Below are 72,089 nucleotides of genomic sequence, written 5' to 3' on the forward strand. Positions count from 1 at the left end.
AGCATTCGGTTCTCACGACTTAAGTGTAAACTGTTAAAGATCCATTCCTGCTGCATGATACAGGACGTTTTCTGCACAAATGAGTTCGAACAAAGAGGATGTGAGAGTAGGGAGGTGTGTGTGTGTGAGAGAGAGAGAGAGAAAGGAAGTGTTCGATGTGGGATGTGTGTACGTGTGCCTCTGAGAAAGCTTGTTGGTGTGTTTAGTAAACAGTTCGTGCCTGACCCCAGAGATTCCTGATGGGAGTGTGAATGGAGACGGAGAGAGGCATCCGAACCGCAGGAGCGATGGAGCATAGCGACGTGGTGCCTGGTTACTGTCATGTGAATGCAGGAGAGGAAGTGCACTACAGAGGCCTGGAGGGAAGTAAAAGGCGAGATGTAGCTCTTTTTGTGTGTGTGTGTGTGTGTGTGTGTGTGTGTGTGTGTAGAGCAGGGTTTCATTGGATACGAGAACTGCTCTGATGACAGCATCTGAGGCCTTGAAGGTTTTGAAGGATGTTCTCAGCATTCACGTTAACTTTAACAACTGCTGATGTTCAGACTTTGCTTTCATCCCACAGCACTCGGAATTCTCCATTCCGATTGGTCGGAAGGTTTTTATTAACTTTCTATACCAGCAGCTCTGACTGCAATACAGCTCACAGCTTTACGTTAACGCGCTCTCTAGTAACAGCTACGTGACGCGCCACGTAGAGAACGTGCGTGGTGGCTGATGGGGCGAAGGAGAAACGTGTTTATTTAAGATGATTAAGGCGTCAGAGCTTCGTAACAGTCAGCGGTAAAGTTCACGCTCCTTCGCGGTTTCTCGATAACGCGACAAGCCGCTGGGTCTTACGGTCGAACTCCGAGAGGGAACGACTGTCTATAGCCGCTATAACGTACGTGGTAACAGTGACTAACTTGTTTCACGGACGTCCCATGACATTAAACGTAACCGAAATATTTATAAACGGATTTAAATAAATACGATGTTGCCCTTTAATAAAATTAGAACTGGTCATCATTGGTGAACTGCTGCGCCCGGATACGAATAAAACACTTCAGGATGTGCCGTTATGGGAAAATAATCAACTTAAGGGGTAGTGACTGCGCTTCGTCACCTCATTATGTTGCGGATTATTTTCCTAAAACAGCTGGTTTTGTATAACAGAGTGGCTTGGCCAAGTGGTTCGAGAGTGCTGAGTGGGCGGGGCTGAAACCGTGTTAACGCACGAATAGTAACGATAATAAAACGCATACGAAACATGAGACGCACAGGAAAATCGTGCTACATGTCCAAGATAAGAATTTTATCCAAACTGTGCCTTCATTTCTTCTCCCGATTTTCCAAAAATGGGACAAATTTCGCAGGAGCGTATTCACTCGGAAGTCTTTCGGTAAGTTCTTGAACACTGTGTGAATTCTTTGATCCCTACGTTTTCAAACTCCTTTCTAAATAGTTCCTGGGTTGTACAGAAGGTATGAGACGGCGAGGAAGAAGATGAGTTAGGACAGTAGGAGAAACACACCGGTGACGATGATGTGAAGAAACGAACAGCTTAAGTGAAATCACATGAGCTTCATGTTAGCAAACACAACATGTGTGCAGACTCAGTCAGGGGTCACTGCATCACCCTGCGCTCAGGATCTGTCTTCTACCAGACACTAGCTAGACAGCCTGCTCCAGTGATGAGCTTGGTGATGAGGAAAAATTCAACTCCAAATCATTTAGCTAGTCGAGTATCAGGTTGTGTGTATGAAATGAAACCTCTCACGCTGGATCTCACGACGCGATCTCTCACTATATAGAGGCCGAACCCACTTAGCAAGGACGGTCTAATCCAAATCAGTCAATTTAACAAGCAGCACGCTTGATCCCTGACCACGACGTCATGAGCTAAAGGGTAAAAATGGCGTAAACCCTCAGATGACCTCGTCTTTCTTCAGCGCCAATGTTTTATTTGCCTCCTAATCGCCGTATTAAGGCGTTCTCTGGTTTCTCCTCGGCCCTCTCAAAAGCCTCGTTTCAAAGGCCTAATGAAAATAAACTGGAGGGCCCCTGACGCTTTATTTTGAAAGAGAACACAGCAGCGGCGGGTTCAGGGCGAGGTGGAAAAACAGGGGGCATCTGGAACAAAGACCAGAAGAGTGTGAGGTCAAACAGCCCGCTGTCCGCAGCATCTCCGGCAGACGCAGCGTGGGAGGAGAACGATGGCGCTTATATAATCGCCGATCCGTTTTTGTCCCGTGTGCGTAGGATAGAATATATCACACGGCCTGACAGAGCAAACAATAGATTTTTTTTTTTTTGTCTGTGCCAAAGTGGGCTCTTTTCAGCAGATCATGCATCTGGACTAGAGGAGATTAAGCCTCGGTTTGTGGTCCAGCTTTTGGGGAGTGACCTTTGACCCCTGGATCAGGCCGACTGCACCCACAGGCCTTCAGCCAGGACAGGAGACTTACAGGTGAACAAGTGATTATTGAGATGCTCTTTATTTAACATAAACTCAAATTGAGCATAAATTAGCGTTCATTTATTTGAAGTGCGGTCCAAAAATAGAAATACGTTTTGTAAAATAGTCTTTACACGTGTTTCTCACCGGCCACTCTGATGGGGTTTTGGTATTTAGTTCCCAGTTGTATGAGTGTGTGAGAGTTTGTGTGAGTGTGTGTGTGAGAGAGTGTGTCTGAGACCGTGTATGAGAGTGTGTATGAGTGTGTATGAGAGTGTTTATGAGTGTGTTTGAGAGTATGTATGAGTGTGTTTGAGAGTGTGTATGAGTGTGTGTGAAAGCATGTATGAGTTTGTATGAGAGTGTGTATGAGACCGTGTGTTAGAGCATGTGCTAGAGTGTGTATGAGTGTGCTAGAGTGTGTATGAGTGTGTGCGAGAGTGTGTATGAGTGTGCGAGTGTGTGTGCGAGTGTGTGTGCGACCGTGTGTATGAGCGTGTGTTAGAGCGTGTGTGAGAGCGTGTATGAGAGTGTGTGTGTGAGAGTGTGTATGAGTGTGTATGAGAGTGTGTGTGTGAGAGTGTGTATGAGACTGTGTGTGAGAGTGTGTATGAGTGTGTGTGAGAGTGTGTATGAGAGCGTGTGTGAGAGTGTGTACGAGTGTGTATGAGAGTGTGTATGAGACCGTGTGTTAGAGCGTGTGTGAGAGTGTGTATGAGTGTGTGTGAGAATGTGTATGAGACCGTGTGTTAGAGCGTGTGTGAGAGTGTGTATGAGTGTGTGTGAGAGTGTGTATGAGACCGTGTGTTAGTGTGTGTGAGAGTGTGTATGAGACCGTGTGTGAGAGTGTGTATGAGTGTGTGTGAGAGTGTGTATGAGAGCGTGTGTGAGAGTGTGTATGAGAGTGTGTATGAGACCGTGTGTGAGAGTGTGTATGAGTGTGTATGAGAGTGTGTATGAGACCGTGTGTTAGAGCGTGTGTGAGAGTGTGTATGAGTGTGTGTGAGAGTGTGTATGAGACCGTGTGTTAGAGCGTGTGTGAGAGTGTGTATGAGTGTGTGTGAGAGTGTGTATGAGACCGTGTGTTAGAGTGTGTGTGAGAGTGTGTATGAGTGTGTGTGAGAGTGTGTATGAGACCGTGTGTTAGAGCGTGTGAGAGTGTGTATGAGTGTGTGTGAGAGTGTGTATGAGACCGTGTGTTAGTGTGTGTGTGAGAGTCATGCACATCTCCCCCATCACTCTGCTGTATCCTAAACAAGGCAGGTTTGTGGCGTGTGACTCTTCCACCATCCACCTGTGTGGACTTTGCTCCTAATCCTCTCTGATCCTCTCTCTGCGTTGAATACTTGGACTACTGAGTGTAACTAATTCTCCCACACGAGGACATTGTCTCGGCCACTTTCGCCTTTGTCTTCCTCCTCACGGCGTCTTATTCAGGAGCCGCGTTCGTTAGCCGAACAGTCGGGCCAGGAGAAAGCCTCCCAATCTGAAGGACTTAATGAGCCGTTTCCATCACCTTAAAGCTGATCGTTTTCTTTGATTACAAAAAGACAAAACAGATAAACACCCATGCTGATGAATACCCCCCCCCCCCACACACACACACACACACACACACACACACACCTCTCACCCCTGCTGTGAATTCTGCTGTTATTTTCCTGAGAATGTAATTATTTCATTCACAAAGAACACATCTCATGCAGGTTTGGCTCAACTGATTGCTTTGTAAAAACACAACGGGACGACGCGATATCCATCCACTATCCTACGCAGGAACCATTTGTGACGCACTGAGAAACAAACTGCTTTCGCAATTAAGAGCACAATCGTCCTGATTTGGAGTTTATGATCGCGGCAAATGTTAAAGCCATCGGTCTACCACAGTACGCATGCAGCACATGTGACCGAGGAAAGTTATAGACGCCAATTTCGTGGAGACGGCCCGGGCCCTAGAGGGGCTTTTTTCAGACGGCCATTTGGTGCCCTTCAACCCCCCCTCCTCCCCAGTCTCTAACCTTTTGACTCCTGAACCTGGAGGTCAGCGATGCTTGGGGAGATCCAGCAGCACGGCCTGTAAATCAGGGCGCTCACGGGAACGACACAGCGGGCAGGATCCCAGCCCTGGCACCATCACTCTGCCCGCTCTGACGCACCAGTGCCTGGGTTCCCATCCACACGGCTTTTTTCATTCAAACCTCCAGGGCAAGACTTCGTTTACAGCGGCGCAGGAACGGAAACACAGAACGCGATGTCACACAAACGGGTTCTTAATAAAACAAAAAAGTAGGCTAGAGCTACACCAGTACACTCGTAGGAAATGTAGAACCCTAACCCATTAGGTTTCCAAGTAGAACCCTCTTAGGAATTACCATCGAAGAGACCTTAAAGAACCCGTTAAGGGTAAGAGTTCCGTTTAGCTCATTTATGAATGACAGGTCGTCGGTGCTAAACATAAAGAGTTTGTTCCGCACACATACCCAGGTTATCCGTATGCCGTAAAAAGGGTTCTTAAAGGATTCATTCAATAAAAGGTTCTACCTGGAAGCCTTTCTGATACTTTTTTATAAGGTTCTACATAGAACCTTTAAGGCTTTGCATTTGCCAGCGTGACAACTAAAGAACCATAAGGGTTCTAAATGAGTATTTTAATATTTAACAATTATTTCATCATTAATATGTAGAACCTCAGCTGAACTGTCTTGGCACACTCATTAGCCTTACCTATCTCTTAGGGTTCTTAGCCTGCTAAAAAGGGTTCTATTTGGAACCATTTGAGGTAGATTTTTTATAGGGTTCTACATTGAAACCCTTAAAGGTTGTGAATTGAAGAGGAACGATCGAACAAATAAAATAAAATAAATAAGGAAAGCAAATACAGGGCGTAAATAAATGCATTCATTCATTAGCGAAGAAACAAACAAACAAACAAATAAAGCCAATAAATCACACTGAGGGAGTGCATAAACAAACGAACAAATGAGTGAGTAAATAAACATGTAAACAATTAAATAGCAAGCAAAAACAAATAAACGGGGAGATTCATTTAAAAAATAATTGAATCGATAAATGAGTGAATAGAAATGAATGGATACATGAATAACAAAGAACTGATAAATGAGTAGGTGAATGAATAGCGAACAAAATAAATAATTGAGCAAATCAATAAGTAAATATATTTATTAACTAATAAGAGAATGAACGAATGAGTGTTCTGTAGCACGGCCTCGGCCCCAGTCTGACCCCTCGTCCGGCTGCATGGATCCATCGGGGCAGTAAAATTAGCCCACCTGTGTTTAAAGCTCTGGATTCTGTCACCCAGATGGAGCGTCCAGAAGCACCTGGACACCAAATACACAAATCAGACATTTTTTGTGGGGGAATGAAGCGTGTGCTCATGGTTCCCTGCTTTGACCTGCAGCTCGGCCCCAGGCCCCAGGCTCTGGCTCTGTATCTCTCTCTCTCTCTCTCTCTCTCTCTCTCTCTCTCTCTCTCTCTCTGTCTCTCTCTCTCTCTCTCTCTGTCTCTCTCTCTCTCTCTCTCTCTCTCTCTCTCTCTCTCACTAACGAACAGAGCCATAAAATGGTCACAATGCTGTTTTTCTAGCCGGGCCGCCAGACCACTTGTTGCTGTCTGGCTCTGAGACGACAGTTTCACTCTCTCTACTTTTAGAACAGAGTTTTGATTAAAAGTTCTGAGTTTAGATCAAACATTGCTTCCTTCAACAAACATATGTTTAATGCTAATCTCTCTCTCTGTCTCTCTCTCACACACACACACACAGATGTTTGGAGCAAAACGAAATATTACAATATGTCCACATATATGACAGTGAGTCTCTCTAAAATAATGAACTATCCCTAACAGTACATTAGGTGGAACTTTATTCATAAGCTATCATCCAATGAATACATAAAGAACCCTTGATATACACTGTTTTCCTATCAGAAAGGGTTCTGGGTAGAATCTTTTATATATTAAATAAACCCTTAATGTACTCTTCAAGGACCAAAAGTACCTAGTACCAAGATAATTTAGCAAATTTAAATGCTAATGGTCTGAATTCTTTGTCAAGGAAACATCATGAAACCCCTACAGTATTAGTGACGTTTTGTCACTGGTCATGAAGGTAAAGCTCATGAAGTTACAGCTCTCGAGCCACTTTTCCATTAGTGTGTAACGTTAACACATGTCGCCCCCTGGCGGAGGAAAAACTCCCAGCAAGTAGATTTCTAAAAAAAATTCTGTCCATAGCCTTACTGCAAACACAACATTTTGACCCGAAATAATAAATACTGTAAACAAAGCCTAATATTAAACATAAAACCCAGAATAAAAGTTATTTAACACGTCTGCTAATGTGCCACTTGCAGTCGCGGCGATGACGCATTTCCGGTTCGTCAGAACCGTGAGACAGCAACTTGAAGGGCGTTTGCATGTGTTGTTCCTGTACATATCTGATTCTCATTGACATTCATCTTTGAGACACCGACTGTAAAATGCCAGACACACTGGAGCAGTATTAAGAAGAACGCAGAAGGTTTAGTGCAATGAGATCATTCAGCTATTAGTCCAGCACTTCCGGTTAGAGCCTGCCAAAAATGTATTCCACCATAAAACCCTGAACTGTGACTGACAACTTTGATTTAATGCCAAAATATTCTAGTTAGTACTGGAGTTAGCAGATTATCTGCAATTAAGAAAAAGCAAGAATATTATTATTATAATTTACAGTGCACATTATGAGAATGTAGCTTACTCAAAAAAATAAACCCTGTGACATGAGAAAATAATGTTTATAAAGAGTATATATATAATATATATGTACATAAAATACATATACACATATCAGCCATAACATTAATTAATTAATTAATTAATTAATAAGCAAGCAAGCAGTGACGGGGACGTGAATATCATTGATTATCTCATTTCAATGGCACCTCTCGAGGAATGGGATATATTTGGGATATATACATACAGATATATGTATATGCATAAATGTTCCAACACAAATATTTTTCAATATTTTATGGATTTTTACAAAATGAATCTTTGTAAATGGAGTTTGTGCGGGGGTTTCCAACGTTTTAATCAGCTGTTACATTTTTAAGCACAATCACAGGGACATACACTTTTATTCAGTGTGACATCAAAGTCCAACAAAACATAGACACACACACACACACACACACTGCATCAAATCACAGCACTTGAATGCTACTGAACAGCTAACTGCTGCTCTCGAAAACTTATTATTAAAATTAAATTAATTGCAATCAAAGTGTTCTCTGGAAGGAAAGCGATCCGGATCAGATCAGTCAAGTCCCGATTTGAGCTTCCCGGCTACCGTGTTGTCGTGTTTGGATCCTCCAAGGCACGGCGGGCTCTTGGCCAGGCTCGGGTCGCTGCTCCACTGCTGGGGCGTCTTGGCCTGGATGGCGAGAGCGTGAACGCTGGTCCTCAGCTCGTGGCTCAGGGTCTCGTTGACCAGGCGGTGACGCTGCAGCAGGGACAAGCCCTCGAAGCGAGCGCTCACCACCAGCACCCTGAAGTGCGACTCGGAGCCTGGAGGCACGGCATGCATGTGGCTCTCGTTCAGCACCTCCAGGTGCTCTGGTTCAAGAACCTCAGTCAGTTTGGTGCGAATGGAGGCCTCGACCGGCCGATTGGAACCAGCTTCCATGAGACGAGATGAACGTCTGGATGACGAGAGAGCGAAGGAGGAGGAGGAGGAGGAATGGACGACGCGACGGACATGGGACAGCATCAGCAAACCAGGAGCAAGAGGATGGCCACAACAGGCTTAGAAGGAGAATTACAATTATTTATGAAGAGCAACAAGATCATAACAACATTAAAGAGAGGACTCGTGAAAACAAGCAGAATGACACGGTGGACTACAGTTAGGGAAAAATCCACCCTCTGACGTCAGAGGAGAATAACACCACTTATTCAGGGGAACAAGGAAAATACAGCAACAACCAACAAATCAGCACCAGAATCACTAAACACAGAAATGTTTCAGCATAGATATATTTAATGAGTCTCAGGGTGGAGTTTCCCTTTAATTTGATTATATTGTTGCAGTGACGATGAAACTGTCTCCATTGTTGCTCCTTTAATTTGTGACTTCCGGTTGAAAAAGTAGATTCCTACATTTCCACCGCTTTTATCTTGTAAGCTTTAAAATCAAACGGAATTTTCCGTTTTTAAGTAAGGCGACATTAACGGCATGCATTTTCTCACCTTCCTTGAACACTCCTCTTCTTCTTCTTCTTCTTCTTCTGAAACGCTCAGGAGGACTGGGTTGTTTTTCTTCGTTGTTGCGGCGCGTCTGAGAAAAAGAAAACCCACCCCGCCCCCTGGTGGCCATAAAAGGGAACTGAACCCAAAACAATATAACCCCTTTATAAAATTCTTCAGTTCTTGTTATGTTCTTGTTCAATTCTGGGTATTATTCCAAATATGTTGGCATTTTGGTTAGGTATCATTTGCAAAATAAATAAATACATCAATTTAGTTTAATAAATAAAAGTAATTAGACAGATTCTGCTAGGTGAAACAATCTGCAACATTGAACATATTTAAGTTGCACTCTTAATTTAAGTTGACTCTACTATATTTAAAGGAATATTTGATCCGTTTTGTCATTTCCAGGTGTTTCTTTGAAGAATTTGTGCTTAAGCTCCAGGATGCACAAGAATCCTGACATTACCATATCCAGGAAGTAATAAACAGGTGTCGTATCGATATAAATGTAAAGATAAATAAATATCATTATACAACTAGCTGTCATTATATGTCCTATATTATACAAGTCAAGTACAAAAATTAAAATTGTTTTGCACGGTCTTTCAGTGACGTCTGTTGGTAAATGAGACCTTGTAGCTGTACTCGTGTTCGACGCACGTGAACCGAAGAGGGCTTTGGCTGAACGCGTGCCACGATGACGTCACACGACACGTCTCGCGCCAAATCTGCGAAAAATCTGCGGTACTTTTGAAAAATCGCAACGGTCAATTTTTGTGTTCATTTCTACGATGGAAAAAGAGCTGTACTTCTTCAGCTGTCCAGTTTCGGTGACTCCGTGCCCACTGTAGCCTCAGATTCCTGTTCCTGCCTGACAGGAGCGAATCCCGGCGTGGTCTCGCGCCGTCTCCGCTCAAGGTTCGGCATGTTGTGCATTTTGACATGCTTTTCTGCTCACCGCGGTTGTAAAAAGTGATGATGATGAGTCTTTTATTGGTCTTTTTATTGGTCACATCCCAGCCTGTCAGGAGGTTGGGGTCAGAGCGCAGGCTCAGCGATGATACAGCGCCCCCTGGAGCAGAGAGGGTTAAGGGTCTTGCTCAAGGGCCCAACAGTGGCAGCCTGGCAGTGCTTGAGCTCGAACCCCCGCCCCTCAACAAAGCTCTTTTTTTTCCATTTAAAAAAAATGCTAAATAGATCATTAAACTTCTATCGGAATATAGTCGCTTAGAATGTAAAACATAATCTAATCTTTTTTTTTTTTTGGTGACTACATATTTTAAACCTTTTCTTCTAGTCAATAACTACGCTGTCAGTCATTTTCTCTCCATGACATAGGTTTATTTTTCATACGTACGTTTTCATTTCATCAAAGGCCGGGATTTCTTAACTGCGTGACTGCAGTAAAATTCCCAACACGACTGAAAAAAGTCTCTCTCACTCACACACACACACACACACACACACACACACACACACACACACACACACACACACACACACCATAATACACAACCATTTTGGCGTAACATTGAAATAGTCTCCATATTAAATGATAACGTCAACGTCATTGTCATTCTCGTGTACAAAAAAGTCAAACGAAGCACGAAATGAACAACGTACACTAGCACGCTATTTCTCATGTTAAACCGAGGGGTTCCGTTTCATTTTTTGTCCTTTTTTTTTTTTTCTTTTCAAATATTTATTTATTTTTTTAAATTCTTGTTGCACATATTGATACTTTTACATACAAACAACTACAACCTCTACAGCACAGTACAATGATAAGGTGATAAACTCCGTCACATTTAAATTATGGCAATACATTTGAATTCGACAAAAAGCATCAAAAGACCTGTGGTATATCTGTAGAACAATAGACACTGGCCTCGTACAGGCGAGATTTATACAGCGATATTCTTTTCATAATGTTTTAATCACTACACATCTCATTTCACTCGGAAATTTCATTTTTCAGCGTGCTTTCTTTATCCCAACGGTCAAGGAAAAGGTGGGGGGGGCAGGGGCTTTGGGGGCGGAGCCAAGAAACCCATCAGTCACTTATTGCTTTGATTTCTTTTTGCACACAAGATCAATTGTGACTACGTGAGCGCTTTCGGAAAAGAATTACAAAAAGACCCTGTAACAAAAGACGTTGAAAAGAAAGAAAGAAAGAAAGAAAGAAAGAAAGAAAGAAAGAAAGAAAAAAAACGACCCGAACGAGCGAAATTCACAAATTCCAAGACTTTCGTTATTTTATTTTATTTCACATACAAATAGGTCGTGACGTCACTGAGATCGATCGACCGATTCGTCCAGCAGTTCGACAGCAATATCGACATCGTCGTGTGGAGTTCGATGGGCGGCGGAGAGAACAACGCGGCAAAGACGTGACGCTTTAGAGACGCACGCCGTACAAGAACACGCGGACGCTGAGACGTTTTATTTCGCCGACTCGGCGGCGACTGAAGCACTAACGGGGATGTCGTAAACGTGCTTCTCTTATCTTCCCGAAACATCACGCGTGCTTCACTCCTTCTGGGTTTGTTTTAGATTGTTTATTTATTGTTTATTTGAAGTTTTTTTTTACGTGAGCTCACGTTATGATGTGTTTACATCGAGTATAATTCGCTTCCAGTTCCATCACATTTTTTCCACGTGAGAAATTCGGATTTTTGTTGATTTTTTTCCGGAAAAGGGATTTCCTACACGAGCTCGAATCGTCTTCATTTGATTCCCCGATCGATTCAAAGAAAAATCTGGATTACAGGATCATGCGATCCTTATTCATTTATTTACTTATTTATCAATTTTCAGCTGATGAAATGGACAATATCTGGCAACAGAGCTTTGTGGTAGAGGTGTGCTGCAAAAAATAAATAAATAAATAAATAAATAAAAACCCCTCCCCCTCCCACACACTACTCGGGTGATTATTATAATAATACACTTTCTGATGAATTTACTTGGTTCTAGTTCTCAAAATATAAACGAACGACTCACTGATCCGTAATAAAGCGTTTCGTGAAGATGAAGAAATGTCGCGGCACCGCACGGAGAACCTGCTGCATCCGACGCGCTCCTATACTCTCAGAAAGAAGGGTACTTTTCCTCGTCGTACCCCGGAGTACCTTTTATTTTGGATCTTTTAGCGAGAAAGGTGGACGCGGTGTACGTTTAAAGCGTCACTGACTAAAAGACGGATTACGGAACAAGCTCGGGTTTTAGTTCCGTTTGTTCGGCGTCGCTGTGCAAGTCTGTCCCGCGAGCTCCGTGTCTTATCGTACCTCGTCCGTGTTGTACAGATCGTCACCGATTTTTAAAAAAACGTGACGTAAAAAGGACGCGTCTTAACCGTTGTGCTTTTGTGCAGCGGAACCGCTCCGAGATGTCCGATTGTGCTTCACGACGTTCGCGACGACATCCAGGACTACTCTGGGAAAAGTACCGTGAGCCTGACGACAAAATAAAGGAGAGCGTCTTGCACTTATCGTACGCTACGTGTGTTTTTCTTACCGAGTGCGTCTACAGTATGGCTGCTATCCTACAAAATGGCAGTAAAGAAGAGAGGAGCGTCACCTGCAAACGGAAGCATTTCATTATTTATCAAATCGGTTTTTTTTGCTAGGATCTGTAGAGTCGGAGGAACGGCAGTAATTACTAGTAAATTATTCAATGGAACTCATTCAGATTTATAACTGAAAGGCAGAAATAATAATCTCCAGGGATTAAAAGATAAACCGACATGTTTGTTATTTGTGTGCTCTTCACTCTTACCCAGATGATTTATATATATATATATATATTTTTTTTTTTTTAGCTCATTTTAATGTTCAGTATTTTCATTAAAACGTCTTCTATTTTTTTCCTCCTCCCCTGTTGTGACGACGTCAACGACAATAAAAACTTCACCCTGCGCCCGACACGACAGACATCCAAAGTAAAAAATACTATAAAATCAAACTCTCGTGTGTGTGCGTATATATATATATATATATAGAGAGAGAGAGATATATATATTTATATAAATAAATAATTAAATAAATACAAATCTGTGGAACACTCGACGTTTCACATGCAAGCACATTCTCACACACACACACACACACACACACACACACATCTACAAGTACCGTATCATCATCATGATCATCGTCGTCATCGTTGTGAGAACAGGAAAAGAACGGACCGTGACACACAGACTCTGCATTTCTAATTTTTTTTTTTTTTTTTTTTTTTTTTTTTTAACTTCTGTCTGAATATGTCTAGTTAAAAATATGACCTTAGCAAACTGATATATTTATATACAGACATCGAGTAGAACCTAGCTAAGACATCGTGGTACTATTTCACTGGAAACTGAAAGGTCGTTTCAGCATCGGAAATCCACCCACCCTCACCCCCACCCCCACCCCTTATATATTTATATATTGAATATGAGCTATTAGTGTGTTCAGGACAGACAGACTAAACTGTACATTTATATTCGGTACAGCATTTACATCAGTTTTCAAAATAAACCTTAACCTTGTATTGATAGTCTTATCAAACCATCTTGTGCTTGATCTCGTTTTGTCCCCCCCCCTCATGTCTTTATTTATTATTTATTTATTTATTTATTTATTTTAAAACCACCCCCCCCCAATTTTGGCAGATGGAGAATTTGTGAAGTTCAGAAACATCCTTAAGGACGGAACGATGGACCGTAACTACCGAACCGCCGTTTTGACGACGGAAACGCAAATTACGTGAACGCACAAGTAGGTCATTACGACACGGACCGAAGGTGTGAACGGGGAGCTCTTATTTATTTATTTATTTATTTATTTATTTATTTATTTATTCCCCTCTCATACTGTTCGCTTTCCATTAAACCGATTTTGAAAGATTCCTCTCTAGCTACGATCGTATAATGTCGTTGTTTTTTTTTTTCTTCCCCCCACGTACAATTTCAACAGGCGCTCGGAAAAAAAAAAAAAAATCTAAAATTCTCACGACATCGTGACAACAACCGACAACAACAACCCGGAATCACACCAAGAGCGAACACTGTCCGTGCAGAAAAGATCTACCGCCTGACTGACCACTGACACGCCCTCACCGCACTGTAATGCCGTGGACGACGATTAAAGGGCGAACTCATCACTGGTCAGTTAACACGCTCGAACTACAAAACAAGCTGGAATGTGTCTAAAATGGCAGTTGTTCGACACACACACACACACACACACACACACACACACACACATGACCTCTGTTCTCCCTGTAAGGACGCTGATTATAAGGGTCAGGTCCGTGCCACTTGAAGGTATAGATATGTGACGTTTAACAGTAATGTATCTGATACATGGACATTTACGTACAACTGCTGATGACTGGATGAGTGACGATATTAAAATGTTTTCTGGCATCTCACCGACTATCTAACGTGTTAATAGAACCGTCACGGTGTTGGAAATAAACGAAGTGGATGTTTTATATTGTCTGTAATTCCAAATTTGATTGATTGGGGGATCGGGATCACACTGCAGGGGGATTCTCCCTAATTCAACACTGCCACCTGCTGGCACAGAGGCCACACTACTGAAGCACCTGCCCCCGCGTCTCCGGCAGCTTCAGCGCCAAGAAGCTGCCGACCGCCAGCGCGCCCGAGGCGAACAGGATGGGCACGGCTTTGGTGATGCCCACAAAGGACTGGAAGATGCTGATCCCCAGCACAGCGGCGAGCTTGCACAGGGCGTTCAGGAATCCGAAGGCCGTAGTCCTGTGGAAAACACGGACAGCGGTGTGAGCTAGAGTTTACATTTACATTCATTTACAGCTGTCTCGGTTACGGTGTACAGATGGTAATAGGTCTTTTTTTTTTTCTTGGTAATTAACAAAACACATTAAACACATTAAAATAATCGATGTATTATTTATAAACATGTATGCTTATAAACGGGTTAGCCACAAGGGGGTGCTGTGTGAGACAAGGCACAAGGCACCGTAAGTCGTTGCACAACTTCACACTAATAATATCTATTATTCAGTGTCAGGCCTGTTGGGATTTCAGATGTTTTGAATGAGAATTTTCAGACATTCCCCCAAGGAGCAGTGAAGAGGAGGCAACACTGCAGTGGCTATGCAGCAAACCCACTGAGAAGCAGTCCGAACACCGGCAGTCCTTAGAATTTTAATCTATTATATCTAATACGCACTCATTAGACATTTAATTAAAAGCTTGTAACATATTAGAAACCCAACCACGCTTAATAATATATTATAAGCCTATTACTAATTTGATTAAATCCATTAAAATCAGACATGTTTTTCCAAACGCTCTCCACACAACAAACAGATTTACCTCTTATCAGATGGGTACAGTTCTACCGTGAGTACGTTCAGGGCACTCCATGACGCAATGCTGATCCCCCCGAACAGGCAGAGCAGGGCGATCATGGCCGACTCGCTGTTCCCGAACGACAGGAAGAAACAGCTGACGCAGGAGATAACGCTGGAGCCGGCTGCAGGAGAGCAGAGAGTTAGCGAACACCCAGCACACACTGCTAAAACGACACACTTCTGAAAGTCTCTCGCTCACCCAGCATCCTCAGGCGTCCGATTTTGTCCATGAGCAGAGCGGACACGATGTTCCCGGGCAGGACAGCCAGCGTGCCGAGGAAACTGACAAAGTAGATCATGTAGGCGTTGTTCTCATCGCTGAAGTCCAGCAGGCAGCCCTCTTTGTTATGCAGGAAGGTGCTGTTGACGAGGCGGCTGTTGATCAGCCTGTACTTGAACAAATCTAAAAAGAAGACAGGAGCCATATTAGACAAGGAATGAATCGCCCAGTAAACATCCGTCGAGGGCGATGAATGAAAGGTAGTATCGGTGAGGATGAGCTCTTATGGCCCGCTAGACTGCAGAGCTTCCAAGATTTCTGTTGGTCATCTGGACGTTCTGTAGTGACCTTTTGGTTCGAGAAGTAAACGGACAGCAAAACAGAGTATCTCTTACACAACGGTGCTTGAAAGTTTGTGAACCCTTTAGAATTTTCTATATATCTGCATAAATATGACCCAAAACATCATCAGATTTTCACACAAGTCCTGAAAGTAGATAAGGAGAACCCAATTAAACAAAAATATTATACATGGTCATTTATTTATTGAGGAAAAGGATCTTACATATTGGAGCATGTAATATTACATCAATATTACATGATCCAATATTACATACTGGAGGAGTTCTCCAGTGTGTAATATTCAACTCTGGGGTGTTGGTGGGTTTCATCACATGACCTGCTCGCTTCAGGTTCTTCCACAACATTTCTACTGGATTAAGGTCAGGACTTTGACTCCAGAACATTACCTTTATTCTTCTTTAACCGTTCTTTGGTAGAACGACTCGTGTGTTTAGGGTCGTTGTCTTGCTGCATGACCCACTTTCTCTTGAGATTCAGAATACAGACAGACGTCCTGATATTTTCCTTTAGAATCCGCTGATACAATTCAGAATTCATTGCTCCATCAGTGATCTGAAGTCGTCCTGGTCCAGATGCAGCAAAAACAGACCCAAACCATGACACTACCACCACCATGTTTCACAGATGAGATAAGGTTATTATGATGGAATGCAGTGCTTTCCTTTCTCCAAACATAACGCTTCTCATTTAAACCAAAAAGCTCTACTTTTGGTCTCATCCATCCACTAAACCTTTCCCGATGTGTCCACGTGATCGTCATTTCTGGAGAGCGGTAGCTTTCTCCTTGCAACCCTGATGATGTGTTAGTCCTATTTATGCAGAAACACGGAAAATTCTAAAGGGATGACAAACTTTCAAGCACCACTGTACATATAAGCGCACCGATGTTCAGAGCTATAGCCAAACATGAAGACTTAAAGGATGTTAAAATCAAGGAACAAATCTTTAATGAGAATTGAACACTGAATTCAAAAGTTACATTAAAAAATCAGATCTTAAATCAGAAAGAAGGAATTTAAAAAAAAAAAAAAAATTCTAATACAGACAGACCGTTTTACTATGTATATTATAATATATAGTAATAATTAGCTACCTATTAGCAGATAGTCGAGTGTAAATTCAGTTAGCCCAATAAAAAAAGATCTATAAATAGTGTGTGTATATACACCATACACTGACGTGCTGACATAGACGCTGAGGGTTTTTAAAAAGATTTTGATGTTTATGTTTAGCAATGCTGGCACGTCCGACTGTATGATTGGAACTGAAAATGGTGCTCTTTGATAATAACACTTTCTAATTTCCATCAAAATAGATGCTTTCTCAGTAGAAAACACGGCAGCAACACTCTAACAGACAGAAAAGCAGGCAGTGTTGCTAGGATACCTGAAATCTTTCCCTCTGCGTTACACGGTTCCACTCAACGAGGTCGTTCTGACTGATGGAGAAATGCATCAGCTGGCCGTCCTCTATTCAACGATTATAACCCTCGGAGAACGAGGTCTGCTTCTGTCTGTCTATCACGTTTTACACCGTATGATGTTTGCCCCGGTGATTACAGCCGAGCGAACGGGATTTCGAATACAGAGTGGGATATAGAGGGCGGAAATGGATGTGCTCGGGAAAAAAGAAAGGCCTCTTTCTGACCTGTGTTGTAGAAGAGGGTAGCGATGAAGGTGCAGTTCTTGAAGAAGGTGTTGGTGGAGGTGATGTCCTCAAAGTAACACTCTTCAAACAGGGAGTCTTCGAATACCATGGACTTCAGCTTGAGATTCAAAAACCTACGACAAAGCCAGAAGAATGTCCCGGTGCTCTGGGAAAAACTACAGGGCCTAGCTTTCAAGCATTTCTTAATCTATGTTCAATGCCTAATGGAACAATAATCCTTGCCAAGTCACACTGGTATGAATTGACGGGAAAATGATCCCAGGCAAACCTAATCCAGCTCTGACTAGTGCTCATGTCTGGTATCTGATGTTTTGAAGTGCTTACTTGGTGTTGAAGTACTCTCCTTGACGATGGATCTGGTTCTCCAGGGTGAAGTTGAAGGTCATGTGCTCCACTTTCTGCTTGATGAAGACCTTAGTGCGCGAGTTGTACTCCTGCTTTTGCAGGTATTTGATCATGTCAGGGAACCACACGGTCAGGCCGTAGTAGCTGAGGAGGACAACGGGGCGTTGAAAAACGAGACACCTTGATACAAGCTAATGATTCAAGTCAGTAGTAGCATAGCCGGCTGTACTAACGTAAATGAATGAAATAGCAATAGCCAAAAAGCTAACAGTGCTAGATCGTTATTATTAGCGTTAGCATGGTAAGCTAGTAAACTTTTAACATTAGGGAGTTTAAACTGTTGCAGTTTGGATGTTCATGTCAAACAGTGAAACATCCTATAACGGACATGCAGACAGATCATTCATGGATTCATTCATCACGTGTCTCAGAATTTCTACCTGAACGACATGGAGAACCAGACAGCCATCATCATGTAGGTGACCCGGCGGTACTCTGGGTTGAAAACAGTCAGGAAGTTGCTCCAAACCTGCATGGCGTTAGAACAAATCAGGATACTCTGTTATATCTATATAGAAAACACCAATGATTGTATTGAAGATAGAAACGGAACTAGCCCGCTAGTATAGTATGCCTATTGGGGTGTGAAGAATAGCTAGCTAAATGTAACTATATGAAAGACCTGCCAGTGTACAAATGATCGCTAAAACAGTGGAGAAAATCGCAACTAGTGAAATCTATTGAATTCTGGATTCTGATTGGTCAGAATATAAGGGTTTTGTAAACAAAGTAAAATACCACTTGGTTTTAAATTCAAGGTTTTCTTCCATTTTGTCGTCATGTCCATTTTAACGTCAACCCTGAATGAGGTCGAGATAACAGATTTGTATTTAAAAAGTACTGTCCAGATTATAAATGGTGAGGTTTAACCCATCTTGATTTGCATGGAGGATTGGATCCTGCTGTTATTAGACATCAATCCATTTCGGAGGGGTAACAGTAGCTCTTACACCATTTGCACTTAATATACATCTCATATTTATCTGCCGTACCTGATGAAACAGATTAACGAGCTTGAGCTTCCAGCGCTGGTGCCAAGCTGTAGTATCATCTCCCATATCCACCAGTTCATCCAACTGCTTCACGGTCTTAATGGTGGTCACCTGGAGGTCCAACAGAATTCAACACTTCATTAGCCATGATAAATAACCCTTCGTGGTCAGCTTGTCAGACGTGCATAAGACTAACTAGAAGCGTTGCAAATCAGACGCAGCTTTTCTTAACAAACATCTCACCCTGAGCCTCCGCCACCCACAAAAACCCACAAAGTAACGGTATCCACGGCAACACACAGAAAATTCCACATCGAGCAGCAGTTTGACTATTTAATATAATAACCAATTCGAATGTACATAATGTGTGGCACTTTGATCTCCCCCACTGTCGTAAGAGATAAATGGAAACTCGTTAACACGAACGCATAATGCATTTTTAAAAGCATTTCAAATTCCCCAAACAGTTATTTCAGGCAATTATCTGAGCAAGTCACTGGTACTTACAGAGAAGACCCTCTCTGGGTAGCCCTTGGCCCGCATGTTGGTGTCATGAACTTGCTTCAGGATCATCCAGGCTTCGTCATGTTTCCCGTTCTAGTACAAAAAAAAAAAAAAAAAGAGTCTTTCTAGTTAAAGCATGTTTTATTTGGGGATTTGCGCGCTCATTTTACACCACTTCGCCTGCCAAATGTGTCCGAACATAGTCATTTTATCCTCAAAATACTAATCCTATAAATAATTCTGATTTGCAGAAACCTGCTCTACTCTGTCCTACCCAGTGCGTTTCCATAACTGTGGAGTTATTTTGGGAATAAAAACGAGCTGAGTCACTGACCTCCAGATAGAAGCGCGGACTCTCTGGCATGGTGTTGAGAGCAGCGATGGCAGCCACTGCGGGGAAAGCGCACACCAGAACAAACACTCTCCAGCTGTGGAACTGATAGGCCGAGCCCATCTGGAAGCTCCAGCCTGGTGGAAGGTATGAAGAAGGCTTTACTGTTAAGACGATGCTACTGATAAATGCTGCTGTACTGGCGGATAATAAAGTGATGGTGGGATTCGGAGGGTGTGGAAAGGACTGTTACCCTACTGGGGGGGGGGGGGGGGGGGTGGTAATAGTAGGGGCAGAATTGTTATTGTACAGAAAGTCAGAATGTGATTATTACTGCGGATAAATACAGTGCATTTTTTGTTGCACTCCAGGGTACGATGCAAGTGGCTCCTCAAAGGTACAATTGGAGACCTTGAGGTCTAAATGTGTACCCAAAATGGATTTGAATGTATTCTACCTCCTCCGTCCCCTTTATGTAAAGGTACAAATCATGTACCGCCATGTTACCATCATTGTGGGGGATGATGGTATTTAAAGGGTTTTGATGGTCAACATAATGGGGGATGATGGTATTTAAAGGGTTTTGATGGTCACCATAATGGGGGATGATGGTATTTAAAGGGTTTTGATGGTCAACATAATGGGGGATGATGGTATTTAAAGGGTTTTGATGGTCACCATAATGGGGGATGATGGTATTTAAAGGGTTTTGATGGTCACCATAATGGGGGATGATGGTATTTAAAGGGTTTTGATGGTCAACATAATGGGGGATGATGGTATTTAAAGGGTTTTGATGGTCACCATAATGGGGGATGATGGTATTTAAAGGGTTTTGATGGTCACCATAATGGGGGATGATGGTATTTAAAGGGTTTTGATGGTCACCATAATGGGGGATGATGGTATTTAAAGGGTTTTGATGGTCACCATTTTGGTATTGGTATTGATGGTTACAATGCAATGCTTTTGATGGGTACCATAGTGGTGGACGGCGGCATTTGAATGAATTTGATAGTTACTGTAGTGGGGGCTGATGGTATTTAAAGGGTTTTGAGAGTTTTCATAGTGAAGGATGATGCATTTGAACAAGTCTGATAGTTACCATAGTGGGGGATGATGGCCCAGGCCATGGCTGAAGCATAGATTCCCCCGATCATCCAGAACATGCAGAGCCAGCTCAAATGTTCGCCACGCTTCTCCTGAGCCAAAAACTCTGAGTAGTATGAGAAAACTATAGGGATGGACCCTCCGATCCTATAATAAGAACGAAAAATTAGGATAGAGAAACAGTTCGTAACTTTGCATACTCATATCTTTGTAAGAATTAGTCAGTTTATCCTTTCTTTTGTCACAACAAATAATGTCTAGAATGTTCTTTCGAGCATATCTTTTGGTTGCTGTATATTTACCCAACACCAGAGAGCAGGCGACAAAGCAGGAAGGAGCTGTATCCTTGGACAAAAGAGGAGAAGAAAGCAAAGACGCTGTTGATGGAGAGAGAAATGAGCAGAGTCTGCCTGCGTCCGATCCGATCAGCCAGACCGCCCCACACAAAAGCACCCACCATCATGCCCAGGTAGACAATGAGTCCTGAGAGACAGGGAAGAGAGAGAGAGAGAGAGAGACAGAGACAGAGCTCAGGGTCTAGATTAAACATAACACAATGTTGCCTAGCAACCTATATGAACATTAACTAGAAGGAGGCCATGATGTGAAAACACAGCTATTGGATCAAGCTGACTGTCTCCACACTGATGGCTCTGTATTTATGTGGCTTGCGTGCATGCTGATTGGGTGATTTGCGGTGCGAGTCCAGCGATGAGTCGCACGATCAGCAGCTGAGAAAGTCAGCAAGTTGGCAGCGATTCCATCGACATACCGTCACCATCCCTAACAGAGTCTGCCTCACCGGCTGAGTATTGTACTGATAATCTTGCCGCTTTTAAGCCAGTCGCATTTGTCAGGATGTCACGGCAGCGGGTCTTTCTGCGTTTTCAGAAGTACAAATATCGTTTCGACTCGACTGTCACTCTGGAAAGCATTCAAGTTCGTCCGACAGTATGAGCCGAATCGAAATATCTCCTGCTACACCACAGCGCTCTTGAATTCTTGATTCTGATCGGTCAGCCTATGTTGATTCATTTTCTATACCAGCAGTGCCGAGAGTAGTGCGGTTGCAAGGTACAGATTTACATACATGCATTCTTGTCAAAAGTTATCGTTTCTATAGCGACAACTTCCACGGGGACTCGTACAGTCCCTAACGCACCACGTAAACACATTGAAATGTGTATAATAGCCGAAATGGTGTACGTTTCCTGTAAGAAGACATTCATGGAAGGAGTCTCCAGTGTCAGTGATTTGTCAGTGTCACGGGTAATGCTATAACTTTAAGTTATTAATAAATATGTACATGTTTGGATGTTATCATTTACTCTATCAGGGGGAAAGCGTTCCTGAAGTGTTCCTTGGATTAACAATACTAGCATTTAAAATAAATACTACACGTCCATCTAAAAGGGAAACTCTTTTTCCTCTCTTCCTAGAGATCCTTTCAGTTTAGGAGTGAACTGAAAAAATCTTTGGAGTGCATTTTATTTAAATGCTAACATGATTTATTCCATTTTATACAGAGATAATACGTTTATATGTACTACAGAGAGGATTAAGTGTGGCTTTGAGACTGTTGTCGTCCTGCAGCGAGAGCTACAGGGACGGTTATGATGGTGACTCGGGCTGTGGAGCTGGGAATTCATTCGGCACGGCAGTTGACCATATTGTCATTCTCTCACCTTGGCCACGAGAGCCGGGGATGACGAGAGGAGAGAGATAGACATCACCGCAATGCAGCGAAGAGGCCTTTCTCTCTGAAATTAGGCTTAATAAACTGTCTGCAGTTCGGACCGGAGCTCCCTCGACACCCTTGTGTCAGGAGTCATGGTACGTACAGTTCTGACCCTATAGATACGTCCGAGAGCTCTGCCTCCGTGCCTTATACACTGAGCCGGTTTAAACATGAGATTTAACATTTAAACGGAAGCGTTAACTAGACTACATGTTTATCTGAGTGCTCACAGTATGACCGTGTAAAGAACAGTCGTGAGCTGCATGCCAGCGTGTGTATATATATGTATATATATATAGGAAATCGATCAAGCAGTAGATATTTTAAATACTATTCGTACTGTCGCTGAACAAAAAAAAACCTCCATAGGCAACACCGCTTTCACACGTTTAAAATCCTGGCTTATTATTCGTTTATTCGTGTGAACAATAGCAGCCTGATCTAAAAGACAGATTAATTGCAGATTTGCTGCCGTTTAATCCCTTAAAATCACCGCTTATTATTCAGTTATTCGGAATTAATAATACGTTATTCCGAAACTACTAATAGGAAAGGCGTGCGATCTGGACGTCCGTCTGAAGTTAGCAGCGCGTCACGAACACCTCTGGATTCTTCACTATACTATACCGGTTCCCCTGTATACTTGTTCTGTGGTTTATTTTATTGCAGTTTACACTCCAAGACATTTCCAGCAAAAAAAAAAAAATCCTTTCGAGAGATGCTGCAGCAGCAACCATTTTCAGCCGCTTAAAGATTACAGCATCTTTGGAGGGTTTGATGGTTATGCTGAGAAAACGTTTCTGTCTGGGTATGTTTTCCGAGCTTTAAGACGAGTTATTCATCAGTTCTTCACGGGTTGTTCGGTCAGGGGTTCGTAGCTTTGTAAAAAAAAAAAGGATTCTGCTTGGAACGCTTTCTGAAAGGGTTCTGGTTTTTAAATGGTACCTTTAAAGGTTCTACCTTCTTAGGAGTGCTGAAACAAAACTTTATATCGACGGATCTTTAATTTTGAGCTATTTTTGTTGGTGCTACAGAGAATTGTGGGGGGAGGGGGGGATCCTACAATAAACGTAAAGGCTAATGTATTACGTTAAACGGTTAGTTACGAGGTCTACCGAGAACTTTCCGTGGTTCCACCAACAAAGCTGGTTAAAGATTCATCGTTCGAAAGGTTCTTTAGGAAAAGAAATGATCAAACTAAATTATGTTGGATTTATACCTTAGATACCCAAGTCTTTCATTTGATTAACTGCACACCTATTACTATCGCTATGGTTACCGAATAATTTATAGTAGTCTCTGAAAAGCATGCTATAAAAACAAATAAATGAATAAGAACCTCTGACCTTAAGGGGTTCCACTCAGTGTAATGTGCAGTAAAAGATTGTTTGTGCGGGTTTGTGAATCTAAAATGACTTCAAACACGACGTGAACAGAGAAAGAACGCTGGAACTTGCAAATATGAAGCCGGAAAAAAAAAAGTGATACCTGTGATACCTGCTTCGTTAATTATGATGACGTTACACACTGATGCTTCACACTACACACTTCTACAGCGACGCCACTCAAACAGCCAATCGGAGCCGAGCTGTTGCTCGGTAACGGAGAGATGGGTGGGGCTACCTCCGTCATTCTGATCGAGTCTTGGAGGAAGAAAGGGGAGGAGGGCCTAGAGACAGCCGAGCTTCCGGCTTCACGACAGATAAAAAGGAAGAAAGGACAGAATGAGATGGAGAAAGTGTGTGTGTGTGTGTGTGTGTGTGTGCGAGAGAGAGAGAGAGAGGGAGGTGGGGGAGCAAGAGACAACCACAGACGAGTCTCCTGAATAGAAAACTGGGGAGGCTTCGGCCTGAGAAAGCGAAAAAGAGAGGGAGTGAGAAATAGAGAGAGAGAGAGAGAGAGAGAAATAGAGAGAGAGAGAGAGAGAGAGAGAAATAGAGAGAGAGAAATAGAGAGAGAGAGAGAGAGGGGAGTGGGGTGATGCTATTTATAGTGTGTTTTTTCTCTGTACTGCAAATGCGCTCTCTCACTCGCTCTCTCTCTCTCTCTCTCTCTCTCTCTCTCTCTCCCTATCTATCCATCACACACTCTTTCTGCAGGGAATTCACTGTGGCTGAGGCTGAGTGCTCAGTGAACTGTATCAGCTCCTCCATCTCTCCCTCTGCTCCACCTCTGTACCGCAGCAGAGGTGCTGAGCTCGGGCATGGAGAAAACAAACAGAACAAACCATCCAAAGCACCGTGTCACCTCACCGTCACTCCTCCCTGCACCGCGCTTCGGGCTGAGGACGAGAGTAAAGACAAAATCATTCATTATTAATGCGCGCTAATGACTCCTAGAGCTCTCATACACACTATGTGTCATGCTGTTACCGGAAAATAATCAACAGCGGTATTCCTTTTCTCATACTACAGCAGTTAGCCAATGATGAAAGTTTTAATATTAATGAAAGATCCACACGCTGTAGTTCTTATCTGTTTATAGTTACATTTAACTACAACACGTTCCTCCTGTCACTTACGTTAGAGCAGCTATAAACAGTGTAAACGGTTGTTCCTTCAGCAGCCTTCTCTTTCTTTCTCTCCTGAAGATAATAATACCGAAAACGCAGCTTATGGAACCGAAACGCGTGAAACTCCTCCGTCCTGAAGGTACAGCTGGACGAGAACGAGACGCGTCCGTCGTACACGTCCTGTCAATCATCACTGAATGCCGCTTTTACAACACGTACTGCGTTCATGATTTTTTATTATATTAATTATATATATTATATTAATATTTAATTATTACACGGGTTGATTTAGCCAAAAAGTTTCGGCATCCTGCATTTCAGATTTTTGTGTAGCACATAAATTATAACACAGGATCCTCGACACGGATACACATCCTACAGTTTCATTATTCATTTATTATAACAGAGAAAAGCGATGATAATATATATATATATATATTTTTTTTTTTAAAAGCAGCACTGGGAAACACTGGGGAAGCAGATGTAGAAGTTTATTAAATAATAATAATAATAATAATAATAATTTGATAAAGCACTTATTTATAGTCGCATTTTGGGATTAATCCATTTAAAATGACTCAGGAGGTCTCAGAATTGAATTTTCTAAATGAATCTCTAAGCGATAAGAGTTGTTTAATAAACGAGCTCGGTGCTCGGTGCAGCAGATCGCGTGGGAAATGAACCTCGGCGATGTGTGCGTGTGTGCGGAAATTCTGCTCCGTCCTACGGCGTCCGTGCCGCTCGTCCCGATTGGACGCGTGTCGCGTGACGTACGCTTTACATCTCTGTGCGCCGAAAGAAATAATCTGCCTTGACAGAAGTGGAACCCGACATGGTCGTCTCCTGTTCTGGGGGGAGGGGGAGGAGGAGGTTGTGTTGCCGTTGGTTTTTCACACCATTCTGTGTAAACTCTAGAGAATCGGTGTGTGAAAATTCCCAGAACACGTTCTGAAATACTCCGAGCAGCCCATCTGGCACCAGCAGCCATGTCAAAGTCACTCACATTACATGTTTTCCCCGTTCTAATGTTAAATGTTGAGCAATAACTGAAGACCTGCATGATTTTATGCATTGACTGGATGATTCCAGGAATACACAGGTGTAAAGGTGTTCCTAATATACTGGACGTTGAGTGTATATACCTGTACTATATATATATATATACACACAGAGCACTGTCTGTACTGCCTTTAGTACAAATGCTGAGCAAAAACAACTGCCTCCTCGTAAATACTACATGTAGCTAGTAATGATATTGTACAAGACGCATAAACATGAGGAAATGCGAATTTCTCACGGAAAACACAAGCACTTTCATTCACACGTTCTCGGCGAACGAGCGCGGAGCGCCGAGCCGTTTCGGCTTAATTATACCGTGACGGAGGACGTTAACTAAGTAATCTCCATTTTCTCTTACTGCAGCACCGTGGCACTGTGAAACGTTTCCTATTCTGCCAGTTAATTATAGCTTCAAATGCGTCATCACATTGTAGAGGAGAGAGCAGGAGAGAGCGGCCGTGTGCTTCGCTGTGTGCTCTCCCCTCGATGGAGCTGACAGATGGTGTACCGGGCGTGAAATGGGAACGGACATCAGCCTGCAGGAATATACCATCAACAACGGTTTGAGATCTCAGCTCCTGCGCCAATGTGTGTGGGTAATAAATAAATATAATGGGTATAAACGCTTTACAAACAGCCGAATGGAAAAAAAAAAAAAAAAAAAAAAAAGAAGTAATTTGCAATTGCTCGAGGAGATACGATCCCTTTCCATATTTCCTCTCGCTAATGAAACGATTTAAAGCCCTGAAGAAGTACATGGTAATGATGTTCCCCTTGTTAACATCGAATGTAATGTCTTTTTCCCCCTGCTACAAAGCTACGTAAAAAAAAAAAAAATTTCAGGATTTTGGCTATTTCATCATGCATATAGGTCCTATAAAATGTAACAGTCCCCTTTTCCAGAGTTAAAGCCTTTTATAGAGTCACAGATTTCCAACAATCCATACATGTGACCATATGACATAACATCATGTCCTAGTACCTGCACGGATATGAAGGAAAAGAACCTCTGTGCTCATATTGAGCTCGAGCTATGTGTGCTAAATTAAAGAAAAAGAAACGCCTATGCAGAGGACAGACGTGCAAGAAAGTTCTTTACGCCATTAACTTCATTAAAATACCAGGATCTATGAATATTCATGACTGTCATTTGGAAACACTTCTATATCTCAGAGCTAGTCAGAAAGCTATGTGCTAGTTAGCTAATTCAAATTCCCAGAGTGGGTTATAAATATATAAACAGTAATAAATATACTGCAATCAGCAACCACGTTCTAACCACTATATGAGCAAATTTACCACAACAACCACGTTCTAACCACAATATAATCAACATTTACCATAACAACCACGTTCTAACCACAATATCATCAACATTTACCATAACAACCACGTTCTAACCACAATATAATCAACATTTACCATAACAACCACGTTCTAACCACAATATAATCAACATTTACCATAACAACCACGTTCTAACCAAAATATAATCAACATTTACCATAATAACCACGTTCTAAACACAATATGAGTACATTTACCATAACAACCACGTTCTAACCACAATATCAGTAAATTTACCACAACAACCACGTTCTAACCACAATATCAGTAAATTTACCATAACAACCACGTTCTAACCACAATATCATCAACATTTACCATAACAACCACGTTCTAACCAAAATATCATCAACATTTACCATAACAACCACGTTCTAACCACAATATAATCAACATTTACCATAACAACCACGTTCTAACCACAATATAATCAACATTTACCATAACAACCACGTTCTAACCAAAATATAATCAACATTTACCATAATAACCACGTTCTAAACACAATATGAGTACATTTACCATAACAACCACGTTCTAACCACAATATCAGTAAATTTACCACAACAACCACGTTCTAACCACAATATCAGTAAATTTACCATAACAACCACGTTCTAACCACAATATCATCAACATTTACCATAACAACCACGTTCTAACCAAAATATAATCAACATTTACCATAACGACCACGTTCTAACCACAATATAATCAACATTTACCATAACAACCACGTTCTAACCAAAATATAATCAACATTTACCACAACAACCACGTTCTAACCACAATATAATCAACATTTACCACAACAACCACGTTCTAACCACAATATCAACATTTACCATAATAACCACGTTCTAACCACAATATAATCAACATTTACCATAACAACCACGTTCTAACCACAATATAATCAACATTTACCATAACAACCACGTTCTAACCACAATATAATCAACATTTACCATAACAACCACGTTCTAACCACAATATAACATTGCCATAATAAGCACCCATTTTGCTCATTGCTAAATCATCTAAACGAGCTTCCAGAGTGGTAACAGTAATGCTTCATCAAACCTTGTGGATTGTTTTTCTATAACGGGACGTAACACAGTGTTTTATACCTTAATTACGTGTAATGCTGCTGCTGTTGTTTTTTAACATCGTGTATTTCCACGGCATCATTGCTGCAAACGAAGTCTTAAATTAGACTAGATTAGACTAAAGTCTAGATTAGATTACTGTCTAGATTAGATTACTGTAATCTAGATTAGATTACTGTAATGCCTTACTGTCTGGATGTTCCAGTAGGAATATAAATCAGCTCCAGTTAGTCCAGAATGCAGCTGCAAGAGTCCTAACTAGAACCAGAAGATACGACCAGATCACACCGATATTATCAACACTGCATTGGCTCCCAGTGAAATCTCACATTGACTATAAAATACTTTTATTAACCTATAAAGCACTAAACGGTCTCGCGCCACAATATCTAAGCGACCTTTTGGTTTTCTATGATCCTCCACGCCTACTTAGGTCAAAAGATGCAGGCTATCTGACGGTACCTCGAATAGTGAAGGCTACAGCAGGGGGAGGAGCTTTCTCTTCTAGAGCCCCACAGTTATGGAACAGTCTTCCTATTAGTGTTCGGGACTCAGACACAGTCTCAGTGTTTAAGTCTAGGCTTAAAACGTATTTGTTTACTCAAGCCTACCCTGACTAGATCCTGTTCTACTACTTCACAGTCATAATTATCTTTTTTCTCCCTCTCTCCTTTCGCCGAGCCCCACACGAATTTATGGAGATACTAGAGATCCAGATCCTTTCTGCCTCTGGATGGAGCTCAAATCTTCTTTAATTCCAGACTGCTGGGACTACGGCTGCTCCTAACGCCATACAGACTTCATATAAATCCATAATGAACTTTTTCACACTATCTGTTGTTACCCAGATGAGGACGGGTTCCTTCTGAGTCGGGTTCCTCTCAAGGTTTCTTCCTCTTAAAACATCTTAGGGAGTTTTTCCTTGCCACCGTCGCCACTCAATGTCTTGCTCAGTTGGGATAAATTCACACCTTTAATATCTGTATACCATGTTGGTATTTCTGTAAAGCTGCTTTGAGACAATGTCTATGGTAAAAAGCACTATACAGTTAAATTGAATTGAATTGAATTGAATTAAATGAGCTGACAGATGACTTACCCAGCATGCCTTTATTAGGCTCCGACAGGCACATGTCCTTCTCAGCGCTGGGCAACACAAAGCCGACCACGAAGATCTCCACGCCGTCGGCCATGAGCGCCAGCCCCAGCACGAAGTACAGCGTCCACTGGAAGCGTCCGTGGCCGCACTCCTGCAGGATGGTCTCGTATTGCTGCGCCAGCTCTTCCTGATCCTTGCGTCGCTCGCCCTCGTACTGCGCCAGGTCGCGATGCTGCACCCTCGCCACTCCGTCCGCCTGCCCGTCCACCTTGCCTGCCGACGAGTCCTGTCGCGGGATGCCTTGGTACTCGCCCTCGTAGATCTCGTCATCTTCGTCGTGGCCCTCGGTGGAGTCACTGTGCGCGGCATCGTCGTCGTCGTTGGCACGGCTGTTGCTGCGGTAGTAGCTCCCGTCCTGCGCCTGCACGGGGTAATCGTCATCGTCGTCATCCTCCTCGAAGCGTGTGTACGAGCGCTTGGTGTACTCGTCAGCCACGCGGTCCACGTGACGGCCCACTTTTTTCCCGGCGTGCCGCTTCACTTCCTTGGCGATGTCCTTGGCGCCCTTGATGAAGGCCGATCGGTCTCGGTAGCCCTCGTCCATGTTGATGAGATCTGTGCTGGAGTGAACACTTGCTGTGGTGGAGGGAAGTCAGTGAAGGATGCTTAGCATGTAGCAGAGCGGGTTTTGGAGTTTAAAACCCTCGACCTGCAGAACAACAGTGTTATTGTTACAGCTATCCATTTTAATACATATATATATATATATATATATATATATATATATATATATATATATATATATATATATATACAAATACAAAATCTAAGCATTGGTGTGTTATTTATTGAAATGAATAAATCAAACAGCTAAGACATGGATAAAATTAGATGCTAATGCATAGAAATGTTAGCATTTCCAGTCTAGCCAAGGCACTTATGATTCTTGACTCCTCGCTATGTTGATACAAGAGACACCTGAGAACTCATTTTCTGCTTGTTCAGGTCAGAGGTCAGACCAAACACAAATAAAATTCCCCTGCTAATTACTGAGACTTTGGCCTCAAACATACACTTATTTATTTATTTATTTTTTGTGGTCAAATTCTGTTTTTCCTCTCTGCCTGCTAGCATTTTCTTGTGAGCAATGCTGCCACGTAAAGATGATTTCTTTTTCGATTTCTTTTCAACATAAACCCATGGGGCGAGTGTCAGGAATAAAACATGCGAATACGTTTTAAAAGTCGTGTTCGCGTTTTAGGGAAAAAAAAAAATGCACCCATGTAAACGTTTTCCACGTTTAAATCATCATGCGCGGCTTTCACGGCAGGAAGCTGACATGTTCCTAGCTGCGAGAAAATCACTTCAACGAATGTATCGCGAAACAAATCAGGACCACGAGTCACCTCAAATCGACTGACGTATCACTTGTGGACACTGTAGGCTAGCGAACCTAGCCTAGCAACCGGAAATAGGCTCGTTCATATCCATATTTGGTCTTTTCGTTCGTTTAACTCGCGCGGTTTGTTCGCTTTTCGTCTCCGTAGTGCAGAAATGTTTTCACGGGCTAAACTAAGATGCCAGATGATGCGCACACGGCTCACGAGTCATGCTACGACGCTATCAATTACTCTAAATAGTGCGTTAATTAAAAGGCCGTTCATTAGTGAGGCTATTTATGATGACAAAATGATATCTGTGTAACAATATGCTGTAGGACTTCATGTTCTGGAGCCAGTTATTGTGTAAAATCCATGATGATTTTAGTGAAATAAAAGGTCATGGTTATTAATCGGATTGATGAATAGTCCTGTCCGTGTTGGTTATTAAAGCGCCATGAGCTGTGGAAACAAATCTCTCAGGGACATGGCTCTAATCCAGTCTAATTATTCAGAGGACCATCGACTGGTCATGTTTTTCTTCTCTTTTTTTGTTCATGAACGCCGAGGCCCCGCATGTGACCTTGGTCGGTCCTCCCTCTCTCTCTCTCTCTCTCTCTCTCTCTCTCTCTCTCTCTCTCTCTCTCCTTGTCTCTCTCTCTCTCTGTGTGTTTTAGCATTAGGGAACGTGCTGTGAATCTGACAGCTACATCATGAACAACCACAGCGATTAAAAAACTCGAGGTGGGAAGTTCTAAACTCGTAGCTCGCTAAACAAACGAACCAGCCTCCAAAGCCGGTGTTGTTATTGTGATCCAGATCATATCAGCGGTGCAGTCGAGGAACATTCCAGAGCGTGAGACTGCAAATGAAACATCTCCTTTTATCACCCTCTTCTGTCGTTCTCGCTCTTTCGTCTCGTCTCGCTTCGCCGTTGGGTTCCTCTCTCCACAAATAGAGCTCATCAGGCTTGGCCGAGCATGCTGGGCTTTCTCCTCTCACCTTTCACACCACACAGCGTCCCCGGAGATAACGAGGCGGCCAAACGATCGCCCCGTCCGTCCCCTGGAGGAAAGGACAATCCGAAGAGCGCCGCTCTTTTCGCCGCGTGCGTTTGAGTAGCAGGCACATCGCCGAGCTAACCGCCTCCGTGCCATTCCACCGATAACCGAACACACGGCGGCCTTTTATCGCGCTTTTATTGACGCGTCTGCGTTTATTAAAGACGAAGCAGCAGAGCGAGGCGGTGCGACGTCATCGCTTACATACGTACGCGGTTTAATTCAATATTACAACGTGGGGGAAAAAAATGCTGGCCAACGTTAGCAATGTCTGTAAAAAATAAATAAATAATTTCAACTTAAGAGATACGTAAAAATGTAAAGCGTTACCGTTGGTAAATACGTCAACGATGGAAGCATTGCGGGGAAAATAAATACGTAAATAAATAAAAATACACTATCACTAACACGTCGATAATAATAAATCAGTAATAATAATGGGCTTTTTTAAAAGGAAAAGCATTCGTGTTTATTATGCATGAATAAAATGTTTTTTATAGTTTAGATTTAATTTATCAATTCATTTTGCTCGTTTTGTTGTAAATTGTTGTAATGTTCACTTAATTATATCATTTTATTTATAGTAATTACAACGAATGTCAATAAAATCAAATAAAAAGAAATTTCAGCTGTAATATTAACCCGTGTTAATGTCTTCGCAGGGTGAGAGAACGTTTTGAACGTTGGGGGATTCGTGTCATATTTAATTATATGAATTAGAATTCTATCAAACCTATACGATTTCATCCATATTAATCATATTAGTCTCGTAATGAGATTTTTTCGATTCTCATGTGGCGTTTTTAATTGCTAATATAGATATTTTTTGCGTTTTTTCTTCTTCGACGGATCACGATACGGCGGTCCTCTTGAGAACCTTTTAAGCTCACGGTCGATATTTATATCCTGGTAATGAACATGTCGTCGTGTCGCGTTATCTGCTTTACTGCAGCGTTAACGGTCTTCCTGATGAGGACTCGATGAAGAAAGGTTAAGCGTGATTCGGAATTGTTTTTCCCCTGATGAATATGCAAATGTTTGGATACGAACTGCACCTCGTAGTAATAACCATGTGAAATCGTATTCGTACTGTATTTACGCTCCGTGTTCAGAGAGAACTGATGAATAATTTATTAGTAGGTCCATCTCTGTTTGGTTTTCCTCTCACGTAAATTGCCCCCCACCAACCCCCAGGCTGGGGTGCAGACGTCACGTCCGGCTCTCCTCTCGCACGTTATTATCAGGTTACTGTTTGTTTTCCATCTGCCTCCGTAGCCGACAGGTGTGACACGCACTGCAGCTGTTGAACAGCTACTCCGTGATCATGATATATTACTGAGAAAGCAGCTAAAAAGAGCTAATCTGCACACACACTTGTGTTTACTTTAAACAAACAAACAAAAAAAAAACCTAATCACATGATCACAGACATTTGAAGCATAATGCTAATGTCACCATCTAAGTAGTAATCTCTCCAGCGTTAGCTATTTCACTTTAGTAGCTAACAAGCTAGAGAATTACATAGAAACACTAGTTAGCTAGCATTAGTTGATATTGTATAAACCAGTAGCCAAAGCCAATATTTAGCTATGTCTAGCTAGCTAGGATTAGGCTAAGTTATATTGTGTAAACCAGTAGCCAAATCTATTAACCAGTAGCAGGTTTGATAGCAAGCTAGTTAGCATTAAGCTAAGTTATGTTGTGTAAACCAGTAGCCAAATCTATTAACCAGTAGCAGGTTTGATAGCAAGCTAGTTAGCATTAGGCTAAGTTATGTTGTGTAAACCAGTAGCCAAATCTATTAACCAGTAGCAGGTTTGATAGCAAGCTAGTTAGCATTAAGCTAAGTTATGTTGTGTAAACCAGTAGCCAAATCTATTAACCAGTAGCAGGTTTGATAGCAAGCTAGTTAGCATTAGGCTAAGTTATGTTGTGTAAACCAGTAGCCAAATCTCTTAACCAACAACAGGTTTGCTAGCAAGCTAGCTAACAGTAGGCTGAGTAGTACTTCCGTCCTCAAACCCGCAAAGTATTAACGTCACCGAAGGAAGCAAACGTTAGCCAGCTAATTTTAGCAGCTAGCTAGAATTCCGTATGTATGTTCAATCCACATCCGACATAAGTGATCTAAGCCAGGTGTCGACTTATAACTTAGCCTAACGCTAGCTAGCTAGCTCCGAAGTGTAAATGAATTTATCCTGAAGTTATTAGATTATGAGCCTGAACTATCTAACTAATTTGGGGGAGGGGAAATGTTACTTAGACACTTAAAATTGTGCTCTTCATGCTCCTTAATCGACTCCTTATGCGTTTGTACCTTTAAATGCAATTGTAAGAACATTTGCAGCCAGTGGAAATGATGATTTCATCATTTCGTTTGTTGATGCGTCGATTAAATTGAGATTGTAATCTGATGGGGGGGGGAATGTCATGAGTAATGTGCGAGGTGAAGAGTAAAGAAATGAAGCGTGATTTACGATTATCTTTCTGCAAGATATTTAAGTACTTGCTATTAAAATGATCATTCGCTGGTTTTCAGTATGCACGGCGATCCTCTTATCGATTTCCCTCAATGTCCTGCAAAGTCAAGCCAGCAACTGATCCATAAACCAACTGCATTATTGATCGTAATTGACGGAGGTCTGATGATGTGAGACCTTAACGGCGCGTTGTTCTGGAAATGCACTCGCCTACGAGGCTTCATCTGGGCGACAGTACAGAGGGAGAGTGCTGCGTTCGTGAGCGCTTCGCCGGCGTTCTCTTTGCTAATGACTCAGCAGGGAGCAGTACTCTACCTCTGAGTGGAACGCTTACATTTCAATTAGACTCGATGAAACAAGTCAGTGCGGCTAAGTAAAAGCAAGAGTCGTGGGGTCGGGTAGCTTCTACTAATCTAATCTACAGGATGGCTTTTTTTTTTTTAAGCAATTTCCAATTCTAGAGAACCAAAGATTAGAGCTCTAATTCTGACCCGAACATCGGGTCTGCTGATATAAAGGCCAGTGTTTTGGTGCAGCAGTGAAACAGAGCATCTCCTGCATGCCTCATTGGTAATGACTGGATTGTGAAGCAGCGATGGTGTTAGGGGGTGGGTAAGCGCCCGCTCTTGTTAAGCGCTGATGAAAGACCTAATTATGTAATCGAGTTTTTTGACGCTGCATTGATGGCGCCATCGGGAATGCAGCGCTTCTCTGGGACTCTGAAGCTACAGGAGAGCAACATGTCATCAACACTACGACAGATGGGGCAGTGGTGGGGGGCGGGGGGGGGGGGCGATCATCATGGCACCAAAGTCTGCATCAATCGGCTACGGGTACCGCTGACAAATCCCAGCGGTGCGGCGCTCACCCAGGATCAGAAGACGAGGGAATACCCAATGTGAAGTGAGGAAAGACGAGAGGGATAGTGATCATATAACCCAGGGTTCCACCGATCCCAACTGTCCTGGAATACTCCTGCCCTCACCCTCTCTGGTTGGATATCGGTCATCTCCCAGAGAACCAGCTAGCAGGTGGGAATTAGCAAATGGCCAAATTGGGAGAAAATGGGGTGCAAATCCAAGATAAATGCCTGCTTGGTAAGAATCATAAACTAGGCATGAGGACACAGGACCCACACCAAAGGAGTCCGTGCTAAATTTATCAGAGTGCACATGGAGGAAATTTGTCAATTTGCTGGGCAGATGGATGAAACCAAGGGGGAGATTTCCCATTTAGTCGCGCTCACTCAAGCCAAATCCAATAGGAAGACGGAAAAAAAACTAGACCAGGGCTGTCAAATACACAAGCTGGTTCTAAAAGTTCTAACCCGGCCCACCAAATAAATATTACCCTAACTTTAAATCACCTCCAAGACTGTAATTGAACTGAAAGCTGTTATTCTACTTACCACGAGGCCAAAATAAAGCAGTAAACGTTTTGACGCTGTAACGATGTCATTTAGGTTGTTTTTTTTTTATTATTATTATTATTTGTACATCATTTTGCAAAGTATACCGATCTTCAGTATTATTTTCCAATCCGTTCTACTGACCGGTGAAGTGAATGACGTCGATTATCTCGTTACAGTGGCACCTGTCAAGGGGCGGGATATATTAGGCAACAACTGAACAGTCAGTCCTCGAAGTTGACGTGTTGATGTGAAGCAGGAAAAATGGGCAAGCGGAAGGATCTGAGTTATGGCTGATTGGCGTGTGTGTATATATTATATGCGTTCAGATAAATGCAGATAAACAATCGCATTTAAGAGAAGTTGTTGATGCATTATTGGTCAATAAACTGATTTTATCTGACTCACCCACTTGACAATAAGTGTATAACAGTAACACAGCAACATGGCCTATTTATCTAAAATGAGCCCCGGCATGGACAGAGCTGATCAGAGTCTGCTCATTCGTTTCCATTAGATTTGCATTCCACATGCTATATGGTATAAAATATGTAACGGCTTCCATCGAGCACATAAATGTCAAACATGTTAATCCGAAAAGGGAAAAGAGCTTAACCTGGTCTGATACGCCATTCGCTTTGAACTAGCTAATCATACTGATAATCCTCCTGTTGGAGATTTAGGATTTACAGATTTACGGTGTGGATGTGGTGGTACATGGTCCTTCACCTTCACCACCACCACCACTGCACCAGATTTTAGGTGTGTGTGGATGAGTCACACGAATTAACCAGAATTTTACTCGCATAATGAATGACTGGGTCAAGGTTGATTTGGAGCTGCGCACCCAGTTCCATTATACAGCGTCGAATCAGCAGCCTTGATGACTCACAGCACTCCGGCTCCGAACGCTATCATCTCCCACCGTCAGCTCCACATCACACACCCACACACACCATCTGATAAACACCTTCCGTCCAGATCATCCTTCAGTCCTCTTCCATCACAGCTGGATGCCAACGTCCTTCAGAGTCGGACTACGGCACCACAAATGAACGGAGTCCGCTTTAATGTTTCCCTACTTAGCCGCGTTCCTTCCGTATGACCTCAAAGAGCGCTCGATGTCATCAAAACACGTGGGACATGTCGGTCCGTACTATAGCTCCCGACTGGTCGAAAATGTCGATTCATTTTCAGCAACTGCACATCGAATGTTACGCTCATGTTAATATTAACGCGCTCGTCCTGATGCGCTATCGTTTCTATAGAAACGGCCCGTCCACGCCGACTTGTTCAGCTACGTCGTGCTACGGTACGTGATCTAGACGTTTTTGTTACGTAACAAAGAAGAACACTTAGCGTTTACACGTAGCGGTTTCTTGGTAACATGACAAGCTGTGGGGGTTTTTTTTGGCTTATAAATTTCATGGCGTCATGAAACACTAAACCTGAAACATTCTCTGAGATTGACAGAGTGCCGCACGTTATAAAAGACGATCTTGGCATCCGTTCATCTTAACTGTAGGAGAAATCTGGTCGATTCTGAGCCTTTATTCCGCTATCTTCGTCTCGCGGGTTTAAAATCTCGTCGTGTCACTACTATAGCACGCCGATGACACGTCGGCGTCTCATAATTATTCATGACCCTGCGTGTTCTTATCCTATGAGAAGATGCCGTCTCTTAATTCTTCATGACGGCACGTGGTGCTTTCCTACAGACGTAGTAGATGAGAGAGGCGTTCAAGCGTTTGTTTCGGCGGTGTAAGAGCTCGGGTGTGTTTTCTCGGGAGAGCTACGAGAATCGGAGCTAAATAAAATCTTCCATGACGTCCCTGACTAATATATGCTTAGTAGGTTTCTCATTATCAGTATGGAAGAGTTACCAAAAAATATACTCCATAGTATCACTGCTACTACTACCGTCCTGACCCTGCTCATTTTAACCCGAATACAAATATACTGCTCGCAATTATAACGAAGATAATGAAGGCCAGCTTGCATTAGTAAAGGTCGTGACATCGTGACTAGGCGCGTTAGCATTTTCAAGCTGCCTTATTGGTTTAACCTGAACGAGACAACGAGCCGCTGGAAATGGAACAATGTCGCTTTAGAAACGACACACAATAGAAGCTGTTTGCTGTTTGCCTGCAGTCTGAAAAGCTACAGAATGATGCAAGTCCCGGGTCTAGATTTGGTCAGAGGATAAAAATGGAGAAGAAGAAGAAGAAGAAGAAGAAGGTGCCATTTTATTTTGCAGCTCTTTTTGTCTTTCACGGCCGGCTATAACTCCAATCCACTTCATCGTTAAATCGAAATCGAATTCTTCAAAAAGCTTCTGATTTCAGCATCAATGTGTGAACAACATCATGCTTGGAACATGACTGAACTGTCACACACACACACACACACACACACACACACACACACACACACACCCGAGTCGTCCATTATCCGTTAAGGAAAGAAAAAAAAAAAAAACAGTTCAGTTTCACTCAGCCCTGTCACCTGAACGCGTTCACCCCTAGGAAATATTTCACGCGTTCGACAGGAAGTTGCATCATCCGAATTTCCCGACTCTCACCGCAAGAAGCTCAACCTCTTTACTTCTTTTTATTTTCACTGATACTGACCGATGACGCCATTTGGAAAGTTCAGCCCTAAGGACGCTTGTCAGAACGTCATTAACGTCTGTAAACGAGTAGCATGGATGCTAGCTAACCACGTTTTGTGGATTTGAATTCTATGCACAAAAAAAAAAACCCTCAAGCCCTCGACCCCTGTGCACCGACGCTGTAGACAAAAAGGTACACCCGCGCAGCCTTGACTGAATAAGCCGTGGTCTGGTTCTGATCATCCGCTAGACCTTGAGTAAGTGAAATCCAGCGTGGTTTCATGGAGAGAGGACGTTTCGACACGGCGCACATCTCTCATCATTCTCTGCACTCGCTGTCGCCACGGAGACGCTCGCTCCGTCATCGTGACTACAACTCGGCGCACCGCAGGAAACTCTCACGGCCCTGAAGAGACTCTCTTCTGATTTAGCGCCGCGTCTTCTATTGGCTCTTAGGATTATACAGCCGTTTTCATCCATCCTTCCGCAATAATCCTGATCAGAAGATCGTCTGAGTGCAAGAGGCTCGTGTGTGGTCGTAGATAACGAGTATTCGTAGCCCGTCCACGACCAAGGCAGCACAATATATTAAATCGACTACTTATAGGCACGTCCGTGTCCCGAAAACAACCAGGAAATTCTATCGCTTAAAAATCATCCAAGCATAAACGCACACCGGTTAAAATCATCAGCATGACGCAACTCGACGCGAGAAGTGAATACGTTTTCACGAAACGAACAAAGACGGCCACGTCCGCGTTAATCGGTGCTTCACCGAGCCGCAGGAATACCGAAATACTGACTGCGTGAGTTTTAGTGACACGCCCACAAAATGGACAAAACTACTGACGAAAGAAACGTCTCGCTTCACCGCGACAGGGACGTGCTGCAGCCTCGTAACGCTTAACTCGTAATCTTTCCTATTTACTGGATCATTTCTAGGAGTTCACGTGTTTTAAGATAACTGTGTAATAAAATGGGAGCTAAACACGTTAAGGTCTGGTACAGTATTAGGTATGGGGTTAGTCAGTGCACGTACATTATCTTTCAACCGTTCCTATTAATATGACTGAATCAGGTACTGAATAATAAGCCGTAATACCAAATATACCTTATCTTCATCGCAGTTATTTACATTATAAACACACAAAAGACACACAAAGGCCCTTCCCGTGTTTGGGGAGCCTGCTGACGGCAGGTGTGTGTGCACAGATGGGTGTGGAAATAAAAGATAGAGGAAACGTGACTGGGAATGAAATCACCTCTCTATGTGATATGAGGACAAAGAATACGCTATTTCACAGAACAGCTGTTTATTATAGTCCACGAGACACGATAATAACTGAATTTACACAAACGAAGTTAGTTCAGAAGTTTCCACACGCTCGATTCGTAATACCGCGTGTCGTTACCTGGACGATCAACGATGTCTTGTGATAGTTTTTGTGTTCACGAGTCCCTTGTTTTGTCCTGAGCAGTTAAACTCCCCACTGTTCTTGAGAGAAATCCTCCAAGTCCTGCACATTCTTTACTTTCCGGCATCTTCTGCATATCCGAGCCCCTTCCCATCAGCGTTTATAAGATGTCCAGATCCGTCTTTTCACACCGAGGACGACCGAGGGACTCGTTCACGACTGTTACAAAAGGTGCGAACGTCCACTGATGCTCGAGAAGGCAACATAATACATTAAGAGCCGGGGGGGGGGGTGTAAACTTTTGAACAGGACGATCGGTGTAAATTATTATTTTAGTTGAAAGATCTTTTTTTTTTTTTTTCCATTTAGCCCCGCCCTTCAGAAGCTACATGAGATATTTACATGTTTCCCACAAGACAAAATAACAACAATTTACACCGATCATCCTGTTCAAAAGTTTACACCCCCCTGGCTCGTAATGTATCGTGTCGCCTTCTCGACAGTGTTTCAGCGACGAGTTGTGAGATTTCCTCTTCAAACCACACATTAAAGATATTAGCTCCTCTCAAAGCTGACCGTGTGAATAAAGTAGGATTCATAAGAATATTCCGAAAACGTCATACGTCGTGAATGATGTCTCTTTAGTCGGTAATCGGCGTGATGAACGCCGATGTGTGTGGTGCCGCGGGTGGCCGGAAACAATTAGCTTGAAAGTCGGTTTGTTCCAAAAGTCAATAATGGGCAGGGTTTTATCTTTCGCTGGCTGTTGAACGAAAGAAGAAAACATCACTGATGACTTCCCGTCTCCTGACCCTACTAATCCGCCGAGAAAATGAATAATAACTAATAGCTCGGACACGTAATCCGCTTATCCCTGGTGCCCAGGCTACTGATTAGTTCCCCGTCTTTCACGCACGTTTAGTCCTGCAAATTGCTACGAATTTCCTCCGTGAGCTGATGCTGCAATCAACACGGCAGTATGGTTTGAAACGATTTAAGAAATCCGCGGCGTTGTGTGAAGTCGCTCGACTTTTATGTTTAAACGGCACTGAGACAGTTTCTCCAGCCGTCTCTGGAGTGCTACTCTGACACGCAGCTCTCGTGCTACCTTTAAAGCGCTCTTAAAACGATCACCGCGTTCAGCAAACTGCTCACCCTAGGTGCAGTGCTCCTCGCCCACAGGAACAGCATTTCCTCTGCTCGGGGAAACGCAGGAGTTATTGTAAAAAGGACAGACTTCTACGGCTTTGGCTCTTCTCTGCTTCAGGACCTGCCTGATTCATCTTAACGCTCTACTTCTGCTCGGAGCTCCGGCGTTTCTGACTCACCTCCTGCTCCGAAAGATTTCACGTCCCCGAAATAGCTTTAGTGAGTAATCTCGCCTGGATGCTGGAGATTTGTACAGAAGAGCTGCTGCTGTAGTCATAAAGACCGTCCTGTGCTCAGCCCAGGACTCACCGCTGCCACCTCTGGCTGTGACAATGTCTGTTGTTAAAAGCAGTATATAAATCAAACTACGTTAAAAAAAGCACCGTGCAATTTGTTGGCATGAAATAAATCGACGGAAACTGGAGCGTACATTCAAAAGGTCACATCAAGGTCAGCGGCACTAGAACGATCCCGCCGATATTTGACGGTTAAAGTGAGCGGTGGTTGAAAGAAGAAAAATGGCATCAATCTGTCCAATTCTCAAGTTGATACGCCAATACGCCGCGCCGCTTCATTTTCTCATTTCCATTCATTTCACGGTGAATCTACATAATGACACTAAACCATACCTCTAAAAATAAAAAAAGCCCTCACAGGGTTCTGTTTTTGATAATATCCATCTAATGTGGTTACCTACAAAATCCAACCCAGCAGATTTGATCTACCACTTATGATCGCATCTCCAGACGTAACCCAGAGCAAACGCAGGGCATGACGTGATCAGCTTTAACAACCAGCTGACTGGAAGAGCGTCACGTGATCTCCAGGATGCGTCTGGAAGAAGCAATAAATCCAGAAAAGCACTTTCTGCCTGTGAGGAACTTAAAACCGCTTCCTACGACCGTTCAGCGCCTCCCGGTGGCTCCTCCGAGGGTTCTCAAGGTTATCCAGTCGAGAACACTGCAGCACGGACAAAGCGCACGGGGAAAAAATCTCAGCAAAATGAGCACGAGAGCCGGGAGTATTGATAAAACGTCTCGAAAGGGACGTCTTCTGGAGACCAGAAGAGCACGGGCAGGGAGATGAAGCTGTTGAACAGCTGGACGGTTCTCTTCTCTAAGAGCACGTTCGATCGATGTACGGAACAGGTGTTCGGTAGTGTTCGGCGTTCAGACGTGGGGCAAGTCAGCATCGCTTCTCCCACCGGGAAATGAACGTTATGTCTTCAAATGCTGGATTTTTTTGGCACATTTTGAAAACTGTAAGCGAAAACCAAGGTTTGCTGAGAACACGATTTTCCAACAGGGGAAAAAAACAAGTCGGCTAGTTTTTGGGATATGGTCCTAGGTGTTCTTATTTTGAAGCAAATAATCTCAATTAAAACTCATCCATTTCCTCAAACATGGGCAACTGTGGCAAACAAAGGGAAAGTGTACGTGCAGACAGTGTATCTATGATATACAGAACCCATTGCTATTGCAGTAGGAACTATACCACTATACCCTATCCTATACTATAGGAAATTCTTCTGTCCGTCGGCGTGTTTTGCGTGCGTTTCGCCATCGCCACTGGCGCATCCGCGGCCACCGCACGAGCATGGCGTCCTCCTATCGGTGGATTCTAAACGAGCGTCGTCGCATAGAGTTCACACTCGAAGAACTCGCAATCCATCCATTTTCCATACCGGGGAGGCTGGAGGCTATCCCAGGTTGCTCGGCGCACGAGGCAGAGGACACATCGACGAGAAGACTCGGGGACACGCTGGACAGGATGCCAACCCATCGCTGGGCACAATCACACACACTATAGACAATTTGGAAACACCAACAAAACACACATCTTTGGACGGGAGGAGGAAACCGGAGTACCCTGATGCACAGGATGAACATGCAAACTCTACACACACACACACACACACACACACACACACACGCACGGCGGAGGCGGGATTCGAACCCCAAAGAGGTGTGGCGCAAACGTACGAACCACGAAGCCGCCCGAACTCGAAATCAAAGAATTCTTATTTCAACGTAAAACCTGGCTTAAGATTTACGGTATCTTCAAGATCCGAGGGATTAGACGTCACGTGAAGGTTGGGAACGGAATCTTCAGGAACAAGCTCGCTTATAACGTGACCGACTATACAATCGGTCCGTCGTCTATTTATGGAAAAGCGTCATCGGCTTTTGTGTGCGATCCTCATACTTTCATCACTAGGTGGGATTTCATCATGACTAACCATGAACACAATCACATGCAGTGCATTCATTTAGGCCACTCCAGGAGAAGGCAGAGCCACCGGCGCGTTCTTCATCCTCCAATCTGCCGATGAATCGTGACTGCATCCTGACTCCATCTCTACATCTCTACTCCCATCTCTACTCCCATCTCTATCAGTCTTGTGTCGTTCGGACACACTATCGCAAACTGGAAAATAAATAAATAAATAAATAAATAAAAATGGCCAACATTTAAATAAATAAATAAATAAATAAATAACTTCATTTTTGCATCTAGGGACAAAAGCCATCCTGCCATGTTCTTCCTCTTCATGTTCTTCTTCTTCTTCATCATCATCATATTCTGCTGCTGCAAGGTCATTGCTCGCGTCATGACGACCAGCCAAAAAAAAAAAAAAAAAAAAAAAGCCGCATTTTCCAGCATGACACACGCAAATACAGCTGTGATGGCGTGTTATAACGCCGTTATGATCCCACACGCACAAAAGAGCATCAGTTCGCGGCTCTCAGCTCGACATTTTGCCCCAGCGCGAAGGTGAAGGCAGGGGCGAGGCTCAGGCTCGTCTCCAATTAATGCCATAAAACAACCTGTTTCATTAATTCCTCAATCAGAAAGGTGTGTAAACATACAAGCACTACGACCTGAACGCTCTGAAATCCACTGCAGTTAGGAAGAAATGTCTCAGTTATGAATGCGGGATTATTATTCATCTTCTGCATCCAGAATGATCATGGCTGTTATTATTAAGAGACTGTACATGTTTGATGTATTTCCAAAATCTAATCCAATCAAGAGTTTTACACGCGTGCGATAATTCGAGTCTGATTTCTACTGTACAAATGTATTATTATTATTTTTTTATTTTATATATGTATATATATATAGCCTATATCTATATCTATATCTATATATATCTATATCTCAGATCTCCTGCTCATCCATACTCTTTAACACTTACCTGGGTTTGTGATGTGGTTTTTCTTTTTGTCTTCCCGGTAATCTCTCCGTGAGGGATGATTTATTTGGAAAAGGAGTGTTTTCTTCAAATGTTGTGATGTCTGTTTAATGCTTAGGGTCCTCCGTTTCCCCGTGTAACAGGAGAACAGCGCTCCCCTACTACACCGAGACTTCCCTCCTCCCTCCTCTAGTCCAGCGTAGGACTGTACCATTCTGACCCAGAGCAGAGGGGGGGATCAAACGAATCAAAGGCGCGATAAACGCACAGCCACTTTTTTTTTTTTTTCCTCTTTACGTTATGCTATTATCATTATTAAATCCGACTTGTTTAATAATTCTACACACGTTTCTATTCTGTAGTATTGAATATTCATGACTGAGTGCTATTATATCACCATACTACACTAGTTACTCTGTTAGTCTGGGTGAAGTATTTATTAGGTGTTATGACACGCAGCCATGGTTACGTCCTTACTTGTTATTATTCTATCATGCTAAAATGCTAATATGCTATGCAGTGTGTGTGTGTTTCGACGTCACTAGTGTCACAGTGTGCACACACACACACACACACACACACCAGTGATGCGCCCTGCCTAGTGTGCATGCTTCACTGGGCTGATGCAGGGCTTTGGCGTCGAGTCTAACGCACAGCACATTTTACTCCAAAAGGAGAATCTTCTTTCTGATGATTAACAGGTACATGGTTGAGAGAGAGAGAGAGAGAGAGAGAGAGAGAGAGAGAGAGAGAGAACAAAATCAGCATGATCTGATGACATGTGCGTCTTTGCATGCAGGTGATGGATTGTGATGAAGGAGGACAGGAAGAGAAAATGCAAATGATAATAAAGATGATAATTATTTAAAGCTACACCATATACTGTAGGCTATAGTTATGTGTGATTACAATACTGGCAGTGGAGATATCACAGGGAACATACAAAACAACAACAACAACAACAACTTCAATATCATCAACAATAATACTACTACAACTAATAATAATAATAATAAATAATGTATTAGTAGTAATTGTAGTAGGCTGTTTGTTCCTTTGTTTGTTTGTTTGTTTGTTTGTTTATGTTTCGCTAGCATGATCATGCAAGTGTTTTGATAGATTGTGGCGTGATCCATATAAAAAAATAAGAAATACAGCAATCATATGCCATAAGTAGTGCAACTGATCGTGACCAACAACAACAACAACAACAGCTAACAAATTAGTAGTTGTAGGCTATTTATTTGCTTGTTTGTTTGTTTGTTTGTTCGTTTCTCACATTTTCAAGATCATTTTCTCTTTTAATAGATTGCCATTGGCAGGATCCAAATAATAATAAGAAGAAGAAGAAGAAGCAGAAGAAGAAAACAGTAATAATAATTCTTCTTTCTTCTTCTTCTTTATTAGTAGTGGTAATAGTAGTAATTATTTAGTTATTTTATATATTAGTAAGTGGGTGTGGGGTTTGTTTTTTTTTTTTTTTTTTGGGGGGGGGGGGTCGGTGTTGCCTAATATTCCCTCTCTCATCATGACCAGAATAATAAGATGAAATGTTGCTATTGCATATGAATGCAGGCTAATCTTTACCCAGCCACCAGTTAGTTTTAACAAATCCCTGAAGTATTGAATATCAGTATAATCGCATATAATATCATATTTGTGTCCATAACCTCATAACACCTGACTCATGTAAGATAAATAAATAAATAAATAAATAAATAAGTGTTAAGATACATATTTAACCTAGATCCTGATCCTGTTTTTTTTTCTTTTTCTACCTGTAACTCAGTAAAACAGGATCGAGTTCCTCAGTAATTACCACGTAGTGTTTAAAGGAGACCTGGGCAGCTGTTCTAACGCTGAGCTTCAGGCCGAACAGGTGAGACGTGGAGCTGAACGCTGTATATTTCAGCCTGGGCTCTGCTGCTGCTGCTGCTGCTGCTGCTGCTGCTCTCATGCACTGCTTAGCAACAGGCTGTGAGATGATGTGACCAGGTTTTAAATAAGGCTTCATGCATGTCACTGCCGCGCCGCTCACACCCGACATCATCACATGGTCTGGATTTTAGAATAAAAAGGTTTTAAAACACAAATCTTGTAGTTTCGATCAACGACAGTAAGGAAGGAAGACAATAATCCTCACCTCTCACCTGTAATTAAAACACTGATCAGCCAGTTCAGCATGTACCAGATAAAAATGGGCGTGGGGAGGGGGGGGGGGGGGGGGGGGGGTTATGGAGTACCAGAAAATATCTTTCTAAAAAAACAAGACAACAACCCCAAAATCCAGAGCTTTTCACTGAGCTTCTCCGTCTCTGTCTTAATCAGGAAGACGTTTGGGAACAGGTTAATTCGCAACCGTCCTCATATGAAGATCTTATAAGGCTTTATACACTAAATAAACGAGTGAGATCCTCAAATAAGGATCTGGAAGCTATAGGACAGAAGACATACGTTTATCTCTCTTCAGATACATCAAGAAAATCAAAAATGATTTCATTATGGGTTTTGTTTTGTTTCTTTACACTATTTAGATCTTACGCACTATTATATATATTTAAAAAAAAAATCTTAGGTGGGATTTCCTAAGTAAGAAAGTAAGTGTGTGAAAACCAACCTTCATTTTGTCCTAATGGTGTACAAACTTTTACACTCACATGTCTGAATAGCTGATAAATATCTGTTCTTCAGGCACTGTAGTGCTGTTACTTACTGTACATGCGGCTGTTTAGTGACCTGATAAACTGGATTAACTGGAAACTTCTTACAATATCCAGTATCTAGAAGTGATGTGTTTAATGTGTGTGGAAAGCACTTAACCTTTACTACATCTACAATCATGACATAAGTACTCCGCAGTCACTCCCTGGATTCTCCAGAGTTATTCATTACAGTTAGATTAACTAGGAAAGATCGAAGGACCTGATCAACACTAATAAACTCTTCTGTAATGTTTGTTTCGTAGTATAACGGAGATCAGCTTTATTGCTTTACAATAAAGTGCTTGTCGGAGTACTTATGGGCTGATGCAGGGATTTTCTGCACCAAAATAAAATCCGAGAACTCAAAACAATATTCAGAGAGGTTCCACACTGAGTGGAGCTTGTCATTAGAGCTTGACACAAGAAACTGGCCACTCGGTCTAAGTTATTGTTAAAAAGAAAGAAAGACAGAAATCTCATAAGGACACGTGGAATAATTTATATTTTCGAAACAAATAACTAAGATCATTTAGAGGAAGGCAAGCTGTGCATCTTTTTGGGTGGAAAAAATGCAATGTTATGAAGCAGCACCTGATCTGTTGAATCTTAATGAAATCAGCGGTTGCAATTCCCATGTCAAACAGTAGGTGGTGCCGCAACCTATATTAAGAGGATATACACCGATCAGCCTTAACATTCAAACCACTGCCAGGTGAAGTGAGTAACATTGATTATCTCGTTACAGTGGCACCTGTTAAGGGGTGGGATTTATTAGGCTATATTAGTGAACAGTCAGTTCTCGAAGTTGACGTGTTGGAAACAGGAAAAATGGGCAAGCGTAACGATCTGGGAGACTTTGACAAGGGCCAAATTGTGATGGTTTCACGTGGATGTTCCTTTGCCAAGTACCACCTACTTAAACATTGTTGCAGACCAAGTACACACCTTCATAGCAACGTTATTCCCTAATGGTGGTCAGTGGCGTCTTCCAGCAGGATAACGCTCCCTGTTACGCCGCAGAAACTGTTGAGGAACGGTTTGAGGAACATAAAGAGTTCAAAGTGTCGACCCGGCCACCAAATTCCCCAGATCTCAATCCGATCGAGCGTCTGTGGATGTGCTGGACAAACGAGTCAAAAGAGTCTAAAGAGTTAAAGAGTTAAAGAGTCTGCTGCTACCACAGCACACCTTCAGAGGTCTTGTGGAGTCCATGCGTCAGACCTACAGAACATCAGGCAGGTGGTTTTCATCTTCCGGCTGAACGGTGTGGATATAACATTAATGAAGGTTATATCCTGTTTTAGTGCAGGTTTTGGATAGTTGCAGCAAAAATGTTTGTTTCTGATGAAAAAAAAAAAGAGCACGTCATATGCATATTGCCGTGTGATTGGATGTGAAGCTGAGAAGATTGCGTCACAACTTGATAAACAGGATTCTTTCCTCCATCTTATCAGTGACGTTTCGTCACCGGTTCTTCTGCATTTCACTGTTTCTCAAGTTTCTTTCCTTGTTACTTCATGATGTATTTTTTCAGTGTGTGTGTGTGTGTGTGTGTGTGTGTGTGTGTGTGTGTGTGTGTGTGTGTGTGTACCACCGATGGGAACGCCTCGACACACACACAAGCACACAGAGAGAGAGAGAGAGAGAGAGAGAGAGAGAGAGAGAGAGAGAGAGAGAGAGATATGTCTGTGAGTCTCAGAAGAGACAGAGAGAATAATAAATGTCAGGTTACTTACACACACACACACACACACACACACACACACACACACACACACACACACACACACACCATGGTGTGTATCTGTACATCACATTACTCTGAATGAAAATGCAATTGTGTGTTACAGTCATAAAGCGATGCACAGTACGAAGTGACTAATAGTCATTAATAATAATAATTAATGTTACCTGACAGCCGCCTGTGTTCCTCAGTGGTGGGGTGGTTAACAGGGGTGGTTGGGGGTGGTTAAGGGTGGTTAAGGGTGTGGTTCCGGTTCTGGTTCCGGGTGTGGTTATTATCAGTGCTGATTTATAGATTCAGATTTAGTTTTTAAGAAGATGAAACTGGAAAACTGAAACTGGAGCACTTCCTCCTTCACAAGGTGAAAATATGAATAGAAACACACACACACACACACACACACACACACACACACACACACACACACACACACACACACACACTGTATCTAGAACTACCCTACTGGGGAAGGGGGGAGAAATCCTAATGGTTTCAACTACAAATACCATTACCAAACCATCAGCTAAGCATTAAAACTATTAACATTATTGGTACTTAATGGTATCCACTAGACATAACGTGCCACCAATAGAAGGGAACGAATTACCAGTAGAGACCCACAGGGACCATTATTAGAGTTTCCATTAAAACCACTACAGATCCCATTATAACCATTAAAACCATCGCAAGTTCTTTGAGGGTTTCTGTTGGGTTTTTATTCAGCAGGGTAATCCTCAGTGTTAAGCACTAACGCTCTCTCTCTCTCTCTCTCTCACACACACACACACACACACACACACAGCCTCAGTAAGGGGAGAGGAAGTGGAGGAGTTTAGACATTTCTCGGCTCGTGTCTCAGTGCTTGCGCCAGCCGGAAGTGTCGGGAGATGTTCTCGGCGCGCTGGTGGAACAGGTTTCTCGCCTGCTATAAACTCCACAGTTGGAGCTAAAAATAATCCGCTCGTGGGCGCGCTGCGGATTCAGGCCGGATTTGGACGGAGGGCTCGTGCGCAAAATGGATTCGGGCTGCGTCTCAAGCGCGTAAGTCAAGACAGCAGCGGGCGCGTTCTCGACGGGGTTGCCATAGTTACGCATCCTCCAGCACGTACGAAGGATGAGATCAGGTTTGAATTTTTTTTTTTTTTTAATGAGACTCTTGGTGATCATATTTGGAAATCTGGAAAGCCGTCGATCCGTGGATGAGGAGGAGGGTCAGTGGAGGCTGGGGACTTGCTCGAGCCTTTAAACATTTTTAGAGAGTGTGTGTGTGTGAGAGGGAGAGCGTGAGAGAGAGAGAGAGAGAGAGAGAGAGAGAGAGAGAGAGAGAGAGAGAGAGAGAGAGTGGTTGAATCCGGAATTTTCTCGCTCTACATCCGTGAACTGATTTTCTGCGACGACCCGTTTCTCTCTCCTCTGGCGCATTCTGTAAGCGAGAGTTAGCCCACATCTGGATGCAGGAACAGCTGGAGCTGGACTCGGCAGGCAAGGATTACTCGCTGTGATGAGAGAAAGAGGCATGGCCATGTTTTGGAGGATTCTCTCCGCGCTCAGCTTCGACTGTTTGAAAAGAACTCCGGCTTCATCTCCGAGGTGAGCGCGTTTCATCTCACACCAGCTCCGACATGGAGCGTCTGGGAAACCTCAGATAAACATCCAGGTTAATAATGACACATCTGGAACTGGGTTACTTTAATCCCATGTGTCTGTGTTTCTCTCTCTCTCTCTCTCTCTCTCTCTCTCTCTCTCTCTCTCTCTCTCTCTCTCTCTCTCTCTCTCTCTCTCTCTCTCTCTCTCTCTCTCTTTACATTAAGCAGTTTCTATGGTGATGATGGATAAAACTATTTCCACTCAAACAGAACTATGATTCACCCTGAAATGTGCTTCATCTGCGTGTACATGCGGTCTCCTCTTGGCCCATTTTGTCTCCATCATGTCTTGGTCTTGACTACAAGTCTCCAACTCATTTATGATTTAGAATGTCTCTGTGTAAGATGATAGTCCAGATCGATAAATGAACGTACATTTGAATAATCCTTCATGAAACGCTTTCAAAATGGTGTTCGGGTTTCCTGCTCCTCGAGCTCTGCTTCCTCACGACCAGGAGCACCGGCGTCTCTGGCTATAGTACAGTCGGGATTTATAAAACCATAAAAAAAAGAGTTGAACAATAGGGCCGAGGCGGGAAAGAAAACAGTAAAAGCACTGTGGAGGATTTTGTGTTCCTGCTTCTGAAACTTTTCCGTTCTCAGGTCGTCCGTGAAGCTGGGATCGAGCCGGGCGTCGAGCGTCGAGAGCAGCTCTCTGACCGGCAGCCTCTCTCCGGGTTCGGACCTTCATCCTCACTGCCAGTGCTGCATCTCCTACGCCGCCCGCCTCAGACGCCTCTCCTGTGGCCACCTGTACTGCGAGTCCTGCACCGTCCGCATCGTCAACATGGCCTTCGAGGACATCGAGGGTCTGGCGGAGTACCCCTGCCCCGTCTGCAAGTCGCTGCGCCACCTCAACGGCTTCGACTACTCGCCGCTCGGGAGCCAAAGACGGCTGATCGACGACGACGACGACCGCCGGGACTAAACGTTCACGCCCCGTTCATCGAGAAGTTCTGGCACCCGACAGCGAACGGACGCCGTGGAGAAGGCGGACCGGGAAACGGAAACCCGTCCGTCGAGCCATGGATTTTTCCGAATGTAATTATTTCCCAACAAGCTAAACAAAAACAAAACAATGCCAGCTAGCTTGAGGGAAATTCCTCCGTTTCTGCGCACGAATGCTTACATCTGCATCATTACGATTTAATAATCGGCGGGACGTTTAGGGATTTGTTTTTTGTTTTTTTTTTCCAACAGCCAGATGTTGATTTTTATTGCCGTAAAACGTGTCCACGCCCTGATTTGTGATCATTGCAGGAAAAAAGAGTGAACACGATGTAGTTTTAACCTTCAACACAAACGGTGTCACGTGTTAAGAGTTTCGCAATCAGACGGTGCTTTTGTATAGGAAAGAAAAAACAAAACAAAACAAAACAAAAAAAAAAACGAGATAGAAAACAGTATTGCATTTACGTCGTGACATGATTATACACGCCTTATATAGATTATACCTCAGCGCTGTTGACTCCTGGATTCTGATTGGCCAGTAGGTCAGCGCTGTTGACTTCTGGATTCTGATTGGCCAGAAGGTCAGCGCTGTTGACTTCTGGATTCTGATTGGCCAGAAGGTCAGCGCTGTTGACTCCTGGATTCTGATTGGCCAGTAGGTCAGCGCTGTTGACTTCTGGATTCTGATTGGCCAGAAGGTCAGCGCTGTTGACTTCTGGATTCTGATTGGCCAGAAGGTCAGCGCTGTTGACTTCTGGATTCTGATAGGCCAGAAGGCGTCGATTCATTTCCTATAACAGCAGCTTATAGGTTTATGCACTCTTAACACGCACGTCCCGATACCTTCCGAAGCGTTTCTATAGTAACCGCTCATTCCCAGGGACTTCATTCATTCGATATAGAAATATTTTCTGAACAAACAGAGAAGTATATTAAACTTTTATGGAAGGAGTCTCCAGTATCAGTGGTAAGACGGTAACATTTCTGACATCATCATCATCAGGACAGAGGAGTTTATGTTTTGTTTTGTTTGGTTATTTTGTCTTAACTTGAAGAGAGAGGATGAAAGGAGAGGTTGGTGAGAGAACGACCGGTTATAGCTGCGATACGCAAGTAACGCGTTTCATGGACATTCCACAACATTAAATGCAACTCTAAATGGATAAAAAAGTACATGTAAAGAACATCGTTTGTTAATGAATGTAATTGTGAAGCGTTGGTAAACTGCTGTGGTGTAAGAAGAGTAAAACGTTTGGGGGAATGCTGTTAAAGGAAAAGAATGGCGTTAGGCGCGGGAACGGTGACGCCGCTTCATCACATGACCCCGTCGTTAATTCTTTCCCTTTAACAGCACGACGCGGCGTTTTACTCGTGGTGTTTTTCTGGTGTTTGCTGCCTGATTTCCATGAACTCCAGGACTCCAGTTTGCTCTCGGTGTGCACCGTTCGACGTCATTTTCGTCTCCCGTGCCGCGGACGACGGCATCGAGTATTCATTTGCACTGAAAACATTGACGATTCACCTCGTGAGTCTTTGTAAAGTGATGGTGTGAAACATTTATATTTTCATACAAATATAAAAATCCTCACGAATCTCCTCGTCGGTTTTCATTTCCACAAACCAACCGACGGAGAAACGCGTTTCTTCAGTCACCAGCTCCGGAGTTTATTCGTCTACAGCGAGACGTGCCGATACAAATCGGAGCGAGAGGTGGGGGGGGGGGGAGAAAAGAGGAAATGGGTTTCTCCTTCCTGTAGCGCCAGGGATAAACAAACCCGCTCGCCGTGTGGGAAAACCACACAATACGACTGCAGTAAACTCGCTCGCTGGCTTTCAGCCTTTTGAAAAATGACCGCGGAAGATCAATTAAGAGGAACAAGCACTCGGTCGTTTCCTCAAAGAGGAAACTGCGTCTGTGGGCGCGGACGCTCAGGCATCTGATAAGACCGTGCTTCGGGGAAAAATAATAAAAAGGTGTGGCAGTAAACAAACGTAGGCAGGAGATCATATCAAGCGCACTTTATAATTTTACATTTGATATTTTATATATACTCCAACACATTGCTAGTGAAGGTTTACAGCGCGCGGTACCTTTTCTTCTGGAGTTCCAGCACAACACCTACAGCTCGGACAATTAAGATCGAACACGGCTTATAAACAGATGGGAGAAATCTTTCTGCGTATACACAGTGGCAGCATTTTAAACAACCATATCATCATCATCATCATCATCAATAATACAAATGGATTTTTCTTTAATGTACAATGTGGTCCAAAAGTCTGAGTGCGCTAGTGAAAATACTTCAATTATGCATTCTTATTACATTTCAAATGCCATTAGAATTCGAACCTTCGACGTATCTGGTTCATCCCCCTCGCTTTAATCCTTTAACTTCTTGAGACGGCGTGAGCCGTGGAGCCGTGTCAGATCGAATCCATCCTCGACGGAGGAGAAAATCTGACCGTTTGTATAAAGGATTTAACATGATTAAGATCATAAATCAGCTCAGATTTAAACTAGTGACGTACAAACAGTGCACGATCGAGCAGAACGAACATGTAAGACGTTCCTCTGTCTCTCTCTCTCTCTCTTTTTTTTTTTTCCCTTCCAAATTTGGTCTCAGACTTGTGGAATCCTCGAGATATATGTCTGGTGAAAACTCGCATACAGACACTGAAAGAAGTACCGGAGTTTTGTGCGTACAAACAAATACAAAAAAAAAAAAAAAAAAAAAAAAAAAAGACAATATAAACAAGTATTTAAATATTAGCAGGAAAGTTCTGATCTCTGATCGTACGGTCCGTACACACCGTCTCATATCCGTGGCATGATCATAGGACTCGTTCTCATTAAACCATAAAAGGTCAAATAATCAGCAATAACTCAGACGTGGGAATGTTATAAATAATTTGCATGATGTAAAACTTGTGCTTTCCTTCTTCATTAATACTGGACCTAATGTATAAAATATGATAACACTATTTATACACACACGCACACACACTTGTATTGTACCTTGCGTATCGTATACACACACCTCCTCCTCCTCCTCTCATATGTTAATGGGATTCAGGTTAAGTCCTAATGCGCCACTCAGTTTAATACACACTGTCGCCATCTAGTGGAGATGAAAAGAAGGTAAATCCTCAAAATCCCCATTTTGTTGGAAGATATTTGGCCTCAACTGCACAATTATTATTTTTTTTTTTTAGCGGTGGGGGCGGTTACACAATAACACAATCAACACACTTTACATGCTCCTGTTCTGAAGAATCCTGCCGTATGCATCTCTTCGGACCATTCTACGTCCCGTTGTGCATTAACGAGCGGAAAATGTGCTTGAAATGCTGCGATACGTCTACACGTCACCTACAATAACACTATTACAGTGCGTCGCATATATTTTCATCCACCTTTTCACTTGACCTGGAACTGAAATATACTTAATAGCCCGTAATACTAAAACAGGCAGAAAGAGAGATAATTATTAATAAATGTAAGAAATAAAGAAGCTGCGATTGCGTCGCTCTGAAACCCCGGAATCCGTTGCCATCGATAGTTATATAAATAGTCGACCTGGGAAATCATGTGATGTGAATATATAAACACACCTGTGCCTGGAAGAAGAACCCAGAGTTTGATAGGGAACATACCTAAACTAGAAGCGTCCTGAGGCGTGAAGAACGATCTGGGAGAAAGTTCTGGAAAGGTATGAAGCGGGGTTCGGTTATAAAAATGTCCCAAACCTTCAACACGATTAAACCTAGTATTTATTTATTTAAAAGAATATGGCACAACCATGACTCTAGCCTAGAGGAGGCTGTCGAGCACGAGCGAGAGGGGATTGGTCAGAGGCAAAACCAAGAGGTCAAGGGTTACGCTGAACATGATGCTACGGCCACCGTGCTTCACGAGGAGTTCATTTCAGTTCCACGTCCTAACGCACAAAAGTCCAAAGATGTTGAATACTTATGCAAGGCACTGTATACTGCATACTACTATACTCTACTAGTAGTATATACTATTAAGTACTACACACACACACACACACACACACTTAAGTAGCTTTGTATGAAATACTCAGGATAAAGGAATGCTGTGCTTTTATTCCCTAATCGGAGTACCGAGTGCCGAGGCTGTGATGTGTGCCGATTATGGAAAGGAAAGTAGAACATTTCATATTCAGTGACACAGAGAAAATATTTCTAAACGCTTGGTCCTGTGACAAGATTCCATCCCACATGCATAGTTTAATTGTCCTGCCTAAAGCTCAGCGAGGCTTGTGCCCCAGTGAGCCGCTACTCTTGGGCAGTTTGGCACTAGAACTCGAGGAGGAGCGACCGAACAGGAACGTGTGTTTGGGTCCGTCGCTGTAGCCGGAGCGTCCCGAGACGCGGCTCGGGCTCGCCTGGTGAGAGCTCCTGGACGAGGATGAGGAAGAGGAGGAGGAGGATGAAGAAGAGGAGGAGGAAGAGGAGGAAGAGGAAAAGAGGAACGTGCCGTTGTTGGCGTTCTGGTTGAGGTTGGAGCCGAGGCGGCGGTGTTCCTGTCTCTTGCGGTTTTGAGGACGGCCCGTGGAGGCTTGGGCCAAACGTTCTCGCAGGTTCTCCACCTCGCAAGCCAGTTGTTCCACCGGGTGCCTCGTGTTCGACGCCATCGGGTACGTGAAAGCCTGAAAACGTGCAAGGTGTTTCGCAGGACCGTCACAAACCAAACATAAACCTAATAAAAACGTGTGTCCATCAGATTTAATTATTCGAAATTTTCATTCCTATGTTTTAGCGTTTGTGGTACATTTTATTCGGAATAGTTTGCTCTTTCACGGAAGGGATTCGCTTTTATGCAAGCCGAACCCTTTTAAACTGGCGAAATGATTTCTCCTTAAGCGGATAACAACTTGAATTAGTTCATTACATGTTAGACGTCATAACAAAGCCGCACTTCACTTGATTGCTGTATTTAAAATGAGCGTAAAGAGAGTACCTGCGCATGCAGCGCCCCTCTCAGGTAGCAGTTCCTCCAGACGTGCACGCAGGGCCCGAGGAGCAGGGGCAGCAGGGGCCCGTGGGGTTCGTGGAGGCTGGAGGGTAACGGTTCGGCTCTGATCAGGCGCTCGAGAGCAGGCAGGCCCTCGCAGGATGGAGCCCTGTTGTGGCTCTTTTTGTAGGAACCCGAACCTGCTCCACTTCTCCACGGCAGCAGGTTGGAAGGACAGGAAAAGACACCACGCGAGAGCAGGAACACTGAGCCTACAGCGCTGTCACTCTGAGCAGGGAGAGAGAGCGAGTGAGCGAGAGAGAGAGAGGCATCGAGAGGCTACTTTACACTCTATAAACTAGGAAATGAGGTGCTCTAATCAGGCTGAGAATTTAATTAGGAGAGGGAATTGAATTTGGCACAGTTTTTTTTTTTTTTTTTTTTTTTTAAAGCTGGCCTGGTTTGAAAAGAGCACCTTTGCCCAACTAGGACAGTTTAAAAATTTAATTAGCGTCCAATGACTCAACAAAAGCAATAATGACCCAGATCGCCTCCACATACCCCGCCCCCATATGCCATTCCACTGGCTCACCTGTATCCTCACCCACACGCCCCTCTACGCACCCCTCCACATGTTCACCTGTATCCTCACCCACATGCCCCTCTACATGTCCACCTGTATCCTCACCCACACGCCCCTCTACATGTCCACCTGTATCCTCACCCACACGCCCCTCCACATGTATCCTCACCCACACGCCCCTCTACGCACCCCTCCACATGTTCACCTGTATCCTCACCCACATGCCCCTCTACATGTCCACCTGTATCATCACCCACACGCCCCTCTACGCACCCCTCCACATGTCCACCTGTATCCTCACCCACACGCCCCTCTACATGTCCACCTGTATCCTCACCCACACGCCCCTCTACGCACCCCTCCACATGTACACCTGTATCCTCACCCACACGCCCCTCTACATGTCCACCTGTATCCTCACCCACACGCCCCTCTACGCACCCCTCCACATGTCCACCTGTATCCTCACCCACATGCCCCTCTACGCACCCCTCCACATGTACACCTGTATCCTCACCCACACGCCCCTCTACATGTACACCTGTATCCTCACCCACACGCCCCTCTACATGTCCACCTGTATCCTCACCCACACGCCCCTCCACATGTCCACCTGTATCCTCACCCACACGCCCCTCTACGCACCCCTCCACATGTACACCTGTATCCTCACCCACACGCCCCTCTACGCACCCCTCCACATGTCCACCTGTATCCTCACCCACACGCCCCCCAATATAGCCTACCTCATCCTCACCCACATGCCCTCCCATATACTCACCCACTCGGGCTCCAGGTTGGTGTTGATGTTGCCGTTGAGCACAGGTGCAGGGGAAGCGGGTCGGCACACGGGCTGGGTGAACAGGGCCCGTCTCCGGCTGCTGTATTGAAGGGCCCAGTCCCACACGGGGGGGTACGGAGGGTCCACCGGCTCCTCGACCGAGCCTCTGGGTAACTCTCTCAGCCCGTTTACTGGAGTGTAGCTCGGGGACAAGTGCTGCGAAAAAATGTGTTTCCAGCAAAATCAGCTAAAAAACAAACAAACAAACAAACAAACACTCAAATCGAGCATCAAATATACAGAGACGGGTATAAGTGTACACTGTACATTTGTTCATTAAAAGGGGCTGTTTGTCATTTTTAGCTCCTTCTGCCGAGTGCGTGGTGAACTGCGACTACAGTGACGAGCCTTTCCCTTTCAACCCCCCTGCAAGTCCCTGTGAATGAGCCGTTACTATAGAAACGAAACAGGCACATCGTACGGTGCAGCTTCACTACTGTCCGAGCTGGTGTTGGAGAAAATGAATCAACACCCTCTGACCAATCAGAATCCAGAATTCAACAGTGCAGTGATGTATAAAAATATTTGATAAATAAATCCCGGGTGTAGGTGACCTGGTTCAGTGTGTGTGTGTGTGTGTGTGTGTGTGTGTGTATGTATACCTGTGATCGGCGACATCGCTCTCTCTGACAGTTGGCCAGGAAGGTGCTGAACAGAGGCAGCTGCACGCTGTCATGGAGGGCCAGCAGGTAGGCTTCAGTCAGCTGGAAACGGGCTGGAAACTGAGCCCACAGCTGCCACACACAGTCCAGGAAGAGCAGGAAGACCGGAGCCTGAACACATCGAACACACCACACCAAACACACATCGCATGTCACGCTCCTTTAATTTTCAGACCTCAATTCAAACCACATGGGCTGATATTTCTGGAGTTAACGGCTTCCTCACCTCCTCCTTGTCGCTGTCTCGGTGGTAGTTGATGCGGCTTAAGAACCGGTGCCCCGCCATCACCCACTCCTTCTGCACGAGGCTCTGAAAGCCTGCGACGGTGCGGAAGTGCGGGTCACACATCACCTGCACCAGACTGGACACCACGCAGTTCATGTCCCGGTCCTCCGGCTCTGCAGGGACACGACACCGGTTAACACGACGTTAAAGACCCAGAGGAAAGAAATGTTAGAGAATTACAAACATCACTGCGATCGAGCGGGATGAGAACCACGCCCTCACCCGCTTCTATACACTCCAACGTCCGCCACAACACATCCCTTAACGTTTACAGGCAAGGTTATATTTTTAATCAATCATTCATGAAGCATCACACACACTGGGCCTCATTTATCAAGCTGGACACGGACGCTGAATAGTTCGCACAGGCGTTTATAAAAGAAACGTGGTATTCATGAAAATCCCGTCGAAGAATGCGCCCTCTTGTGGTTGCACTGGGCACTACACCGGTGTTGCACTACACCGAAATGAATGAACTCATTTAACAAATATACCCTACATGGTTTCTGCCTTTTTTAAATTAGCACCGTTCCGCATAAAGATGTCACACCTAAGACGTGGAACATGACTCAGGCTTTCGCACGTACAGCTCATCATCAACCTACAGGTTCGCTAAAAAAAAATTAAAATCACGTCCATTCATCTCAAATCTTCAGGGTATTTTTAGCCGAGTTGAGTCACTCAGAGCGGACGTCATGAGGCGGCGTATAAACTTAAGACATCTCTGCTAATGTTTAAATAAAAAACACTAACGATGAAGACGTACCTTGTAGAACGACAGTTAATTGGCCTCTCTGGAGCAAGCAGGACACTTCTGCGGCTTTTCGTAGACAGCACCTTACACACACACACACACACACACACACACACACACACACACACACACACACACAAATACGTTTAACTAGTACACTTAGTAAGGGTTGTAGTTCGGAAAAGCACAAAACTGTTAAAGCACAACCCAAGAACCCTTAAAAGGTTCTGCATTTTAAAGCAAAGACTTCCTGTACTTATAAGGGAATTGTGGGAGGAGCTACATAGGAGCTTGGTTTGTGACGTCACTCGGAACGTTCATCCCCGAGATTACAGGATGACGTGTTTCCCCGTACGTTCTAAGCCCCAGAACTTTGGCGCTAAACTAGCCGTCGAACGACATAGCTAACGAACGTAACTGTGGTCGTCATGGTGACATCGTACTGTTTAATGACCGGTCTGGCTGCTAGCGATATGCGAGAAAACGGCTACGTAAATCTCTAAACTGATTCCATTAAAACCTGCCCATTTCAACCTGTGACTAACGTGAGCTAGTTTACTAGCCGGCTAACCCGTGTACGCTAACGTTAGCTACGTTACACTACTACAAACAACATGCATCGTAAACTGGTCAAATAAACTCGTATAAAAACTAACGCATCGTGAGAAATTAAAAAAAAAAAAAAAGAAAAAAAAAACACCTATAACATAGCAACAAAGACAACTAGGAAAGGCATGAAGACATGGGGGTGGTGCTTAATTTGCATATTCATGCATATTCATAGATCCTGGGTGTAGAAATGTTTATAGGCTTTTCTATTAGGCGTATTTTATTAGACGTTCCTGTCAAATATATTAAAAGAGAAGCCGGTCAGACCGTTTGGCTTACCGAGCGAACGTTTAATATCCTGTCATCGGTGAGCAGATTGAAGGTAATTAGTTTTACACGAGCGGTTTGTGGAAAACGGTTCCATCAGGGGCCACCAGGCTTTTCATTCCTTAATCCGGTTAGCGACTAGAGCCAGTAAACGAGAGGCCGGGATTAATCACAGGGAAGCCATTTCATTCTGGAAAGCATCGCTGTAAACTCGGACGGTTCGGTTTTCACAGCGCAGACGTTTAGGGGAGTCGGAGGTTAGTGACGAGCCACGGCGGTACGTTAAAACGCTCTCGTACCTGGTGAAATCCAGCCAGCGAGTCCCCTCCAGAGTGGAAAGCCACTTATCGTCCGGCACGGACACGGAGGATGAAATATCTGTAGGAAGAGATATAAAGTCAACAAAGTGGCGTCGCGTTAGCGAGACGCTTCCTATAACGGCAGCTCCGTCTGACGGACAGCGGCGCAGCCGCAAATCGCAGGTTTGTATCGCAACAATACTTGACCGTTTCTACGGTGACGACTCGTTCACAGGGACGATGTATCGTTCCGATCTGAATCTGAAAGCCCTAAGAGCCGTGTATCTGTATACATTCGGATCATTCTTTCTTTACATATATCTTTATCACGCATACCGTGTGATGTCTTCTAACATGTGTACCCTGCTCCAACACTGGAAGTTATTTAAATTTGCACCCCCGATCTGTTTTAGTGTGTCTTTTGCGCACCTCCGAGGCACAGGGAGCGCAGTCGTGCGTGCGCGAGCTGCACGTCCGCCGGCGAAGGCATTTCGTCCCCGAGGTCCACCACCACACACTGCGTCTGGCCACCGAACAGGATCAGCTCCAGGTTCCTGCTCAGGACAGCACGGTTAGAAAACTTATGACACAAAATACAGCGGGTTCGCTACACTATTAACGCACCAGTGTGTGACTGTCGCGCTTTCCAAACAGATATCTAACGACATCGGTATTATCACCGGGAGAACGTTCACTTTTTTAAGCGTTGGCTCCGACGTCTGGTATAAAACCTGGCATTATACGGTTCTATCAGCCAATATGAACGCTCAACGGCGTTCTATTAACACACTGAGAGAAAAGAGCCGAGTCGACGCCTCAGTGTGGCGAACCAGGGGATAAACTCAAACTGTAGGTGTTCTGTACGGGTCTGTATGAGGTACGAGTGTATGATAAAGGACAGGTCGACTGCACTCGCCGTTCGCGTGATATCAGATAAGTATGGAATAAAAACGCCGCGCTGTTATAGTCAAATAATCAGTGACGAGGTGTTGTGATGACGCGGACTTCCTGTTTTCCGTTACCGAGAGACCAAAAAGCCTCCGCTGTCCTGCAGATGTCGAAAAAACCTGAAGTTACAGCTTGACTGTTGCAAAGTGTTGACACTGGAGACTTCCATAAATAAATAAACGTCTCACTACACAGACACACACACACACACACACACACACACACAGTTTCCAAGCATCCGATAAAGTAACAAAACAAAAGCGTATTAAAATGAATACATTAATATAAACCTGTCATTTATAGCAGCACTACAGACAGATAAAAACAATTAACACCTTCTGACCAATCAGAATCGAGAATTCTACAGCTGTGGTGTAGCATGAAATTTAGCTAGCGTGAGATTAGCTAGCGGGTGGTTGCGGAGGAACGCGTGTGTTTTCACGTACGACTAGATAGTTGTTTTAAAGTAGATTTAGACAGCGAAGTAGTTTACATTTTAGATCGTTTAAAAAAAGTTTCAACTGTAAGTGTGAGGTCACGGTGTGTATGGGTGGGGTGGGAGTGAGGGGGTGGGTTTACAAACCGGATATCGTCCTTCTCGTGATAGATGTTGTTCTGAAAGCTGGCCATGCGGAGCAGGTCACTGCTGCACGGATGCCGCCAACACCAGCGCTACAGACAGCGAATCAGATCAGATCAGATCAGATCAGACGCCACACTGACGTAAAAATCCCGCGCACGTCCTGAAGGTCTGTTTTATACTCACTGGGATGCGACCCTCATTAAAATGGGCGAATGTTTTCTTCAGCTCGGTGTCGAGGACCTTCTGAGGAACCACGTTAAACCTGGACAGGCTGGAGAACAGACAGAAAATGTCTACTGCAGGAGGGAGGGGGAAAAAAAAAAAAAAAACCCAAGAAAACCGAGCCAAACATTCCACACGCACTGTATCGTAGGTAACCTGAAACATCTGAAAATCTGTTCTCCAAAATCGAGAAGGAATTTTGTATAAATATATATACACACACACACACACACACACACCAGAATAAAAAGAAAAAAACTAAAACCATGAAAGCATCAGACACAATTGAATTAAACAGTGATTAATCAGCGAGCGGTTTAATATATAAATGTTATGTGATGTGACTTTCATATTATATATGCACTATTGTTCAAAATACATTTTAAATCAGATGTTAAAGAAGCACAGCTATACTATCTAATTAATGTAAATGTAATTAATAAATAATTATTGATCGACACACTGATGTCTAAAGTGTCCATTTGGACAATGTTTACCATTTAAAACTGTTAGTCCAGCTTTGATAAATCATATAACTATATTATTACACCCAAGCAAAATCTCTATTATTAAACGCAGCACTGTTTCTTTATTTCAAGCTTCTGACCCTGAAGTTAGCTCCGCCCACCAAAGCTGAAAGTTCTGTCGAAGGTGCGTGTTTGTTTTGAAGGAAAGCTGGTCACCCGTTATACTGTAATTCACCTCACAGGCAGCAGAGGGCGCTAAAACATACACGCCACCTCTTGAAACAAATCAGTGACTTATTAATCATATCATATCATATCGTATATCTCATGTATACTGGCATTCTTCTTGGCTCGCTGAAGATGCGGTTGTGTGTTACCTGGTGGACATTTCGAAGCGGTCGTTGACGCCGCTGACCCTCCATCCGGTGGCTCCGGTCCTCTCCAGCTCCTGCTCCCAGTCCGCTGCGCTCTCGTACCAGTTCATGCTCGGGTCACGCCTCCGGTTGCTCAGGAACTGTTTCATTTCTGCAAATCGAGATGTAGAAAGAGAGAGACTGAGCGTGAAATCTATTAGATGGTGCGGTGATGATATGGAGGCACTAGTGCGATGAACTCAAACACACACACACACACACACACACACACACGGCTTGAGAGGGTTGAGTAAAGGCCAGGAGGTCGTGTTACTCTGCATTATTCAGCCGGTTGACGGCCGCTCAGAGGAGAGGACAGCTGCTTGGCTCACATATCTGCGTATGATTTTATGTGAATATCAAATGTTAGGGTTCAGATGATAACGAGGGCAATCAGTGCGCACTCAGGAAGCGCAGCTGCTCCGACCGGCGCGCGGCTCGAACATCCTGTTCTGATCGCTTCGGGAGAGGTTGTGTAAACAGCAGGGATGCGGGACGAACGTTAATCCTGAGAGCAGACTTTCACTCACCGATGCTTCCCAAAGCCGCGTTCTGGAAGGACAGGATGGCGCCGGGTTTCAGCGGCTGGTACGTCTTTGCGATGGTGTACGTGATCTAGAGGAATAAATTCACATCAAGCATTACCGAATTAACTCTCAACACCCTTATAACCTCATCCATCGGAGGCTTTTCTTACTAATTTATCATCGACACATCCGAAGGAACGCTCGACCTTCCGGATGGTTCCGTCTTGTTTCTACAGACCCTCCAACTATACATCATTTGTATGAAAAGCTCGACAGCTACACGTTAGCTAGCTCAGCTCAGCGGCCGTATTCCCTTGTTGCCTAGCGATAGCGTGTGGTGACTTTGACCGCTTAAACGGCAAGAACACCGTGCGTTCGCCCGCTCGCGCACCTCCACAGCCTGAGCGTCGGGAGTGAGCCGGTCAAACAGGAAGCAGAGGACGCGCAGGTCTCTGCAGTACAGCACCAGCTCCTCGGGAGTGAACTTCAGAGAGGAGTTAGGGGTCACCAGTTTGGTTCGGGACGGTCCCACTGAAACAGAGAACACGCCGGGGCGTCAACAAAAAGGAAAAGAAAGGTCTGACCGACTCGGACTCGAAGCTGTTTGAAGTCTGACTGGCTTACCGGCCACGACCTTCTCGATGGAGGCCAGCGCGACGTCATGGTCTCCGAGGAGCACAGGATCGGCATTGTCCTAAACAGAGAGACAAAGCAGATAAAGAGCTGGCGGTATGCAAAACAGACAGAAATTCATGTGCGGAGCGTTATCTGAGCCGGATACTTCATCGGAGATGTGAAATGAGGAAAACAGAAACGCGGAGGGGTTTAGGAAGACTGATGATTCATTCATTTCGCCTATTCATGACCTACTTCATTGCGAGCACAGGCTGCTTAGCATGACGCATGCTAGTCACGCGACCTGATCGGCACGTAGCCGAATGAAGTGTTTTTTGTTGTTGTGGTTTTTTTTTAATAAATAAAAGCGACTCACGTCTGGTCTCGGGCTGTCCTGAGGCACAAAGGCCACTCGGAAATGGGTGCAGAACAGCGTGCCCGACAGCCAGCCTCCTCCTTCTTTAGGCGAGAGCTTCTTCCTCACCAGAACGGCTCTCTGGAGGACGCACTCTCCTAAAACAGGCACATACAGTAAATCAACACCTCTATCCTGATCTGCTGGGTCTCTTCCGGGATGACTCCGCCCCCCCACCCGCAGGGCACAGGAACTGTCTGATGAGGAGGAAAATGATGTTAATCACGTGGCGTGACGTGACGTGTTCGACAGCGTTCTCTACGGTCGTGACCGGTAACAGGTCACATGACCCGTACTAGAAACGCACCGATTTAACTAAAAACCCTGGAGGCGTCACGTTGTTTAAATCAATGTTATCTATCTTTGATTCGTTTGCGTGTATTTTTGTGTTTTGGTGAGACTGGAAGGTGCGAATGCCTCCTGGAGTGTCTTAATCTAGAAAAATAAAACCTCTCGGATGGGAATAAAATCCCACAGGTATCCCACCTCCACATGTAAAGCTGAAGCTCAACAGTCGATCCCATTAATGCTACAATCAGTGTGTTTATACCCCTCCCCCTCCCCCCCGGGGCTGCTCCGGCACTTCCTGTACCAACTCGCCATCTCGGACGCTTTCATCTACGCCCTCATGGGGAAACGGCTGGAGAAAACAGAAAGCTGCTCTTCCCAGCTGGACAACACACACACACACACACACACACACACACACACACACACACACACACACACACACAGGAAAGTTCATTCCCTCTGAACAAATCCCTCACGTATTCCTGTTATATAATGATCTCAATGACGTTCCCAACACATTTCCCTCAAATCCGGGAAGTCGATCTTAACCTGGAACCTTCCTAGCATTGCTTTTTATTACAATATTAATCCCTGAAATCATATATTTCTAAATAAATACTTTGCTACATCAAATATCAAAAACAGTCCTTAACTGCCACCGATTTCTTCGGGAGGTAAAAACAAAACAAACACACATACAAAAAAAACAAAAACAAACACTCGATGTAATTTCGATGTGATTTCTGAATTCATTTAGAACTAGCCATAACATCGGAACCACGGACAGGTGACGTGAAGAACATCGATTTATCTTGTTATAACGGCAGCTGTCAGGGTCTGCCATCATTATACAGTACGAGAGCGGCCTCTAGAGGCGAAATTCAAACTACAAATTTTGTCGCGTTATTTGACGTGTTTTTTGGATTCATTTTGGACGTCTCGGGTTTTTATTTGTTATTCGGCGTGTTACTTTCTGGTTCAGTTTGGATGTACGTCTTTTATTGACTTTAATATTTATTAATAGTCTACATATATATATATATATATATATATATATATATATATATATATAAATATTTATTTCATTATAAAAAGTGCAGTACATTTTCACGGTACAGTCAGTACTGTTTATTATAATATTTTCTGTCTACTGTATATTGTAATAAAGTTCAACGATATTTTACTTTGAGCGTTACGTTTTCATCCAGTATTTAAAAAAAAAAAAAAAAACTATTTTAAAAAAAACCAATCGGTTGATTAATCGGTTATTGGCCGGTACTGCCAAACCTAGTTATCGGTATCTATCTAGACTGCACGTAAAATAGTTTTCAATCTGGTTACGACTAAAACGTGGAAAAATCTTCAAAGCCTCTGTCGGTCGTATAGCAACGACACGGTCGTAAGATCAAAAAAGGTACACATCGTATATAAAACAGAAAACAAGAGCGAAATAAACAACGGCATAATCCAGACAGAGACGTCTGTAATCACGACTCGACCTCAGAAGCAAAACGTAGCCATGCGTGCCTGGCCTGGCCCCGACTGCACATGTGGTAAACTCTGAGCTCGCGTCCTTAAAGGGAAATACACCCCCTAAATGTTTTCCTACTCGCGTTAATTGGATCCCGTTGCTATGATGAATGAAAGACTTTTATTTATTTATTTATTTATTTAACCAGAAGCTTTACGAAAGCCCCAAAGCGGTCCTGCTGCTGACCCTAAACTTGCGCACCATCTGGTTGGCGAGTGTCAATAAGATTCGCTCTTTCATTCCCAAAACCAGGCCGGAGGTGTTCAGAAAATATTCGGCGGTACAAAGAGCTTTCGAGGTCAAAAAAAAAAAGAATGTATTCGATGAAATTTTCCTTTTAAGCTCATGCCTGTGAGGAAGCTCAGACATTCCTCGGGCATCCTGGGACGCAGATGCGAGGCGGGCCGGAGGAAATGAGGAACACCGAGGGAGGAATCCGCACACGCTGGCTAGGACGAAATGAACTAATTAAAACTACGGATGCGTCCGTACAGACGCTTCCACTCGTGCTCGTAGAAAGAAAATAAATAAACATATACCGATATCCGATACGAGCTGATACCATGCGATGTAAGCTTACGCGTACGGTGACCGCGACCTGGACGTATTTCTACGATAAACGATGCCAATCAAAGCAGACCGCAAACCGTGCTCTGTGAAAATATCGAGAGGAGGATCTACAGAGTCTTCCTACGGTTCAAGCAACCTAATAAAACATCTTCACGGCGCTAAATAAAGCGATGCGATGCCGAATAGCGATCGAGTAGAAGAATGGTAAATAATAGTGAACGGATAGCGACTCATTTCAGGATCGACAGCTCGTGTTCGGTCAGACGCGTTTAGTTTAGACGTGCTTTAGAAACGGGCCTCGGCGTCTGCTTCGCGAAGTTTCCAGATAAATCGGACGATCTGGTGATGAAGGCTGTTAAAGTGCAGGAGATATCCAGAGGAAAAGTCAAACGTGCCTCGATGGCGGTCCAAGTAAGGGGCAGTGCGTGTCATCTTGTAGACGGATCAGATGACTGTACACAGGCCGCGGCCTCTGCTACGTGAGCTGGCTTCTCTCGGGTGTTTGTTTGAGGGTATTGAGTATTGAGTAAATCCTCCAGACCCTTCGTGATCCATTAACCTCCAACGGCCGATTGGGTTTCTGCCCTTCTGTGTTACATGAGATAAGGACAAACTCAGGCGGACTATTACATGCTGTAATGTCTGAGCAATAGGAGCGCTATCGCTTAGCCACTTTCACTAGCTACTCTGTGTGTGTGTGTGTGTGTGTGTGTGTGTGTGTGTGTGTGTGTGTGTACACCTCTACTTCTAACAGAAGTAAGGTAAACCCAAAAGGTACAGCCAATGATAACGATTTTGTTTTTAAAAAATTTGTTTGCATGTGTTCATTTCGAGATAGGTAGGAAAGCAGGTAAGAAGGCCCCGCCCACTCTGAGAATGAACAGTTAAAGGCCACACCTTCTTCCCTAGGCGTGACCGGTAAAAAGCCACACCTCCTTCTCTATTGTGACAAGTAAAAGGCCACACCTCCTTCACAAGGAATGACGGGTAAAAGGCCACACCTACTTCACTGAAATTGACATTTACTTTACACCACACCTACTACAAGACTGGAGGTTAAAAGGCCACACCTCCATCACTGAGTGACACTTACAGAGCTCGCACCTCCTTCACTAGGACTGACAGGCAGACGTGACTGACATGACCTAAACTTAAGTCTCATGAGATAAATGTAAGTCACTCTGGATCAGGGCATCTGCCGAATACCATAAATGCAAGAAGCCACGCCTCCATCCCTGAGACTGACATTTACGGAAACCACGCCTCTTTCACTTGCATTCATCAAATATGGACGGACCATTATGTCCTCAAACTTCATACCATCCATGCTCATAAATCCCTGCAATTAAAGATTTATTGAACTGAAGGAATGTTTATGTGTGTGTGTGCGCGTGCATGTGTGTGCGTGTGTGTGTGTGCGCGCGCGTGCGTGTGTGTGTGTGTGCGTGTGTGTGTGTGGATAGTGAATTATTGGCAGTGTAGAACTCTCTGAACATGTGCTGAAGGTTAAAGATTAGCTCGGCAGGGTCGAGACTGTGGACTGTGTTCCTTTTTACAGCTCCTGTTCTAGCAAGTGCACTCTCACACACACACTCTCACACACACTCTCACACACACTCTCACACTCACACACACTCACACTCTCACACACTCTCACACACACACACTCTCACACACACACACTCTCACACACACACACACTCACACTCACACACACTCACACTCACACTCACACACACTCACACTCACACACACTCACACTCACACACTCACACACACTCACACACACTCACACACACTCACACACACACACTCACACACACTCACACACACTCACACACACTCACACACACTCACACACACTCACACACACACTCGCTCAAAATGTGTGTGAATTCTAGTGTTGAATTAAAGTCATTCCTTAAATATTTACGGTAACAAAAGGAAAATCTCTTCCTATCTTATGAGAGGGTTTTTGGAGGATTGTGTTTTCTTGTGCATTATATTTCCACAGTTACATGTTTTTGTTTCACCTACCATCACCAAGGGTGCCAATAATTTCTCCTTAAAAACAACCACACACACACAAACCCCCCCACTTAACCCCATCCTGTTTAATTCCCATTAAAGTTAAACAGGGCCATGTGAAAGGGGCGTGGCAGTGAGGGGGTGGATCGGGTCTCACCTGGTAAACAGCACAGACCGAACATGTCTCTGCCTCGAGCATGAAGACCGCTCTGGTTCATTATCCTGTCCTGTAGAAGCAGCACAGACACACAGTCAGCCAGAGATTCTCTCTCTCTCTCTCACACACACACACACACACACACACACACACACACACACACACTAAATACAAACCTAATATTAATCCTTTCAGAAATTCGTTCTAATATCCATATGCAGTAAAGTCAGAGTTTCTCTAAAGACATCACGTACATTAAAAAGTAAACGTGGAGGAAAGCCACGAGCAGAAAAGGATCAAACTGAAATGAAAATAAAAAAAAAAGTTTTTGTAAACAAAAATTCAGACAATTTTCTTATTAATTAGTTTGACTGTTTCATTTATGTAGAAATACACAGAGCGAAGATACCGGAGACGGCGATATGGAGCGAAGCAGGACAGACACCATCAGAGGTCGAGGAAGAATAACTGACGCCGAATCAAAGTAACTCGGAGGCGATTTACATCGTACACTTTCCTGAATGACTGATTAGTTTAAAGCTTTCGACTGCATGAAAAAGGTTCAACGGAAAGCAGACGGCGGCGTGATTTAATCGTTCCTCCGGCCTCGGTGCGGAGAGAAAATGATCCAGATTGTCACCCCCCCCCCCGACCGCAACACCCCCCCGCCCCCACCCCCGCCCGCCCCCCCTCATTACTTCATGTTTCCATAAAGTTTCAGGTTCGGTTTCTGTCTCCTGCTCTCCCTCCTGGCAGACTGTCTTCTGGCAGGCCGACGCCGAGTTACGACAAAAGTTCCACAGAAGCCGCCGAACCGGGCGAACATGTGGCTCCAGTTAGCGGTTAAAAAGCCCGCTGCCCCCTGCCTCGGAGGATTCCGACAACACAAAAACAACAAAGCTCGGCAGAAAAGAAAAAAAAAAAAAAAAACCCAGACACGAGCTCTTCTTTCTCAATTGGACAGAAACGGAAGCCTGCGCGTCTGACGTCTCAAAGCCCAGCTTTCACAAGAGAGCCGATTCTGCTCGAGAAGCTCTTCCTCCTCCTCGTCCTGTCCTTCCTCGTCTCCCTCTCACACTGACGACTAGAACAATACGGGCTTCATACGGCGCGAGGACGACGGACTCCGTCTCCGCTGTTCAAAGCGGCACTGCGACATCCTGCCACACGAACAGGCGCCGAGATTCTTCCTCTCAGACAAAACCTGTACTGAGGAGCGGACGTCTGCGTGTGTGTGTGTGTGTGTGTGTGTGTGAGAGATCGAGTACACGATCCATCACGATATACAACATTTACCCCACATCGCCGTGTGGAATTCTCGAATCCGATTGGTCGGAGGGAGCTGATTAATATTAATGTATTCGGCGAGGCTCCTGTCCGAGGAGACGTTCCGTTAACGTTTATGGAAGGAGTCTCCAGTGTTAGTACCATGTACCGTTCTGTAAAGAAATGAAAACCTGGACATTCTGTGGTATAAAAGGAAAATAATCCACTTGTGACGGCGCGACAGTTCATCCACTTCCCAGTTGTCGATTATTTTCCTACACCAGCGTGCCACCGAGCTTTCGGTCCTGGGCGAGCTCGGTCACATGACCGCCGCTTTGCCTCCGTCTCTGCCTCTGGAGTAATAACCGTTCCCACTGCTCACAGCTTTCCAGCTTCCATGGAAAGAGAATGCCTTCCTTACCTCCTCCTCCTCCTCCTCCTCCTCCTCCTCGAAAAACAGAGCGAGCGGAACGCGTATAAAGCTCACACTGTTAACTTTATTACTCTCGACTAAAGAAGCACAATACGCCTCTGTTTCGGGGATCGATCTTCAGCGACGTGAGACCGTAAAGAGCCGGCGCAGGCCGCGTTACACACCGCAGGGAGCTTTGTTGCGCTTTATGTCCTTTACAAAAGAGACAGAGGTGTGACCTGAAAGAGGATATCTAAAATTATTTACACCGCTGCCACAAAAATACCCCTTCCTTTATGGCTCGTCCATTTTGTTTCCATTTCAACCACACGACAAAAAAAAAAACCCATCACAAACTGTTCTCATTCTCATGAGACACGATACTCGGTGCCTTTAACCCTTTACTCCGATAATATAAAGCTACTATTTTACTATGCGACTGTAAAAAGCGGGATTTAACTTTAACACGGCATGAAAAAATATAAATAACTCCCCATCCATCCACATACTTTTTACAACTGTGATTCCTTTCTAGAAGATAGAACTTGTACACGCTTACTCTCCAGCAGAGGGAGCTCTGGAGCACACAGAGAGGTAGCCGTGTGGAAAAGTACCTCATGCCCACGGTTAAATATGGAGGAGGATCTTTAATGTTTTGGGCTGTTTTTCTGCCAGAGGACCTGGACATTTTGTTAGGATACATGGCGTCATGGACTCGATCAAATATCAACAGATATTAAATGAAATCCTGACTGCCTCTGACAGAAAGATTCAAATGGGCCGTGGTTGGATCTTCCAGCAGGACGATGATCCAAAACATCATCAACACAGAAATGGTTGTCCATCCCAGTCCCCTGACCCGAACCCCATAGAAAACCCGCGGGGTGAACTGAAGAGGAGAGTCCACCAGCGTGGACCTCGAAATGTGAACATTTAATCAGACACTAACTCTTTCCATTTCGATTACATCAACAAGCGGAATCTAGAAAGCGGACAAAAATCAATCCGATCCAAATCATTCGCATGAATTCACACGGCACGATTCGGTTCTTCCGCGTCTTTCCGTCACGGGTAGATACGGACGCCTCACGGGTGC

General features: G+C 43.9%; 3 protein-coding genes and 1 long non-coding RNA gene across 6 annotated transcripts in view; 1 reads left to right on the top strand and 3 right to left on the bottom strand.

Moving 5' to 3' along the window:
- Window positions 1–7,450: 7,450 nt before the first annotated feature.
- On the bottom strand, window positions 7,451–8,825 carry bola1 (bolA family member 1). The gene is made up of 2 exons (XM_017452803.3): window positions 8,684–8,825; window positions 7,451–8,239 (listed from the first exon to the last, which is right to left on the bottom strand). The coding sequence occupies exons 1-2, from the start codon at window positions 8,808–8,810 to the stop codon at window positions 7,752–7,754; spliced, it is 615 nt and encodes a 204-aa protein (XP_017308292.1). The 5' UTR covers window positions 8,811–8,825; the 3' UTR covers window positions 7,451–7,751.
- Window positions 8,826–12,895: 4,070 nt separating this feature from the next.
- sv2a (synaptic vesicle glycoprotein 2A) lies at window positions 12,896–44,528 on the bottom strand. The gene is made up of 13 exons (XM_017452755.3): window positions 44,230–44,528; window positions 29,528–30,236; window positions 20,966–21,146; window positions 20,659–20,810; window positions 19,557–19,690; window positions 19,226–19,315; window positions 18,719–18,829; window positions 18,107–18,195; window positions 17,646–17,810; window positions 17,301–17,434; window positions 15,270–15,473; window positions 15,033–15,192; window positions 12,896–14,450 (listed from the first exon to the last, which is right to left on the bottom strand). The coding sequence occupies exons 2-13, from the start codon at window positions 30,129–30,131 to the stop codon at window positions 14,267–14,269; spliced, it is 2,208 nt and encodes a 735-aa protein (XP_017308244.1). The 5' UTR covers window positions 30,132–30,236; window positions 44,230–44,528; the 3' UTR covers window positions 12,896–14,266.
- Window positions 19,580–25,005, top strand: LOC128629004 (uncharacterized). Its single transcript, XR_008393320.1, has 3 exons — window positions 19,580–19,700; window positions 20,976–21,132; window positions 24,501–25,005. It is a non-coding gene; the product is annotated as an uncharacterized LOC128629004 (long non-coding RNA).
- An 8,745-nt stretch (window positions 44,529–53,273) lies between the features above and the next one.
- mtmr11 (myotubularin related protein 11) overlaps window positions 53,274–72,089 on the bottom strand; it is a 25,260-nt gene continuing 6,444 nt past the window's right edge. Inside the window, exons 1-17 of one of the 3 annotated variants that reach the window (XM_047150320.2) lie at window positions 70,014–70,203; window positions 69,316–69,385; window positions 64,700–64,836; window positions 64,333–64,402; window positions 64,100–64,239; window positions 63,712–63,796; window positions 63,146–63,293; window positions 62,263–62,350; window positions 62,080–62,168; window positions 60,978–61,102; window positions 60,549–60,627; window positions 59,386–59,456; window positions 58,560–58,732; window positions 58,274–58,444; window positions 57,612–57,827; window positions 56,254–56,535; window positions 53,274–55,942 (exon numbers count right to left, since the gene is read on the bottom strand). In XM_047150320.2, the coding sequence (XP_047006276.1) occupies window positions 55,541–55,942; window positions 56,254–56,535; window positions 57,612–57,827; window positions 58,274–58,444; window positions 58,560–58,732; window positions 59,386–59,456; window positions 60,549–60,627; window positions 60,978–61,102; window positions 62,080–62,168; window positions 62,263–62,350; window positions 63,146–63,293; window positions 63,712–63,796; window positions 64,100–64,239; window positions 64,333–64,402; window positions 64,700–64,836; window positions 69,316–69,376 (2,337 nt within the window). In that variant the 5' untranslated portion in view covers window positions 69,377–69,385; window positions 70,014–70,203 and the 3' untranslated portion in view covers window positions 53,274–55,540. Of the gene's footprint in view, window positions 55,943–56,253; window positions 56,536–57,611; window positions 57,828–58,273; window positions 58,445–58,559; window positions 58,733–59,385; window positions 59,457–60,548; window positions 60,628–60,977; window positions 61,103–62,079; window positions 62,169–62,262; window positions 62,351–63,145; window positions 63,294–63,711; window positions 63,797–64,099; window positions 64,240–64,332; window positions 64,403–64,699; window positions 64,837–69,315; window positions 69,386–69,724; window positions 69,937–70,013; window positions 70,204–72,089 lie in introns of those variants that run through there. The other 2 variants (XM_017452754.3, XM_017452753.3) reach the window with 2 other exon arrangements.

The sequence above is a fragment of the Ictalurus punctatus genome, chromosome 23 (genome assembly GCF_001660625.3).
Source record: "Ictalurus punctatus breed USDA103 chromosome 23, Coco_2.0, whole genome shotgun sequence".
Classification (NCBI taxonomy): Eukaryota; Metazoa; Chordata; class Actinopteri; order Siluriformes; family Ictaluridae; genus Ictalurus; species Ictalurus punctatus.

What these genes read in the sequence shown, in the direction of transcription:
- bola1 (XM_017452803.3), bottom strand. Translation starts at nt 8,810, where the DNA reads ATGGCCACCAGGGGGCGGGGTGGGTTTTCTTTTTCTCAGACGCGCCGC. An exon ending in AAGAGGAGTGTTCAAGGAAG is followed by an intron (nt 8,240 to 8,683) that starts GTGAGAAAATGC and finishes TCTCCTTCTAAG; the next exon opens with CCTGTTGTGGCCATCCTCTT.
- sv2a (XM_017452755.3), bottom strand. Translation starts at nt 30,131, where the DNA reads ATGGACGAGGGCTACCGAGACCGATCGGCCTTCATCAAGGGCGCCAAG. An exon ending in CGCCTGCTCTCTGGTGTTGG is followed by an intron (nt 20,811 to 20,965) that starts GTAAATATACAG and finishes TTCTTATTATAG; the next exon opens with GATCGGAGGGTCCATCCCTA. An exon ending in TGGTTCTCCATGTCGTTCAG is followed by an intron (nt 17,811 to 18,106) that starts GTAGAAATTCTG and finishes TGTCCTCCTCAG; the next exon opens with CTACTACGGCCTGACCGTGT.